General features: G+C 37.2%; 1 long non-coding RNA gene across 1 annotated transcript; it reads left to right on the top strand.

Annotated features, from left to right (window-relative positions):
- Positions 1 to 31,276: 31,276 nt before the first annotated feature.
- LOC105372074 (uncharacterized) lies at positions 31,277 to 54,918 on the top strand. Its single transcript, XR_935392.1, has 3 exons — positions 31,277 to 31,480; positions 48,867 to 49,057; positions 54,553 to 54,918. It is a non-coding gene; the product is annotated as an uncharacterized LOC105372074 (long non-coding RNA).
- Positions 54,919 to 72,089: the final 17,171 nt, after the last annotated feature.

Genomic DNA, 72,089 nt, shown 5'->3' with positions numbered 1-72,089 from the left:
CTGATAGATGGGCAAATTCTAATTCAATTATAAGCTACATTCTCATAGAACTGTTAGAGATCAAGCGTGAAACCCAACAACAGCATGCTCTGCTAAAGAGGGCAACGTGCTTGCTGCACTATTGCTTGTTGCTTTTCTGAATGGCTAATATCACAGGTTCATTTTCACATTGGTTCTTCTCTCCACAATTTGGGGCATGACAGGGAGCAATTAGATAAATTGTTTTTGAAAAGAGTTAATGGCAGGTGCCATGCTTGTTTATTGCTTTCTGCAGCCTTCAGGAGTTGATGCTTTTTGCCTTTAAGTATTTTCACATATAGTTTTCTATTTGCCTTGAATTACTGAAATATACTAAGCATATTTCTCCAAGGACCTGGAGCCATGGCGTAATAAGCTCCTGCTAATAGCTCGAAACTGTACAGCAATCTGGTTTTAAAATACAACACAAATCTTTATCTAAAAGCAGTAACACCTCACTCTTGTGTTCGCAAAGTATGTTTTCACATTTCCTCTTGCGATGCATAGGAAGGGGGGAAAGCTACAAGAGAAATGATGCATTCTGGGCAAGGAGCCAATTTAAAAAGTCTGTTCTTTCCAGTTTGCTGTCACTTGTCGTAGTTAAACAAAACATGGAGAAGAAAAAGAGAAATTGGCTTCAGTGTAAATGTCAACATTCTGATTAAAGCAAACACAAAGCATTCAGAACTCTTGACAAAAAAAAATTAAATTGAATTATGAAGGGTATGCAAATAGAGGCCTTCCTCTGTATCATTACCAGGACTTATGCATTTTGTATTTTCTGTCTATGCTGGAGAAATCTGTGCTGCAGGACAAGGTGTTGAGTAACAGGGAAAGGAAGGTGAACAACACACTTCCCGGATCATGAAAGCTGGAACCTACCAAAATACTGGTTCAGAAATAAGCCTAACACTTTGCAAACACTGGGGAAGGTTAGAAAGCTGACCGTAAGGCCTGCTGCTTTTAGTCTATTGTCTTTCCAGCTAAACAGGGTCCTCCCTGAGGACACAAACCCCAAAAGTATTTATTTAAAAATTTCAAAAGCTGTCATTTGTCAAGCGGGAGGGCATTAAGGAAACTCATATTAAAATGCAGATATGTAAACGATAGTGTCAGTTCCTTCCTATCTCCTTTAACACAGACCTTAGAAATTGAATTGTTTGAAATTCAGTTTGAAAGGGCTCTCAGCATGCATCCATGATGTGAAATTTTAAAGGTTGCATAATACATTCCATTTCTGTAATTAAAATTAATGGGAAATGAAAAATAAGTGGTGTGCATTGGTCCCCTTTCCTGAGGGGAGAATATATTTGCTGTCTTGGATGAACATATATGGTCCTGTGTTACGAAGCTGTAGTGTGTGTGCGTGTTTGTCTCTGTATATAAATAAGGTTTTATGCTAACTGTGAGAAAAATTTTATTGCCTTTCATTCTTCGTTCTCCACGATCCCCAGCACCACTGTGTTCCTGAACTATACCTTTGCCTGCAATTTTACAATTGCATTCTGACTTATCACTGTTCCTGTCTCTCCCCTCTCTGGTTATTCTGAAATTGCTTCCAAAGTTATGGTGTGTTCTAAGCATGCTATTTCCAACTCAAAAATCTGAAATGGCTACCCAGTGCCTATCAGAAAAGCCCACACCCTAGCCTGTCACTCAAGACTTTCTCAAGTGGCCTCAAACTCACTTTGTATTCATTCCATAAATATTTCCTGGGTAGTTACTCAATGTCAGTCATTTTACTTCTTCTTCACCTTCTTGCCCATAAAATTCCTACTTTTGCCTCATTTATTTCTCTCCTAACATGCTCTGTGCTTTTCCATTTCTGCAACCTTATTCTAGCTCTGCCCTTTCCTTGAAAGGACCTCTCAACATCTCTACCTGTCAGACCACATATTTCTCAAGGCTGTATTTAAAAGGTGCCCCTTTCTTGAAATCTTCCCTTATTACCATGCTTATGAATGGCCTTTTTCTCCCTATTACTTTTATAGCATTCTATTTGTATCCCTTGGAACCCATTAATACTGCTTTGTATTAGTTATATATGTATATGCTGCATCTGACCTAAAATCTTTAAAGGTTTGTTTTATACATCTTCATGCCCTACACAAAACTAGCACATTAGGAGGACTGAGATACCAATCCAGGTAACATATATCACCTACCAATATTCCACTTCCCTTATCCATAAATAAAGACGATTATATATCTCTCTTGGGGCATCATGAAAAGTAAAGAAGATAATGTTTGTAAAACAGTGTATAGTTTGAAGTATTAACTATAATTTGTATTCCAATTTTTATTGATAAAATATCCAGATAAATAAGTGAATGTATGCGTAAGTAGACATGAAAGCAGGAGCTCCAAGTATTTGCCAGACACTTTTCATAGACTATAATAGAATTCTCACTATCACCTTCTAAGACAGGTATTAGAATCTTGACTGTGTAGACAAGGCTCAACAGGCTATATACAAGTAACCAGTCTGACTCCAAAGCCTCTGCTTTTTCTCAAACACTCAGGAATTTATTCTTTGGGCTGTCCCAAATACTAAGGGAACTTTGTCAAACTGGACACAGGGACAACATTCCCAGGCTCACTATGGGCCCTTCCCCCACCCTTTGTGTTAAAATAAGTTAACTGCACCTTAGGGGACCATGCATGTTTAGTTTAAACCCAATCCACTGCCCCCTCTCATTCTGCCATTGCTTTTTCAGACTCAGTGCTGTCTAGCCTGTCCCTAGATTGTGTTCTATTATCATACATTAATTAATTTTTTTAACAGTCCTCTAGGCTGCCTGTTACAAATGCAGAGTCCTGGCACCATTATAACAAATGTCCCAGGTGATGTGAATGAAACCTATCCACAGGCTACACTTTGCAAAATAACGCTATTTTTCAGTCAGTTTCAAATGTTTTTAGAGTATACTCTACCCCAATCATATGGGAACCACAGAAGTTTCCACATTGTGTGGAATGAGGCTCCTAATATTCTGCAGTATAGAGAGACTAGAGATTGTCAAATATTACTCTCCATTTTCAGAAAAATGAGACCAGGAGAGAATTTAATTGGATTTAACATAACAAATGAAGGCCAAAAATAATTCTTAAGGTGGTTTTTAAAAGAATTCTCATTCATTCCTTCACTGATTCAATACTGTTTCATTGAGCCTCGACATTACAGTGCCATTCACTAGAGAGAGATGACATAAATAGCCACTTCTCTCTGGAAGTTTACAATCCAGATACAGGAACTACATTATCGTATAAAACAAACTATTAAGCCTAAACAGGAATTCCAAGGAGATTATCACAGATGTATTTTGAATAGGAGAATCACACACACACACACACACACACACACACACACACACAGAGAGAGAGAGAGAGAGAGAGAGAGAGAGACCCTAAGCTTTTTATATGCAACATGGGACTTGGTGTGAAGCAAAGCAGGTGTTTTCGGAGAAGGTGAGGGTTTGTCCTCATCACACCACACCATCTTCCCGAGGGGAACTGCACAATTAGTGAAGGCTTTTCCTGATCTGTGTGTTCAGATTTGGGAATGATGACTTTTCATTGTTGTTGTTGTTTTCACGTGGAGAAAAATACATGTTCCTTGCTTCAGAGTAAACATTCTGGAAGCCTTTGCGATTGTTCAGATTTCTTTAGAGGCCTTGATGCCACTTACCATTGCTTTTTAGGCTGCAGGGAACATAATGAAACTGAAGTCTCTTGTGGAGCTTTTATTCCTCTTCTTTCAGACTTAACAGAAAGCAGTAGGGGACACTTGGGCCACCGATGTCAGTGTCGTTTCAGGGTCTGCTTTGGTGTTATTCTTAAGAAAAATGGCATTGGATTAATATTTCTTTTTTTTTTGTAAACAGATGTTTTGCTCAGACGAGTCTGACATTTTCCATTTATCTCCTCCTCTCCCCTCTCCTCCCCTACTCTCCTTGTCTGCCTTTTCTTCCTCTGGGCAGAACAAAGGCCTGAGATTGAATGGAGTCTTCTCCTGATAATGCTTTTGGCAATGGCTTTAGAACTTTGTTTGATCATGGCCCACAGTATGAAATATACTTTACATTGTTTACATTCTAGGTGTCAATGTAAACACAGGGAAACACATACACACACTCATTTTTGTACCCCTATCGGACAGTTAATGTGTGTGTGTGTATATGTATATATATATATAAAATTTTCTTTAGACATCTCCCACTTCCAAATATAACTTTGAAACTATCTTATGTTATTTGGTCTTTAGCAGTTGGACCTAATTTTTATGTGGAACCACACTGTACATATAATTTATTAAAGAATTCACTTTTCTTGACTTTTTTTAACTCTTTGTTCTCAGCCCAAAACACAGCATTTTTACCTCTAATTTCTCAAAATCCTAAGCAGCCAGCACCAAGACAAACAAAAACAACAACAAAACCAAACAAATCTTGGCCTTATTAGATCCCTATTAGCCTGTTTCTTGTCCCTAAAAACAGGCAAACTAAAACTTTATTTTGTGGTATACAAGTAGAGGTTGTTAGTGGCTTCCAACAATAAGTTGTGAGAAAGATTCCAAGGCTGTCCTCAGGCTCCAGTGAAGAGAATATGGGAGTTGACAGATCTGCTAAGGAAGTAACTTTTGGACTTTCCAGAAGGAATGGCATCTGATATGGTTTGGCTGTGTCCCCACACGAATCTCATCTTGAATTCTCACATGTTGTGGAAGGGACCCAGTGGGAGGTAATTGAATCATGGGGGCAAGTCTTTCCTATGCTGTTCTCCTGATAGTGAATAAGTGTCATGAGATCTGATGGTTTTATAAAGAGGAGTTCCCCTGCACAAATTCCCTCTTTGCCTGCTTCCGTCCATGTAAGAAGTGACTTGCTCCTCCTTGCCTTCCACCATAATTGTAAGGCTTCCCCAGTCACGTGGAACTGTAAGTCTGTTAAATCTTTTTTTTTTTTTGTAAATTGCACAGACTTGGGTATGTCTTTATCAGCAGTGTGAAAACAGACTAATACAGCATCCTTTGTGGTGCAGCTTTGAAGCCCTCTGGAAGCTCAGCATTGGACTCACATTATGAGCCATCAGGACTGTATTATGACTTTAAGGACTCAAAACACTCTTCCTGCCTAAGTATCTTCCCTCAATTAAAAAATTATTTTAGTTTTTTTCATAAGTGTTGGTATAAAGATAGATATAACTCAGGCTGATATATAATTGAATATTATTAGTATTATTATATTTGATTTTTCCTTTTGATTTTAAAATAAACATTGACACATTTTTAGGAACTCTGAATGTATGGCAGTGCCTAGCCACTGTTCCTGTTGTCTGGATGGATGGTTGGCCTAGAGCCTCTTATAGTGTAAACTGTACTTTGTGATTCAAAGATGAAGAAATGACCCATTTATCCTATGAGTAGAAACCATGTTCTAACTAATTTCTAGAATAATGAAGATGAGCTTGTGTGGGTACATCCACTTCTTTTAGTTAATAGTAAAAATTTGTAGTAGGTTATTTTTAGCGGCTGTGGTAGCATAACTGTCTGGGACTTGGGTTGCAGATGCCTGTGCCTAGGGTCAGGGCTAAGCCTTTGAAACCTTACAAAATTACTGGAGAAGTGTGTTAGTCAGAGTTCTCTAAAGGGACGGGACTAAGAGGTTAGATATTTGAAACAGCGTTTATTAAGGAGTATTGACTCACACAATCACAAGGCAAAGTCCCACAATAGGCTGTCTGCAAGCTGAGGAGCAAGGAAGCCAATCCGAGTCCCAAATCCATAGGGAAGCCAACAGTATAGCCTTCAGTCTGTGGCCAAAGGCCCAAGAGCCCCTGGCAAACCACTGGTGTGAGTCCAAGAGTCCAAAAGCTGAAAAACTTGGAGTCCAATATTTCAGGGCAGAAAGCATCCAGCACTGGAGAAAGATGGAGGCCAGAAGACTGAGCAAGTCTGGTCGTTCCCCATTCCTCTATCTGATTTTATTCTAGCTGCAATGGCAGCTGATTAGATGGTCCCCACCCAGATTGAAGGTAGGTCTACCTCTCCCAGTCCGCTGACTCAAATATTCATCTCCTTTGGTAACGCCTTCACGGAAACACCTAGGAACAATACTTTGCATCCTTCAATCCAATCAAATTGACACTCAATATAAATCATTGTGAGGAGGAAAGAGGTGGTTTGGAGAAGGGTTTTATAAAGTTTGACAAAGATAATGTGTTTTGTTTTAAAATTTTTGTCCAGAATCACTTTTCTGAAGAAAAAAGAAAATACATACATACATACATATATATTCTACAAGTAATGTTTTTAACAACAGTATAAAGTAAATAAAAAGACATTGATAATTCCAACAATTTCACAGAGGTCTAGCTGTTTGTATGTTAACTATAATCTTTAAGAAACTTACCCATATATGAATATATAAATGTAGAAAAATTCTAACAAAAAACAATGGCCTGTTATTTATACAAGTTATTCTGCTACTTGCAATTTTATTGAAGAATATATCATAGAAAATTTTCATATCACTAATTCTTTAGTTAAGATAACCATTCTTAATTCATGGTAAGACAACCATTTGTTGAATGAACTCTTTGCCTATACACATTCAGCTTTTCCTTAACTGTTAACTGTTTGCTAATGCAACCAGCTCTGTCCTAAACTTTTGTAGCCTGTGAGCACAGCTTTTGCATGTCTGCGTTTCCTAAGAACAAATTCATAGAAGGCAAGTTCTGAATTAAATTGTTATATACTTCAGATAAGTGACTCTTTATATCTTTAATGAACTATCTATTCTAGTCTAGATCTCATTTTTATTACTTTTTCTTGATTAGAAAACATATTTATATACAAAGTTAATCCTATGATTGTACATACTGAAAATACTTGTGCTAGTTTCTTTTTGAAGTTTTTTTTTTTTTTTTTTTACAATTGTTTTAATTTGTATTTGTAAAAACCTATCCATATTTACTGATTTGCTTCTTTGGTGATAGTAACATATAAAAAGCACTTTCACATCTTAATATTCAATTATTTTAAAGTTTAAAAATTGTTTGTGATTCATTTTGGTATAATAAAGTATGATCCTAACATTTTACTTTTTTTATCTGTTTATTAAAAATTATATTCCTATTTTTGCTTCTGTTACTTACTAAATTCTGCTATGAAATGTGGCTGGTTTCAGACTTTCTTATTTTTCATTTATCTATTTGTCTATATCTGTACCAACATCATACTTTTTTAATCTCTGAAGCTATAAAACACATTTTGTCATCTAATAAGACAACCTCTGATTAGGCCTTTGTTATTTCCAAAAAGTGGTTACTCTATAATTATTTTTTGAAAGAAATATAGTTTACTTAAAATTAAATATTTGGAATATCTATCAAAATTGTACTGAAGTTGAAGCTTAATTCAAAATATTTTTACAGTATTGTATCTTTCCTTCCAGAATCATAGAGCTTTATTATTTTTGTTTATTTACATAAACAATAGACATGTAGACCTGTAAATACATTTATCAAAGTTTTGTAAAGATCTGTAAAAATACACATCTGCAAATACATGTATGTACAAGTTTTATAGACTTCTTTGACTAATACATTGCTTTGACTAACACATTTTCTTATTTCATAATGTTTTAAATTATGATTGCTATAGCAAATAGAATTTTTCTTTTTGTGGTTTTTGCTAATCTATGGAACGCTTTAGAGTTCTATACTAACTTTGTAACTGTAAATATTACTGAATTTCATTGTAAACTCTAAATAATATTTTTCAATTCACTAAGTTTTTGGAGTAGACGGTGTTATAATTTGTAAGTAATGATATTTTGTCACTTTCTTTGTAATATTTATATCTGTTTTTATTACCCTGTTTCATCAGTTAGAACTTTAGAAACTTCTTGAATAGTAGCAGTGATGGCGGGTAACTGTTTTGTTCCAGAATTTATTGAGAATGCCTCTAGAGTGGTGTAATCAAACAAGGTGTACACAGTTAGTTCAGAAAAGACTTATCTTTTATTCATAATTTATTCTGAAATTCTTTTCACTTTAATCTGTTGGTTTTAATAAGAGAAATGGATTTCAACTTGATGAAATGCATTCACATCTATTAAGTCGTACTATTTCTCTCCTTTGACCTACGGATGGGATAAATTATATTTATTATTTTTCTAATGGTAAGTCCATCTTGTCCACCTGGAGAAAACTTCCCTTGGCCATTATTGTATTAGTCCATTTTCACACTACTGATAAGACATACCCAAGACTGGGCAATTTACAAAAGACGGAGGTTTAATTGGACTTACAGTTCCATGTGGCTGGGGAAGCCTCACAATCATGGTGGAAGGCAAGGAGGAGCAAGTCCCATCTTACATGGATGACAGCAGGCAAAGAGAGAATGAGGAAGATGCAAAAGCAAAAAGCCCTGATAAAACCATCAACTCTTGTGAGACTTATTCACTACCATGAGAACAGTATGGGGAAAACCACTCCCATAATTCAATTATCTTTTATTCCACTGGGTCCCTCCCCACAACACATGGGAATTATGGAGATAGAATTCAAGATGAGATTTGGGTGAGGTCTCAGAGCCAAACCATATCAATGATGTATCAATTTTTTGATATGGTATAAGATTTTATTTGCTAGTATTTTGCTTAGTGTTTTTGCCTCTGTTTATAGATGTGATTACCTTGTAATGTATGTGTGCATGCATGTGTGTATAAACACATGTGTGTTGTTTATCAAGTTTGGTATCAGCTTTTTATGCCAGCTATAAAAATTGAGCCAAAAAGCTTTGTATTTTTCTGTGATATGGAACAATGTAGACTGCAGAGAAATGTGGCTGTCCTCTGAAGATCTGATAGAGCAACCCATAATACTCACACTGCTTTGTATTTCCAGTCAGTTTCTCCAGCATTAATAAAAACTACTTTCTCTCTATTATCCTTTAAGCTTTTATCAAGCCCCTACCATGCTGAAGCCTGCAGAGAGACACAGAAATGGTCACAGTTTGTCCACATAAAGATGGTCCCACAATACAAAGCAATGCATTCCAAGTCCAAGTGGGTGGAGCACACAAGGCATTTCGTTGGAATTCAAAAGAATGAGCAAATAGTCTTGGCCTCCTTGGCTTGGAAAGTTGATTGTTGCTGCTGTTGTGTGTTTTCTTTCATTTAATTTTGTTTTTCTCTGAATGAGGAGGGATTTGAATTGAATCTCAGGATAGCCTCAGTTGAAGTGCTGAGAGCACTTTAGTTTGTAAATATGTACTACTATTTGGGATATCGACATGTGTACTGGGGGCACTAAAGGGCATTCTGGCAGGAACAGAGAAGGCACATTAGGGATGTAATGTTAGAAAGAAAGATTGGTGTCAGATGCCTGGGGAACCTGTAATACAGTGCAACTCTTCCATCTCCAACAACTTAAATATTTCTGTCCATAGTTGCTCTAATGAAAAACTCCAGCTCACTGACATCTGATGTCAAAGGTTCAAACAGATAACCTGCAAACTCCCTTCCAATTTTTTTGACCCTATGAACTTCTGAGTTTCTGTAGCTCTATTGTGTCCCCTGGCCTCTGGAGTTGGGCACAATTTGACCTAGGACTTGGAAAATGAAGTGATTTTTAGTTTGTTCTGTCTAGTCCACTTCTCTCCTCAGTTATGAATTTCCAACTCTTTGTTAGCCAACAACAACAACAATAGTGGTTTGTATAAGTCACATAAGAGAAAGGCACATCTATATCTTATTACTCTATTTACAAAGGGAATTATAGAAGATGTCTGCTTGCTAGGAAAAAATCACCTAAGTCAAGACAGTGAATGTGCCATTAAGTCATTTTTTCATCCCTTGGAACCTGGCAGGGAATTGTTCCCCATGGTGCATTTTCCTGCTTCTCTTGCAGCCAGGTTTTAAACATCTTAAGCTATAGCAGTCCCCTCCCCTCCTCTGAGCGGTGACTATACTGCCTCATAGATCTCTTTGGTTGGAATTCTTTCTAACATACCTCTAGGTCCCTTGTGATGGATTTTTTTTTTTCTGCCCCTGGGAGGGCCTGTAGTTTTCTCATGTGCTAAAGGAAAGAAATCAGGAATTGGATTTGTGCAAACATCAGAAACGGAGTGAGTTGCTATTCTTTGTTTACTTTCTTAACACTAATTTGATGACATTAAATCTTACGGGATGCACCTCTGACATTATTACAGCAATTTCTGTGTCAATTAGTTGGGAATTTTGGTTACATTCCATGAGAGCAGGAAACTTGTACATTTTGTTCAACCCTAAAAACCCAGAGTCTAAAAAAATGCCTGTCAAACAGTAAGTGCCTAATAAGTGCATGTTAAATGTCTGGATGAATGAATGGATGGCCACTGATCAGGCACAATATTATGCCTAGTGGAATGCTAATGAAGGAAACATATGACTGCTGCCCACAGAAAACTATGTCTAACTGGGGAGGGAAGATTGCTGTTAGAAACTAAGCAATCTCTGTGTGATCAGGGCTTAAAAGCTCTATTGCAGACTCAGGCTGTGGATATAAAGTGTGATGTTAATGGAGGTGAGTACTAAGTTGCTCCTAGGTTGATGAACAGGTTTTCAATTGCCAGAGGAGGAGGGGAAATCCACAGAAAAGATCACTTATCTTCCTGCTTGTCTCCATAACTACTTCTATAAACAAATCATCATCATCTGCAGGTTCACCTCCCTTAGTTAATCCATAATTCCTGGGGATCTCTGTTTACTACCACAAGAACAGTATGGGGAAACCACCCACATGATTCAATCATCTCCAATTGCCACCCCCACCTTGACACCTGGGGATTATTACAATTCAAAGTAAGATTTGGGTGGGGACACAGCAAAACCATATCAGGATCCTCCTCTGTCTCAGTCACAGTGGCTTGTTTCCATGGATTAACCAGCTGGATTTCTGGCTATGATTTCATTTGAATAAAGACTAACACATTCTCAATCCTCAGGTTCTAAACAGAGATCCTCAGGAATTGTGTCTGTTCTCATGCTGCTAATAAAGACATACCCAATTACCTTGAGGTTTCTAGGTGGGTGGGATGGTGACACAAATTGTGGGAGGCTAAGAGGAAGAAGTATATGAACTAAAGATTGGCTTGTTATACAGATTAAAAAGTCAGCAGCCCTCGGTAGAATAGATGATAGTATGGGCATGGTGTCAGTTGATCTTTGCTATTAAGATTCCTGGGGAGAAGTTTCATAAAAGTTGGGTTCCTTTTGGAGGATCCATTGTTAGGCAGACAAGGGAAGTTGCTGCTCCCTACAAACCCTCAGTTTAAAGTAAGCAGCATACCAAAATGGCATATTTGGGGGTGGTGTTTCTTGAACTCCTTCAGAAGTGATTGCTCACATGGCAGGAATGATTTGGGGTACCATCCATTGTCCTAATCTATCTCCTGCCTCAGTTTTTCCTAAAGCTGAGAACTCTCATATTAGATATCAGTTTCCAAAGAACCTTATTATTTAGAAAATATTGCCAGGAGAAGTTAGGCAATACATTTTTGTTACTCATTAACACTTTTGCCTGAATTAGTTCATCAACTTAGCTGTCCAGTTACTTAGCTAGACTTTAAAGAAATGGAATATAAAAAATGCAAATAATTCTGATTGCTTTTGTTATGAAGTGACTTGTGTTACTGAAAGCACCTTTGCAAAAATTATGACAGTGAAAATATCTGGCATAGGAAAATTATGACAGTGGAAAAAATCCTACCCAACTGATTCCATCATGCTTCTAACCTCCAAGCTGTCCTTGTTCATTCTTGGAGTAAGCCAAGCTAACTTGCAGAGGAATTTATAGTTTAACTTTGAAACAAAGATGATAGCCCCTCCCAAAAACAAACCCTCTTCTTGCTTGGAAACCTAAAGCACCTTTGTAAAACTAACCAATTAGCCATGACTTTCAAAATTATGGCCCAGGAATTATGTACCCAGAGGCCAAAAGATTCCTAACCTCCTCAATTGCTCCTGTAGGTAACATTACTATTGTAAAACCTAACATTGGTGTTTGAGATATTTTTCAGACCCTGCATTCTAATGGCCCAGCTAGACCAGTAAACTGGTTTAACTAGTTTTGTGATCCCACCCAGGAAATGAAAACAGCAAGAAGAGAGCTTCAACAACCTGTGCTTTCACCCTTGACTCAACCAATCAGCATTCCCCATTCCCTAGTCCCCTGTCTACCAAATAATCCTTAAAAAAAAAAAAAGTCTCTCAATCTTGGCTGATATGAGTAGTAATAACAACCCCCATCCCCCATCCTCCTGCTTGGTCAGCCCTGCAATTAGTAAATTCTTTATTGCAAAAACCTGCTATTTTCAGTGCATTGGCTTTTCCGTGTAGTAGGCTAGATAAACCTGTCAGGCAATTATGTTCTCTAAAAACTCATATATATTGAAGCTGTAACCCCCAATGTGACTGTATTTGGAAACAGTTCCTTTAAAGAGGTAATTAAGATTAAATGAGGTCATATGAATGGGTCCCTAATCCTACAGGACTTGATGCCCTTAAAAGAGATGTCAGCAGTGTGCAAACACAGGGGAAAAGCTGCATGAAGACACAGTGAGAAGGTGTATGATGATGATGGGACAACTAAGCAAAGAGTGGTAGAAACTACCTAAGAAATTAGGGAGGAGCCATTTCATGACTAGCCATGTATGAGCAAGGCAGAGTTCACAAGAATGTTAAAAAAATAAATTAAAAAAATATTTTTTATGTGTGAGTCTATTGAGAAAAGTAATATGGGGAAGTTAACTTTTCATATAGAGTGGTTAAGGTCAACATTTATCTGGTCTAACAGAGCAAGTCTTTCCACTGAGAAGTAAAATAAAAGACCCCAAGAAGTAACAATCTAGGGGCCAAAGTGACTGAAAGAAAACGTGCAATGAAAATCACTTTTCAAAGGCTCTGAGGAGTTCTTCAGAAAAGAAATTCATTCATCTTTAACCAGCATTTTGCAAACTTATTTAAACTTGGAACATTGTTATTTTTCAGCAAAGCAATCTACACAGCTGGGTTTAGGGAATTCGACCTGCCAAGGCTCCCCTGATATTTACTTTAACCAGATCCTATGTGTCTGTGAGTATGAGGAATAGGATCCACGCTAGGACCAGAGAAGATCTCTGAATACCTTGGACATTTCCTTCTTGAAAGGGTTGACAAGGAATAAGGAGTTGAGTTCTTACTCAAGCCCTACTCTTTCAAGCTGAGTGAGACCATCCTCATATGCTATTAGCTCTTATGCTGAAATTTGAAGGCAAAGAAAAAGGACAAAGAGGATTCAACATCAGAGAAAAGAGAGAAAGAAGAATGGAATATAAAGATGAAGAAATGCCTTAAAAACTAGATACCAACAACGAAACATAAAAAACAAAAACAAACAAAAAAAACTCTGCCAGATGTAGCCAGCTAAAGTCAAACTGAAGTTTCACTTGCTGGCATTTTATCTGTCATATCAAAACATTTTCAATACCATCTACCAATACAGCACTAAATTCTGGACTGCCATTAATGTCAACCCATTTATAATTTTGGCCTGCAGCACTACAAAAAGGCAGATGACAGCTTACTATTTCACACCTGCTGTTGAAATGGATAAAAATGACTGAAACCCATAAAAGCAGAATAAAGAGAAAGGGAAAAAATAAAGTCAACAATAAGGTTGGAGAGAATTCCCTGCCTGCCTTGAGTTTTGAATACTAGGATTCGACAGATGTATCCTTTACAAATCTAAAAGCAATGAGTACAGCATATCCCAGGTGGGGAAACTGACATGCCTGGGAATAATTTCCTATTTTTGGTTGGCATTATTTTACCCACCCATTGGATTTAAATGACTTATCTCTTTCCACATTCTATCTTTTTGACCTAAATAAGGATGATACATACTTTCTGTAACATTTCTTCATGAACTTTGTCATATATGGTATTGGGAAATTTTTGATGGATCTATGTTCTCTGAAAGTTTGGAACTATTTTTGTACTCTTTTAGAGGCTGTTTACTGTTTTTCCCTAAAAGTGTGCAGTACAACATGGGGACCGTTGACTATTTAACATTGATGTGACTTCTGATCTTGTTTTCTCTAATCACCTAACCATAAGTGAAATGCTAAATACAACCCTAAATAATTAGATGCTCTGGTTGTTAATCCTTAAGTTTGTTTGATCTGGCCAAGTGTAATTATAATAATGTATAAGGTACCTGTCCTAAATATAGATAACAGATCCCTGCTTTTATTATAATACTAAGATAATATTTACCTTTTTTGTTGTCTTGATATTTTCACAAGCAGTAGCAAAGCAATGGTGGGTAAAACTGCTTGTACTTAAAGCAAATAAACATTTTTGTATTTATATTATCTAATATCAGTTGAAATTTCAAATTATTCATTAATCTATTTGGCCAGTTCAAGAACAAAGTAGTTTTCAGTACAGTAAGACTATTAATATAGCACAAATCCAGATTAGATAGAATGATATTGTACGGAAATAACTCAGATTAAAACCAAAACCACAACCGTGAAAACAAGTCCCATGTACACACCATTCTAAAAGAAGTCAAGTGTCATGCATGTCATCATCCTTCAGCTTCTCTATAGAGAAGATGAGGAATTTAGAGAAAATTTTCTCAACTGTGTGATTTCAATCATGGGAGAGAGTGCTACAACATTTTATTTTCTCCCTCTTTTAGGAAGGTATGTTTCAATGTCCAACTCTGTAGAGATTGATGGTGCCTACCAAAAAAACTCCATCTCATTCCCCAGTTAAACATTTGCTGAGGCATAGTTCTAGCTGATCTGATTATTGGCTAGTTTGGGCAGGAAAAAAGGAATTGGAGAGAATCTGTAGGACAAAGAGAAAGCACCCACACACTCATATTAGTGACGTAACAAAGGTGTACATAGTGAATTTCCCTTGGACCAACTTAATATGGCAAGCTTAAGCAGGCTTAATATGACTCGTATATATCCCATCCAAAAGACATCTCTTGAACTGGAAGATGCCCCAATGGAAAAGGGTCTTCGTATATAGAAAGGGTCTTTGAAAATATAATGGAAAATGTGTATTCTGAAAAAAATGCATAGATTTTAATTTTGCTCCAAAATAAACTTGTACTAGTTTGAGTCACTAAGAAGGATAAGACATCACTTCGAAAAAAGCTCCTATCAGAAACATGAATTCTGCTAAAATGGAAGCAAGAACAAACATCAAATTCATGGGGAAACTTGGGTGAAAAAATGGTGAAATCACTGATACTTTATGAAAAGTTTGTGGGAATGATGCCCCAAAGAAATCAGCAGTTTCTATATGAATAATTCATTTTAAGAAAAGACAATGTTGAAAAATGAAGCCCACAGCCACAGAATGTGCACATCAATTTGCAATGAAAAAATTAATCTTATTAGTACCTTACTTGAAGAGAAACAATGATCAACAGCAGAAACAATACCCAACACCATAGACATCTCAGTTGGTTCAGCTTACGCAATCCTGACTGAAAAATTAAAGTTGAGCAAACTTTCCACCCAATGGGTGCCAAGACCATTGAACCCAGGTCAACTTCAGACAAGAGCAGAGCCCTCGCTGGAAATTTTAAATAAGTGAATCAAGCTTGAAACATTTATTCAAAGAATTGTAACAGGAGATGAAACATGGCTTGATCTTGAAGACACAACACAAAACAATGTCTATGAAGAGGTGGAAGTGGTCTAATCAAAGTAAAAGCAGACCATTCAAGAACAAAGGTCATGGCAATAGTTTTTTGGGATGTTCAAGGAATTTTGCTTATTGACTTCCTAGGAAGTGAAAGAATGATAACATCTGCTTAGCAGGAGAGTGTTCTGAAAAAGTTAGCCACAGCTTAGCAGAAAAATGCCTGGGAAAACTTCACCAGAGAGTTCTCCTCCACCATGACAATGCTCCTGTTCATTCCTCTCATCAAACAAGGGCAGTTTTGCAAGAATTTCAACGGGAATTTATTAGGCATCTACTTTATATTCCTGATTTGGCATCTTCTGACTTTTTCCCCCAGTATTAAAAATATCTTTAGAGGGCACCCATTTTTCTTCACTTAGTAATGTAAATACAACTTCATTGACATGGTTAAATTCTCAGGACTCTGTTCTTTGAGGATGAACTAAATGGTTGATATGATCACTTACAACTGTGTCTTAAACTTGATGGAACTTATATTGAGAAATAAAGTTTATACATTTATTTTTTAATTCTTATCTTTTAATTCCAGTTTTTCAAAAACTTTTTGAAGTCTCTTTGTATTACCCAGGATTAGAAGTGAGAGTGATGAGAAGCTAAGCCATAGAGGACATCCTCTACATCAGGAAATTTATCTCTTTTAGGACTTAACATGTGCCCCTCTGAACCGCAATTGAATGCCTACCACATAGAGGTTCTCTACAGGGTCATGATTATGTAAGGGATACTTGATCTTTTCCACCGATTTCCCAGGAATCCACCCACCAGAGGAGAAAGAAGAAACAAAAGGAGAGGGGAGGTAGAAGGGCAGATCCTATTCTCTAAAAATAAAAATACTCCCTAAAGGAGTGGATTGTGTTTTAACTACCAAAAAGAGACTTTGTTAACCCTTGGAGCTACTTCTGTATCATTAGGAGATAGAAAAATTTGACAGAGCATAGTTGAAGACAATGATCAGAAAAAAATAAATACCTATTTCAAATTTGTTGCCCCACCCTCTTTAGACTCCAATCTATCTTTAGTAAACTTAGTTTGACTCTTAACTATTAAAATAGACAATATATCTCAGAAGATGAGATCATTCACCTTTTTTTCTAATACATAAAAATGTCTTCTTGCATACAATGCTAGGTGAGAAATGTCTACAAAGCAGCATTTTGATATTGTCTTCCATATGACCAATAATAATGTCTTTTCTGAATCTCACTAATTCCAGTTGTACTAATGTTTTTGTTTTCATGTCAATGATGTTACAATGAATGTTTGTACCTGCAAATAACCAATACGCTATATTGGACTATGTGCTGTCAGAATTCTCTAATTAAAATGAATTGGTCTCTGAAACACTCATCCTTGGCACAGATAGGAAAATCTGTCAACAAAGCATACGATTTGTAGGATACAGGAAAATTTAAAAAAAGAATAATGTTATCATCATCCATCATTACCTAGGGAACATCTAGAGGCAGTGTACAATATTTGTCCACTGAGTGAACAGTAGGATGCCTTGACTTTCCTGAATCAGTTAACTATATTAGGTAACCTCTTTCTGAAAAATATATAGATTACCCTGCAAGCTTCTGGCAGATTGAAGCCTGGTATGTGAAAACCAAGAAATTAAGGGAATGGTAACAGTGAGCTTCAAAGCTATTCAGTGTAAACTTCATAATTCATTGGTGAATGAATTCAGGTACAGATAAGTGGAATGATTTGTCCAAGGTTTAGAGGATCATAATTTAGGACTTCTATTTGCAGTCTAGTCTTTTTCCACTAAGATTCCAGTTCATAAAAACATCTGTTTACCCAAGGCACATTTTCAAGTCTCAGTGTAAGGAACTTAGTTGAAAATGGGGACCAGGAAGATTTTCTTTCATTGTGAAAGAGAACAAGAACAGACAGTGACTAAATCATTAATCCTTCTCTCCTTCTGGGAAGAAACTAGAGGACTGTTGGGCATGACAGATAAAATTAGCAAGTGTCAAAGAATGGGCATCTAGGACACAGTTAAAATATCAGTCTACGAATCCTCCTAATTACATATAATGTCACTTGCTGGGAACAACTGAAAGTTTCTAAGAACCATGGTCTCCACTCAGGCTATGATCCACAGGTATGGGATAATCTCAATACGAAAGAACAAAGATGATCAGTTGGAATGGATGATTATTTCTTCTGGGAACTCTTAGGATCTGATAGCTCAAAACATGAAAACTATAGGCTCATATTTGTAATATCCTGCATAACTGGATAGTTTGTAGCAGACGCCAATGGGAAGGGGATCAGGAAGGGTTGGTGAGCAAAAAATTGTTAGGGAGTAGATTGGTTGTTATTGTCAGAAGAGATCTGATTGGCAAAATTTAAAAACTGGACTGTTGCTGAAAGAGGAAATTTAAGACTGAATTCTGAGTGAAACCTGGGATAGACCAGTTGATATTGGGGTAAAATAGAGAAGTGGATGCAGAATGAACCAATGAATAAAGGCAGCCATGTTGTTGGGTAACAGTGGGTTTATCAAATATTGACAAACATGAAATGATTGTAATCAGTCACTGTCAAAAGAGAAAAGGTCCCCTCCTCTCTTTTACAAATGATCCAATTAAAGGAAACATGTTGGCTATAAAAGTCAAAATCAACAATGCACTATACACTGACAACCCATCCAACATAAAAAATCAATAGTGCATTCTGCTACCATCCAGCACAAAGCGACAGTAGCAACTTCCCCACCTCTTTAGTCAAATATGACACTGTATCAATCGATCAAAACTCAGCACTTATTGAGCAAGGCTTCTGAAGAGTACAAACTGCATTATACTTCTATACTTCCCATTTTATTTTGATAAATTTTAATTTAAAGGCATAATACTTGAGAATTTTCTGTTGACACATAGAATGTTTCTTTGTATAATCACCATACGATTTGACATTGACTATATTTACAGCAAGATTATCAAAATACTGTAGGGCTAGAGTTGCAAATGTCATTGAATGAGGAACTGTAATTTTAGTTCTGTCTCCATACCATGGCTTTGTGCAAGTCCTCCATTCAGTATGACAAAGAAGACATATATGGCTCTAATTAGTCATCAGACTTGCACTAGAACTAAACATAATTTGAAAGGAGGGAACTGAGCAAGGACTGGAGATGGAACAAATTGTGAGTTTGACAGAAGCAAAACCAATTCACAGCTTCAAATTTGGTGAACTGTGCAGAAGGCAACAAAATGGAATCTGGCTCTGACTCCATGTGTCTTATAACCTTGAGTAAGTCATTTGTCTTCTCCAGATCTCAAAGTCTTTAAGGAATAGGCTCAATGAATGGCAGTAACCATGCAAGCACTAAGCTTTAGATTCAGTTGTCTAAGTATTTTTAAACTTTTTCCCCTCAAGTTCTACAGTCAAATTTTCTATCATGACACTGTATAATCAAACTAAAATTGATAAATATGTTTACCAGTATGTTCAATGATCTCTAATCTTTTCTGTTCTATTCATTTTTATTTTATTTTTTATTTATTTTATTTTATTTTATTTTATTTTTTTGAGACAGAGTGTCACTCTGTCGCCAAGCTGGAGCACAGTGGCGCGATCTAGGCTCACTGCAACTTCTGCCTCCCTGGTTCAAGTGATTTTCCTGCCTCAGCCTCCTGAGTAGCTGGGATTACAGGCACGTGTCACCATGCCCAGCTAATTTTTGTATTTTTAGTAAAGACAGCGTTTCACCATGTTGGCCAGGATGGTCTAGATCTCCTGACCTCATGATCCACCCAACTCGGCCTCCCAAAGTTCTGGGATTACAGGCATGAGTCACCGCACCCGGTCTCATTTTTATTTTTTAATAAATGCTGAACATGTCTGTTTATGCGTCAGAACCTACAGCTTGATGAACAGTTTCAGGGTTCTTGGCTTCTCTTCCTCCCATCCTTCCCTCTCATCCCTTGCATGTACCTTCCTCCTTTTTCACTTCCTTTAAGCATCTCTGCTTTCAATCCCAAAGGTTGATTTCCTGTATTTAGCTGGATTTGTATTTTTCTTCAAATCTATATTTCTCCATCCCGTAGGAGTAGTGCAATCCAAAGACCCTCATTAGCTGGTCAATAAATACTTATTCAGTTAACTCACTAATTCCTTATCCTCTTTGCGAATAGGAATCATGTGGGAAAAAGGCCATCTATTACGTAGATTTTTGAAAATGTTCGATAATATAAAATAACATGCTTTAAAAGTTCACAAATTAGAATATGTTCATAATATAATTAAGTAAAGTTAGAGATACTACATTTTATAGAGAGAATTAATTTACAATTATCTCTCAGTATACATGGGGATTGGATCTTCCCTGACGCCCAAATCTGTGCACACTCAAGTCCGGTGTTCAGCAGTGTGGAATCCAGACACACAGAAGGTCAGCCCTCTTTATATGCAGGTTTCCAGTCCTGAGAATCTATCTGACTATGGCTGAAAAAAAATCTGTGCATAAGTGGACCCAAACACCTCAGATCTGTGTTGTTCAAGAGTCAACTGTAAATGCAAGTAAAAAAAGACTGGAAGGGAATGTTCAAATATAATAACCGCCTTTTACCTCTTGGTAGGGAGTTCCCAGGTAGTGTTTTTTTTGTTTTTTTGTTTTGACAGAGTTTCGCTCTTGTCACCCCGGCTGGAGTGCAGTGGAGCGATCTTGGCTCACTGCAACCTCCACCCAGGCGGTTTTTAAACTTATTTTTTATACTTTATTCTGCTTTTCAAATTATGTTTCTTAAAATGTGCTACTCTGATAATTAGAGAATGGAATTATTGAAATCCTGAGAACAAAAGACAAAATATGCCAAAAAGTTTTGTAAAATGAGTTGGAGTGGTATGTCATTGTACATTGTGTTTTTTTATATACATGTTACTTTCTTAAAAACAATTGAGATTCTTGTCTTTTTTAAAGCCAGTTTCCTTTGTATTTCTTAAGGGATCCAGTACTAAGATTGTATTGTTGCCAGTATAGTATTTGTTTCCTATAACCTAACAATCTAAAATGAATCAAAGCCTGACTGCTACCTCTTTCTATGTATTTTTCATACATGTTAATATTTATAAGTTATGGATATAACTGTTATTTATAGAAGACTGACCATGTGTCAGGCGTTGCTTCTTCTGTATACATGTGATCTTATTACTCCCCACAACTATCCAAGAAGGAGTTGCTATCAGTGTTCCATGTTTAATGGACAAGGAAACTGGGTGTTGAAGATTAAGTAATCATTTCAATGGTGGAACCCTAACTTGAATCTGAGCAATCACAAAAAACTCTCACTTTAGAGGTTGCTACATTTAATCTTCATGAATCTATGATGTTAGTTAGTACAATCAGCTTCACAACTTTGTACATGAGAAAAGGAGGCAAAGACACAGCAAGAGAATAGGTTGTAGAGGGTGAAGTTGTAATGTAAATTTAGAAGTCCTCAGCCAGGCACCATGGCTCACACCTAGCACTTTGGGAGGCTGAGACGGGAGGATCACTTGAGACCAGGAGTTCAAGACAAGCCTGGGCAATATACTGGGATCCCATCTCTACAAAAATCTTAAAAGATTAGTCAGGCATGGTGGCATGTACCTGTAGTCCCAGCTACTGGGGAGGCTGAGGTGGGAGGATTGCTTGAGCCCAGGCGGTTAAGGCTGTACTGAGTTGTGATTGTGTCGCTCCACTCCAGCCTGGGCAATAGAGACCCTGTCTCAAAAATTAAAAAATAAAAAAGTTCTCTATTAAAAATCATGTTTATAAAAATTATAACCAGATTCTTTAATTATATTCTACAAAATTTGATTCCCATAGGAGCTTTGCGAATTTTGACCCTGAAATTTCCATGAAGTAAAAGCAGGTGTGGGTATACTAATGACTCTTTCTCTTGGCAGATATTTGAGAGACATATTTATATTTTAAAAATATAATGAAGAAATAAAATTATGCTTTCTCAGTATTTTTGAGTTTTGACTAATTTACGAATATTCAAAAAACATGATGTAATTCATTTGTTGAAACAATGAAAAGGTGAAATGCAACAGATTATTCCATCATCTCTTCACAAATCTGACCAACTCTCCTCCCTACCAGGAGGAGTTCCCTGGTTAGTGACAAAATATCTGCATTCCATTACTGTGTTTCCTTGTGGATTTCTTTTTTATTCCATTTGATACTTTTACAAGCAGTATTTTCCTGTTCAAAAGCCTTCAGAAACTCTATTCACAACAAGACATAGACAAAATGGTCTAACGAGCATACAGGGTTTTCTACAAGGGATCCCCAATTAGCTTTTTCAATCTGATTACTGTTTAGGTTACTCTGTATGTAATTCTATACTTCACAAAAAGATTGATAGAATTTTAGAGACAGAAAAGACCTTAAGGTTCATCTCATTAAACCAGGTCATTTTAAATAAACTACTGGTAGTAGGAGTATTTTAGATCATACAGAAGCTTAAAGGTTAACAGAAACTTGTCATTTAACTTCTAACGATGTACTGTAATTTTCTCAAAAAATGTTTGTTGAATTCCCTGCATTTTTTGCCTTGTGTTTTCGATACATTGTGTGACCTGGTAGAAACTGCATGCTTGATACAATGTTTGAATGTAAATGAGTAGAATGAGCCAATATAGGAAACATGTATAGATGTTGAGCAGTTTAATACCAATAAAACACAATGATATTTTTCTGAAGACTCCTATCATTAGAAGGACCTAGTATGGAGGGAATGAGGAAGAAAAGTACCTGAATCACAACTTCCACATAATATGCCCATCAGTAAACTTCTAATGTGATAACCCTTTTATGAGAAAGCCCATCACTAAAAATTTGCTCATCACTTTACTTTCTGGTTGGGGTCATCAAAGCAACCTGGGATCACAAATCATTAGAATTGGAAGAGATGTTAGAGATAAGCCATGTACCCCAGCCTCTTCATTTTGAATGAGGAAACTCCAAGTCCAACAGTTTAGGATCTGGTATATAAAGAGATCACCATTAAAATAATTAAGAAAATCAGCAATGTTTTAATATCATATCCCATAAAGCCTTCCAGTTCCCTTGAGTACTGTCTTTGGTCTGCCTCTCACAACTAGAAGGAGACTAATGGGTCAATCTGGATTCTCCCATTACACATCAACACATGTAGCAATAGATTTTTCTGGTTTTAACATGGGGGGCTTTGGATTATATTATTTAGGACAAAAACAAAATCTCTGCTTATTAAAACTATTGCTTCCAAATAAATTACTTAGAAAAGTAATATAAAAGATGAGACAGAGCCTACGTGTTCATTTTTCATTCTACTCTTATGTATCCATCCGCCAATTTGGAGCTCCCACATTTTCCAGTTATAGGATTTCGTTAGGAGTGGGGGTAGAGAGGAATTTAATGAGGCACTGAAGCTTAATTTTTAAAATCCTTGTTAGTGTTTAAACTTTAAAATCATTTCATAGTCAGAGCAGTCAACTTTAGAACCCATATACTTATTTCAGAGATGTGAGCCATTTCTAGAAAGTCTTTTTTAGAATTGTTTTCAAAACCCAAAGCACATTATTTCAACTATTCTCAATCATGGCAAAGATTTGTATTTTGAATGTGGTTTCTACTTTTCACAATAAAAATGATAATTGGAATCAAGCCTGGTTAATAAGTGTGGAATCATTTGGGCTGTGAACAGTATGTGGTTGAAAAGGAATAAGGGTGATTTCTTTATGTGCTCTAGAAAATATAGTCTTGAGGAATTTCAAAAAAGATTTAGGTTCTGACTGTAAGAACCGAATAGTTGTTCTCTCTTGATGGCATCAAGCTAAAAGGCTAACATTAGTTTGGATCCAAGAAATGTTTTGGCTTAGGGAAGACTACAAAGAAAGTCAAAGAAACCTTGGTTGAAATTCCATTTCCACCATTTCCAAGTTGTGGGACCTTAAAATATGAACTTAACCTATCTGAGACGATTTTTCTTCACTCTAAAATTGGCTCATTAAAGAGGAATTTGCTGTGTATAAAGTACTAGCTTAGTTTTGGTCATGATGTGCACTCAGAAGTGATAGATCTTTAATACCAGAGTACACTTAAAAATATGTATAGTTTCTAGTCACATTGTTACTAGGCTGTGCTCTCCACGAATAAATATATATCAAAATTCCTGAGCTAAAGGCCTGATCTTGGCAAAATTTTCAGTAGATACTGAAAGACACCTTCTTCTTGCCAGTAACCCTTTTCTTTTTTGTGTCACCTCCCCCACCGCACAGCTTTCTGTTGCATGTGCCTGCCTGATGATATTCATATGTTCTTTTTAGAATGAATCATCTCATTTTCCAGCCAAGAGACTGGCACAGAAAGCCTCCCCTGTTTTATCTAAGACCACACCCAAGTTAGCTACTGCATATAATATCAAGGTCTTCTGACATTAAATCAAGTGACCTTGCCACTCTACCAGCTGTTCCTTATCCTACAAAGATATTAAAAGGATCTACATTCACTAAGTGCCTTCTTGATTTATTTATCTAATACTACTTCATTTTCATACCCACAGCCCCCAAATTATTAAAATCCACTCTTTCCATGTGGAAATATTTAAGTTCAGAAAGGATAAACAACTGGTCCCAAGTTGTACAGCATGGAAGCAGCAAAACTTGGTTAATTTCAGATTTCCCTAAAAGAAAGCTCTAATTCCAAGCTTATTCACCATAGAAATGATAATGCATATATGGCCACCCTATAAGATGCTCTAGCGGACACTTGGCAGACCATGAATCATTTCAGTCAAAATATGGTGGGATAGAATCTATTCACATTTGTTCTCACTGCTGCCTTTTATGTCCCAGTTCCAGGTGTAGGGGGAACTGGTTCAATCATGTGTAACCAAGTCTTTTTCCCATAAAAATCCTTTCTCCTAATTATTCCTCAACTGGATCTCCAGTCATGACCTAGAAAATAGAGATAAAGAAGCCACTTAGTTTTGTGGTGACCCTGAATTTAATGAGCTCTACATTCATGCCATTGTATAAATGAGTAGTGTATATTCCTTTCCTTTTTCCTTTCCTGCCTAGTCATGTGTAATTTCACTCTTCTCATTTTCTGAATTACTTACCTGTATGCTCTTCAAGGACACTGAGGTTTTCTCTTTGTTTCTACTCATACACACTATTTAGTCACAACCTCATGGAACACTAGCTTATTCCCTTGGTCAAACTCACCACTAAGCAAGAAAGTCTGAGTCATTTAGGATAGTGCTCCACCAATGCTCAAAACTGGCTTTTAGTGTGAAGACTTGGACTCTCATTTTGATATGTGGAAGCCCACTGAGTTTGGTAAACAGGTGTATCATCCATTCACATTAAATATTTTCTGCAAGTCATGCTGTAAAGGCAGTAATACAAGCATCCTAACTCTCAACAATGACCATTTCCCCTCATTTACTGAGGAGGAGAGACATTATAACAAGATGTTAGTACTGTGCTTTCAGTGTCACACAGTAAAATATGGAAAAGATTTCCTTCATTTCAGTAAGCACTTTCCTCCAGGGTTGTCTCTCTCTTGATGTTCTCGTGAACCTGGAGTAGTCAAATTCTGAAGCTATCACCTCCATGGTCATTGTGCTTTGCCAACTGTACTTTAGTTCTAGTTCTTGCAGTGGTTCTTGGGTCCATCCTTTGTCTTCCTCTATACTAGAAGTTTCTAACATGGAGGAGCCAAGAAGAGAATGAGCTGAAAAAATCAGAATGGTCTGTTGTCACAGAATCTTAGAGAAGTAAACAGGGCTTACATTTACCCAACATCTGTGCTCAGTGTCTCATATTCTGAAATCCATTCTGGCATCAGATGGCCAGTGAAAGATTCAGGGGTTTGGGAATCTGGCCCAACATCTTTTTGTCTCAGCAGAGCTCACATTGTTTAAAATGTATTTGGGCCTCCTCAATAAATAATGCCTGACGGAGACATGTTCCATAACAGGCCCTCCATGACTGTCGTTTTGTTTGACCAACAGTTTTTAAAAGTCAGATCTATAAACCACCTAGCAAAGTACTTGTATCTCAAAACACTTTTTACATTCTGGCACTATGTTAAGTGCTCTCGATGCAATAGAAGCATACAAATAGTCCTGTCCACAAAGAACTTAAAATTAGCCCAAAGAAATGATAGTTTACTTTCCACTAGAAAAAAAATTCTTGACTTTAGCCATTAAATAAAAAGAGAATTCATTTCAGCTTCATTTTCTCTCAGACTATGTATTAATATCTTGATTTCCCTGATAGTATCCAGGCATAAAAGTTATATTTTCAATTTTTCATTTAGCTGAAAGATATTTCACATTGCCTGCTATACCATTAAGGACTAAGTAAATGCTCTTCAGCTTTCCTTTTTAAAAAAATAATAACCCATGCTTATTTGGATGATTTTCTCTATCGTGGCTTGAGAGAAAGCAGTATTGGGTCTGTGGCAATATTGTTAACCGTGCAAATGACATTCTAATTGCAAAGACCTCCTGGCTCAACTGGGATATCACTTCTAAAATCATATCTCAGTAATTTATTCTCTCAATTCCCTGAAGTGCTGGCTTGAGGTCAGCGCCATCCTGTGAGAGAAAGCATCTCTCTTGCTAAAGCTACAAACTGCTGCTTTTTTCCTTTCCTCTTCCTCCCATTCTACTAATCTTTTCTAAAAGAAACTTCACATCAGACGTGGTCAAATGCTGATGATTTCATCCATTCAAATTGTCCTTTCCTGCAGACAGTTAACTCAAAATTATAAGATGAGGTCCCACAAGGTCACAAAAATGGCCTCTTTGTTCAGCACCAACTACCCCAAACCTAGGCTATGAGACACCAGAACTGCTAGAGTAATAGTTGCCAAGAAATTGCAGAAGAGCAAATGATTGCACGTTAGCTTAATTCTTTTCTCTGAACCACCAACTTTTTATAACTCAGAGTGAGAGTTTAGAGTTGAAATCCTAAGTCCTACACCTTTAGTAGATAGAGAATCCATGGCCATTAATCGGCTGCCAGGGCAGCATGGTGGTTTTGGGGTCAAACCCGTTGAGTTGGAAGTGTCCACCTTACTGGCCTGTCACCTTAGATAACTTTAGGAAGTTCTTTAGTTTCTAAGCATCATCTTTTCTCTTCTGAAAGAAAAAAAATTATATGAGCTAATACCAGTTCATTGCAAGTACTGAATTAGTATTAACTAATAATATTTTAAAAATGAAAAGATAAAAGGCAACCAGGGATTCCCTCTTATCTATAGCCTGAACAGTGTCTTCCTCTAGCCCAGGGCAGCAGAGCTTTCCCTTTTTGTCTGACCTCCTTTTCTCCTCAATCGTCCACAGTGCTTTGGTGCTGCATCTGGGAGGCCCAAAACAGATGTGAAACTTACCTGGAAAAGACTTTCTAATCTGTAGCAATTACTATTTTGAGTCATCAGAGTGGCATCTAGCTGCATATTCTACTTCCTGTCTCAGTCAGATTAAACTTCTTTTAACATTGCTTTCTACATGTTACGTACCCCAAATTTTTCCACCAATTTCTATTTCTTGCCTGAACAGTTGGTAATTTTCTGCCTGGCTCAGGGATCTCTGTGGTTTGGCTTCATGCCACCTAGTTACCCCTTACCTCTCCTGTCCATGAGAAATCTGCTTCCTTTCATCCAGAAATCTCTATTTCATAGCTGTTTTTCAATGCATGGCTTCATTCCCATTGCTTCCTTCTACAAGCATGCTCTCTTTCTCCTTTTTAACTCCAGAAGCTGCCAATCTGTAAATATCTGTCTGTTTTCACTTTTTCTCTAAGGCATTTCAAACCTTTACTAAACTTACTTTCTAAATCAGAGTTGGCATTTTTTTTTTCCCCCATAGAAGGCCACATAGTAAATATTTTAGGCTTTGGGAGCTATAGCATCTTTGTGAAAACTACTCAACTCTCTGGTTATAGCATAAAGGCAACCATAAACAACATATAAACAAATGGGTGTGACTGGGTTCCAATAAAACTTTATTTACAAAATGATTTTATAATACTTGACATCAATTCTATGGTGTTATGACATTTACTAGGAATATCATGATATTCTGTTATTTATTGAATTACATGGAGTAGCAGTTACTTTCAAACTCAGATTTTAAGCTTTATAATAGTAAGACAAACCTATGATAGCCCATATATCAACTAGCCTAGCACTAAGCATATAGGTTACGGTTAATACAGATATCATTAGTTGAGTAGTTGGTTGTTTTTCTGTCACTGGCCTCAGTGATCTCATCTATAAAATGACATATTTGAATTAAGTTTTCTTCTGCCTCTGGCATTTGATGTAGCTATATTATAAAGCTTTAAGCTTTTTCAAAATTTTACTTTATTAAAAGTTGTAATGGCTTTCCTTCACTTTAATTTTTTAAATTGTCATAAAATATGCATAACATTGTATTTGCCATCTTAAACATCTTTAAGTGTATAATTCAGTGGTATTAAGTACATTTATATTCCTGTAAAACCATCACCAACATCCATCTCCAGAACCCTTTTAGTCTTGCAAAATTGAAACTTTATGTCCATTAAACAATAACTCCTAGCACCTCCTCCTAGGTCCTGAAAACCAACATTCTATTATCTGTCTCTGATTTTGACTATTCTAGGGACTTCATATAAGTGAAATCATATAGAATTTGTCTGTTTTATGATTGGCTTATTTTACTTAGCATGACATCTTCAAGGTTCATTCATGTAACATATGTCCAACTTTCCTTTTAGGGCTGAAAATTACTCTATTTGTATATACTGCATTTTGTTTATTTATGTCAATGCACACTTGGATTGCTTATATATTTTAGCTATTGTGAATAATGCTGCTATGAACATGGTTGTGCAGATAAATATCTGTTTGAGAACCTGCATTCAATTCTTTTGGGTATATACCCAGAAGTGAATATGCTGGATCATATGGTAATTCTATTTTTAGTTTTCTGAGAAATCAGTATATTTATTTCACAGTGGCTATATGATTTACATTCCCACCAACCGTGCACAAGGTTTCCATCCTCCCACATCCTCACCAACAATATTTTTGTTTTTTGAGAGTAGTTACCCTAATGAGTGTGAGCTGGTATATCACTGTAGTTTTGACGTGCATTCCCTTATTATTAGTGATTGTGAGCATCTTTCCATGTGCTTATTGTACATTCATTCATATATCCTCCTTAGAGATATGTCTAAGTCCTTCACCAACTTTTTTAATCAGGTTTCTTCTTTTTTGTGTGTGTGTTAGAGTTTTAAGAGTTCAGTTTACTGCCCTTTGGCCTCCACAGTTTCAGGATTTCTCTGTATATTCTGGATATTAAATACGAGTTACAAACATTTTCTTTCATTCCATAGGTTGTATTTTCTTTTTTTTATTATTATTATACTTTAAGTTCTAGGGTACATGTGCACATAGGTTGTATTTTCACTTTGTTGTTAGGATCCTTAAAGCACAAAAGTTTTTATTTTTCATGAAGTCCAATTTATCTATTTTTTTATTTTGTTGCCTGTGACTTTATTGTCATTTCCACAAAATCATTACCAAACCCAATGTTGTGAAGCTTTTTCTTTGTTTTAAGAGTCTCACAGGTTAGCTCTTACATTTAGATCTTTAATCTATTTTGAGCTAATTTTTATATATGCTGTTAGTTATGGTTATACCTTCATTCTTTTGCATGTGGCTATCCAGTTTTCCAACGCCATTTGTTAAAAAGACTGTCTTCTCCCTCTTGAATGGATTTGAACACCTTATTTAAAATCATTTTACCATATTTGTAAGGGTTTATTTCTGGATTTTCTATTCTGTTGGCCTATAAGTCTGTCTTTATGTCAGTAACATACTATTTTGATTACAGTTGCTTTGTAACTGTAATTATCTAAATTCATGGTCTCAGTTTCTCAAGAAATAGTAAGGTGCCTGAGAGCAGACAGAGTTTTTGTACATCTTTATAAGTATCTGGGCAGCTAATGAGTGAGAGTTACTTGATTGCTATAGATGGCCAAGTGGACTCTGGAAAGGGAAGCATTTTACCTTTCACTATGTATTAAAAGATAAAAGGGAAACAACACAATAACAAATGCACAACAGGAAGCATTTTCACTGAGTGGATTCTGGGCATCGCCAAGTCTTATAATTTTTGCCCCTAAGAAAGTCTCTAAACAGAGAAAAACTTAAGTTTAGGGAGTACATAGGAAGACACTGGAAATGAACGATCATGTTCCTCAGATTCTCCATCCGCATATCTGCAATATACAGAAAAGTAGTGATCTCTCTGTAACGAGCAAGCAATAATGTTGGGTGGCAGGGAAGGTAGCTATGGAGAGTTATGTAATCTGTACTTGAATAGTCCATCCTTTCTGCAGCCTTTTAAGAGGACCAAGGTCATACATTCCAGTGGCTCTGAAGAGATCCCAGCACCTAATAAGAAAAATATGCATTTCAGCAGTTGTGCCCTGGGCCTGCCAAAGTGAGATCACAAAAACATTCGGGGGACTATATAAAATGGACCTTGCTTATATACTTTTATATTTTATAATATTTGTTCATTGGTCTTCATAATTTAACTTATAGTATAAATAAACATGTAACAGATAGCATCAGTTGGTGTTTATAGTTGCTTTTGTGAGAAACCAGAAAGGCTAGGTTTATATGTACACATTGAAAACATTCAGAAGAAATTAACACATTATAAAGACATCAGTGAGCTTCTGTGAAATACCATCTAACTTTCCTTGTCCCCTTTATAACACAACTAAACAAAGCTAGTGGTTCACTCTGGGTCAGTGGCAAGGATGGTGCTGGTGGAACAGGGGCAGGAGGAAGGGCGGTGGTAGTCCATCCCATTATTGTTTTTTTTCTCCAACAAAATAAGCAAGAATAAACCTGCTTCTTCTCTATACAGTGATGTCATTGTTACTTCCCCAGGGAGACACCATGGTTCAACTTAGACAAATTATTAACCTTCTACTTAGACAACTATCCATGTATTTGTTTTTCTTTCTTTATTCAAACAGCCTGATTTTATACATTAAACTGAATATTGAGACAGTCGAAGCCATGCACCCTTCCCCTACCTACCCTTGCAGTAACCTCACATTGCCAGTGTTCCTCACCTTGTCCAACAACATTACATCATTACTACAACACAAAAGTCACTTTTGAAATCTTGAGCTTGTTACAGAATAAACTGCAAAAATGTAGTTATCCAAACAGGGGTAGTGTCACTTTCTTGTGTTACCTAGAAGGAAAATATTGATAGTTTGTCTTAGACTGTTATGATATATAGACCCAGCAATCCATTCTGTATACACCTTTTCAGTTAAGATTTATTTATAACAAATATATTTGTCTCATCTAAATTCTCATTAGTGGGCTCCAGAAAATGACTGCCATTGTGAAGGGTACATAGTATCATAATGAACTGATACTATGGTGTCATAATGAACTGATCCTACTGGTGCAGCTACCAGCAACTGTGAAGAGAAAGGCTGCAAGTGTAACTACATTTCTCCAAGAGAAAAATATAAAGATGTATTTAATAATCATGTTGAAGACTTTGGAAGAAAATATTAATGACAGGAACATGGAAAACTAACAATGAAAAAGAAAAATGAGGAGTGAATGGCACCATAACAAACAATAGTATGTCACCTGCATCCGTGTGAAGAGACCACCAAACAGGCTTTATGTGAGCAATAAAGCTTTTAAATTACCTGGGTGCAGGCGGGCTGAGTCCGAAAAGAGAGTCAGCGAAGGGAGATAGGGGTGGGGCCGTTTTATAGGATCTGGGTAGGTAGTGGAAAATTACAGTCAAAGGGCAGGCAGGGGTTAGGGTGACAAGGCACTCAGTGGGGGAGCTCCTGAGCCACGAGAAGGAATTTCACAAGATAATATCATCAGTTAAGGTAGAACCGGCCATTTTCACTTCTTTTGTGATTCTTCAGTTACTTCAGGCCATCTGGATGTATACGTGCAGGCTTGGGCTCAGAGGACTGACACAGTACAAAAACAAAACAGAATACTGATATGCAACTTGGTGCAACCCTATTTAATAATAATTGATTAAATGACAAAAATAAAGTCAACTAAAATTTTTGATATATATCTTTTGAGAAGGATAGGAAAAGGTGAATAGGGATATTGAGTAAGAAGGTGAAATACTTATCTTCTATGGAGAAAAATACTATATAAAACTGGTAAATCAAAAAGTTTTAAAGTGAGTGTTAACAAAATATGGAAGAAATTACCAGAATAAACTGTTAGGAGTTGAAATTAGTTGCCTCTAGCGAAGTAGGGAGCTGAAGAGGCAAGAGAGAAGAAATGTCAGTTTTAGATACATTTTATAGCACAACCTGAGGGATTTTTTAAAAACTAGCTTCATGCATTATTAGAAAAAAAGTTTTCAAAACAGAACTTGGCCTGGGATTGATTCCTGAAGCACTCCAATATTTACAGGTCAGGTAATACAGGAAGAACCAGTGAATGAGAGCAGCAGTGGTTGCTAGTGAGGTATGAAAATGTCCAGGAGACTATGATGTTACTAAGGTCAAGAGAAAGAAAACATTTCGAGAAGGAAGGCGTGCTTAACCATGTAAAAGTACGCTAATGTTTTGAATAAGGACAGAAATATGGCATTTATTGAATTTGGCAAAATAGAGTATGTTGTTGACATTGAGTAGTTGACAGAATAAAGTAAAAGACTTGAGTTCAATTGGAATAGATTAAAGATAAATTGAGAAATGAGGAATCCGGTACAATGAACATAGACGAAGCTGAATAGTTTTACTTGAAGGCGAGCAGAAAAGTGAGGCAATATGTAGATTTAGGCCATGGACTGGAGGGATCACCTCTCAGTGTGGGTTCAATTGCACTTAGGTGGGAGCTTTGGCCTTTGGTAGCTGAAGAAGTTCTTCTCTGTCATTTTTCTAATTTCTTTACAAAATAAGAGGCAAAATTATAAGATAAAGATAGATGGTGAATTGGAGGCATAAGGATGAGAAAATGAAACGTTATGTCCCTAAGTGGTAGAATTAGGAAGAATAGAAAAAAATTCATGAGAGTAATTTGGGCTCAGTGTTAGAACAAACCTTATAGTCAAAAGGGTCCAAGAAAGATGATCTTCTTTAGGGCCTGTGTGATCTTGGACAAGTCAGTGTAAGTTCTCAAGTCTCTTCTCAGTTTTCTCACCTTGTGCATGGCATATGAATATGGTGGTTGTACAGCTTAAACATGGTTGTATCCAAGCGCATAGCATAGTGTGGGTTCACATCGAGTTCCCTCAACATCTATCTCTCCCTCTGTGGGAATGGTGGGTGAGCAGAGGCTGGGCTGCCTACCCTCAGGGGTGCTGATAAAAGATCTCCAAAGAGGGAGTAGGTAGCTCAAATGAGTGGTCATCAATTCTGACACCCTGCACTTTTGAGGCTTCAGCTCATCATTTCTACAAGAAAATGACCCCAGCTACTGTTTCAAAGTAGATACTAGAATTGCTTTTTACAGAGAAAGGGCAACCTGCTGCTTGTACATGTTATAGAAATTTGTGCATAAAATAAAGGTTTGAGTCAGACATGACAGACTAACACTGAATAATTTTATATAGACATTCAGAGGATGTCATTTAAATAACAAGTTATATGAACAAAAATTGCTTTCTCAAGAGTTAAATTTTGCAAAAAGACAAAGTCACCAATTAAAAAAAATAGTAACCTGTTGCTAATATATTTCTCAACTCAACTATAATTTTCTAAACCAAATTATATGTGTAGACATAGCCTGTGTCTTTAAGCGCAGGAAGAACTATTACAAAAAGATCATTAACTGGACTTTTCCATCTCCACAAACAAAAACAAACAAAAAAACAGTATAAATGGGCCACCAATTAGAAGCTATTTGAGATAAATACAAAATGTCCTGGAGGGTGGAATCTTACTTGTTCTGGTGTGATGTAGAAAGGAACATGCACTCTGGCGGGCTTCCTGCCTGCAAATGCATGGCTGAATGGTGAGTTCTCCAGTTCCTGTCCTATGCTTGGGATGGTGGAGCCCAAGACATCTCCCCACGCCTGTCAGGGAGCCTACTTCAGAGAAAAGTTTAAAAGAGAAAGGACTTGCCAATTTGTTAGGGAAATTTAGGTGATAGCTCACTCATGCTGGTTTCTTACAGCCAACATATCAAGCTACTTGTCAGGAATGTGGATTCTTTGCATTAAGTTATGTTTTTATTATGTAGATAGTACTTTTATTTGGAAGAATGTGTATGATATGCACAGAGCCAAAATGTTTCCAGAGCTTTTTTTTTTTTTTTTTGGTCCCTTTTATTCTCTTCCAGTTTTCCAGTTTTTGTTTTTTTTTTAAATCACAAGAGTACTAAATGTTTGTTTCATACCATTGGTAATTCTTATCCCTTTTTATCCATAACCAGAAAAAATAAATATGGTAGTATTTTGGTTTGGCTTCTGATTAAGATTCCCTCAACAATTTTATATCTGAGCTCAGGCTATCCAAACCCTTGCTAATTTTATTTAGAAAACAAATAAATTTGACAATATCTCGGAAATGATTACTAGCCTAATGAGATTTAAATATTCCAGTGCTGGTAGGCACACTACCAAAACCAACCACACATTCCACTGGAGACCAATCTAATTTTTAGGAAGCATTCTCTGAAATTAAGTTCAGCCCTTTCTCCCTACTAGTTTCATCCTTTGTTTCATTAATTTAAAAACCTTTGGTTATTTTAAAACATCAATATTAGTTTTAACTAGTTTAATTGAAGATCTTTACATGCAAAAATTCTTTGGATTCCAACATTTTTCATAAGGGGTTAGTTCTCATTGATCTGAAATACATTCACAGAAAATAGTACACCCAGACACTTCTTTGCCTTTAACATCAGTTATTTGTCAGCAAGGCCAGTTGAGAATGTGCCAGGTTGATCTGCTTTTAGGAAAATTATACTTTTAGCCAATGCGCTATTAAGTAGAAGAAAAGTATCCTCTGTACTGTGAGTCTGGGCTATTTGCAGGATCCCTTCATAGAGATATCAGTGTGTATGGTTCTACAATTGTATTTAAATGCTTCCTACTGTGACTATATGCTTATACTTATCTTTCGTATTACCTACCTTAGTTGGTTATTATGTTGGTGTACCCAAATGAATTATGCCTCACACCCTTTTGGTTCCCCTGCTTGAATCTGGGCTCAGTTTTTAACTTGATTTAACCAAAAGAGTGTGGTAGAAGTTGTATTCTGCCAGTTTTAGGCTTAAGCCTAAGAAAGAATAGGAGCTTTCTCTTTAATGCTCTTGATAACCCACTGCCATGCTGTGAGATGCCAAAACTCCATGGAAAGTTTACATGGAGGAGAAGCACAGTTTTCTGTTTGACCAGACCACCAGCACCATTTGCTGATAGCTGACAGCAAGATCCAGTCATTCATCACGCATAATCTAGTGAACCGTCTTGGAAGACCAAGTACAGTTGAGCCCCTTATGACTGCAAATCCAGTGATACTGTGGGAAGCAGAGGAGCTGTTTAGGTGAGTCCAGGCAACCAACAACATAATAAGAAATAAAGAAATGGTGGTTGTTTTAGGCTGCTAAATTTTAGTTCCTTATACAGCGATAAGTAACCTACAAGATACCTATCAAAGGACATATATCAAGCGACATCTGTACTAAAGCCATTGGGCTAGGTTCTGGAACCTAACCAACTTCAGTATATGTAAAATAAAGATTCCTCTCAAACAAAAATTGAATCAAAACTTCCAACAACTATGAGACTGCATGTAGAACAACCACATGCAAGACTGGAAAATTGAATGGCACTGCTGCATTCACGTTCTACATCCACCATACATACTTGCAATCATTGTCATCATACAATTCATCTGACTGTGTCTTTGTGACATACTTGATCTCCTTTTCCTGTTTCTACCCATTGGTTATTCTTTCCCATCTCCTTACAGCACTCTAGCCTAGGACACAAGTCTCAATCTGCAGCTGGTCAATTTCTACAAAATAATGTGGCTCTCACTCAGGACTAACCTCAGGAAGAATATCATCATCTTAGATATTAGCTATTATAAGTTGGCAGTCACTATTATGTGACTTTTTGGCAGCTCTGCGATAGGATGCTAGCCCTTAGCATACTGGAGCACTACCAGAGATAGCGTGTGTCACAGGAGGGCTCTGAGAAGTGCCCACCATCTGAATTGGTTAAAAGAAATAATTAGAGGTGCTTAAACAGTGCTCAGTAAGGCTACTGCCAGACCAATGAGAAAAAGAAAATAAGGATTGAAAAAAAAAAGATTAAACTAAATGAATATATAGAAGTGAAGAAGAGAGGAAGGAAGGAATAGGGGATTAAGGAAAAGAGAAATATATATTCTCACTTTCTATTGATTTTTGATATGCTTCTCAGTGACTTCCCAGCCCAAATTTTCCTCCTTGAATTTTACTGATATTATTTCTATTTTTTAATATAAATTTTTCCAAATTACTTGTTGCAGTCGGATGGCATTAAATAACATTAAACAAGCACAATGCTACATATGTATCTTACATGTACACTAAAGAGCCTAAAATTTTATTGAGGCAATACCTACATACGAAATATTGTGAAAAATAGGAACATTTCCACTGAATCAGTGATATCATTCAGGGTGTCAATAGGAATAAGCCAATAAGATGTTAACAAACAGCCTGAAAGATTTGGCCTCAATAACTTGATAAAACTGGAAGCAAAGAGCCAGGGCTGTGAGCTGAGCCTGTGATTCCATCGCTGATTGCTCTGGGCCTTCGGGTGGGTCATTTAACCTTGCCTGTCTTCAGATTTTCTATCACCAAAAAGGAAATTAAAACTGGAATTCATTCTCCTGGGTGGTGGCCTAAGAGCCAGAGAGCATCTTATCATTCTATTTATAATTGCAGAATTTTAGAGTTGGATGGATCTTTAGCCACCACCAAATTAATCCCCTCATTTTCCAGATGTTGGCACTGGGACTCGGCAAGGTGAAGAACCTTGCTCAAGGTCAAGCTAGTGGGCACCTGACTTCTAGCTGGAGAATCTATCATGACATCACACAGACCTGAATCCCTAAAGTATCCTTTTCTTTTTTCCTCTTTATGCCCATCAACACATCTGTGGTCAGTTAAAACACGTATTTAAGAACACAGGATCACCTTGAGACACACGCCAATTATGTCCAAATGATCAATTTAAAAATACTATTGCCTTTAATGTCAGATTTGATATTTGCCTGAAGATAGAAGGTCAGTGTTCTAACTGCATTCCTATTAGCCTGACTTGGGGAGGAACAGGAAAGGCTTTTGCTTAGCAAATTATATTTGAGGTTGGGAACATGAGTATACCTTGGCTTCAGATAAATTATCCTAGGATTATTCTATTACCTCTAGAGAATGTTTCTCTTAAGATGGCAGAAGAGGTTATGATAGTCCAAGCTTAAAATTATCCCATACATAAACAAAATGTCCATGTGCCATTTTTATAAACCCATGTGAAATCCACACGAATCATAGTATGAAAAATTAGAAGAAATTTTCATTGAATCCCTTTTGGTCACATCCTGAATTCCATTCAGCCCCACTTGATTTTTTTTCTGAGGATTTGAATTTCAGAAGGTGCATATGGATGTGCTTCTACAGTTGAGTTTTTTGTTTTTTTTTTTTTTTTTTTACATTTTGGAGACACAGCAAAAAGTATTTGGCCTGAAGTCCCAAGGATGCCTCCCTTTTACTTCCTGTAGAAGAAAGACATAGCCAACTCCATTTCAGCACTGCTTTAAGGCAGATGGAAATCAGAGCTCTGGCTTTGTGTATGGTGGCTCGCAAAGGCATTTTCTGTAATGTATGGAATGAACTGTTTCAAGTTTTTTTTTCCTTGCTGCTATAATTTTTATATCTCATTTTACCTCTGTAATTAAGACAGGTCTGGTAGGTATTTAAATTAGCCCAGCTTTCATCTCTATCACACATTCATTTCAAAACTTTTATGAATATTTAATAGAGGTTTTATAATTCATGGTGATATGATGAACAGCCTTTTGGCCGTTAAGTCAATTGACAGAAAAAAAAAATCTCTCTCTTCAGGCAGAAATAATAACGATTCTATTTCTGTTCCTAGATTGGTGATTACACAGTCACCTGTTTTCACATTAAACTTTGATGATAAATTACTCAGCAACCATGATAATATCAGAAGTTTTACTGGCCAGAACAAATCGCCAGTAATTGCTTGCAAGATAAAGAGAAAGCACTGCCTCTCTTTCCCCAGTCCTTCCCCCAGGGGGTTGTGGCTGAGACCCCGAAATCCAACTGGCTCCTATTTCTTTCATTTATTCTTCCCTTTATATTGTATTATATTTTATTTTTGTTTCCTTTTAAACCTCGATCTGTCCTCCTAGTAAGAATATATTAATATTCCATTAGCATGGCTGCAGATTTGGCATGCACACACAGAACGTAGGCTGTATAAAAACAGTTAACTTTGTGATGAATTGCAGTTCAATGAGGTTCATTTTCTCCCCGTCTCCCCACAGTACATGCATGCACATTTTAAAAAATATTTGGGGAAATGTCTCCAGATAAAAGCGTGCGCCAAAGATGCTGTTTTCAAAGCCACCTAGGGGTTTTATTTCATTTAAATATATCAAAGGTTTGGGAAAAGAGTTTGCTGATAATCCCTAAGTATGTATCCGAGAATTATAAAATCTAACTTTGGCATCAGATCCAGGTAGCTGGGGAATTGTGCCTTCAGCATTCATCTCAGAACCAAAGTGGAATCATACATGGTAAGATGTGAAAGAGTCTCACTTCACCCTCCATCCATTCCCGGTCTCCAAGGAGCCCAGAAGGCCCTCCTTATAGTATACTGGGGAGTTGGATCACCTGGCCAGCCTTTATGTCCTCTGTAATGGGGTCACAGACATTGCTGTCTCCCTGGGGATGTAATTCTGCTGCCTAATAGCTTCCACTCCAACAAACTTTTTTCCCTGATAGGCAGACAACCCCTCTCTGCTCATTTCTTCTCTGTAATGCCCCTTTTACTTCCCTGCAAATTCCCCTTTGGGGGTTTACTGCTATGCCCTGAGGCATAGGCAGTGATACCGTATCTCCTTAGCAGCAGCTTCACGAAGCTCCACACACTACATTCTCTTAATCTCACCTCGTATGTTAAGGCCTCCATCTCCTCAATCATTTTTGTGACTCTTCTCTGTACTTTGTCCAATTTGGACAAATATATTACTTGTATGAATGATGAATTTTACTCTATAAACTGCAGTGCATCAATGACTACTTGATAGTAAATACTCAAACATTCACTGTATCCGTACTATGGACACACACATGCACACTGGACCTTAATGTATCTCATACCCAAGGTTATAAATTCTAATGGCATTCAAGTATGCCTGGTTTTACCCAAGGAGAAATTCAGAGAAACCTCGATTACACATTCCTCCCCTAACTCCTTACAAGCTTTATTTTTCTCAGTGAGATTTTGAAAATCTGTCCTTGGTTGAGGGAAAGATAGCAAACCACATAACAGAACTATATTCTGTTATTACCCAAAGCAAATTTGCTTCCATAAAAAGGTATTAAACATAAGCATGCTCAGACTGAGTAGTACTCAGAGTCCTTTCCAAGAAATAAAGCTTTGTGAATATTCCCCTATCTCTGAACAGAGGTCTCATTGCTAAACTGCTCCAAGAAGGGTAGGAAGAGTCAAACATTATCTAAATTTCAGATGGGCACATTTTGGAAATCATACCCTTTAGCTCTCTTGAGAGGGAAGGGTGAAATTCACTATCAACATTTCCACACATTTGATTCCCTCTTCCTTCAAAGGAAACCTCAGAGATGAACCACCAAAGTGGCATCATGCAAACAGGAACCCGTTAAATATCAACTGTCTCTGTTGTATGGCTTTTGATGTGTGAACAATGTGTCATTGTGATGCTGGCAGAAGCCCAGCTCCCTCCTTCTTTATTGTGGGCTGCAGGGCCTAATAGGCATAAAATAACCGCCAACTGGGCCCACGTGCATTATAGTGTTTTTAGATGCTGAATAATTTAAATGATTATATTCCAGTGAGGTGGGGTAGACTTAGAAAAGCAAATGTTTACAGGATGGTGGTTGCGAAAAGCTGGCCACTCTGGGTTCCCGAAGCACATGCTTGTGCATGCAGCATACACACACACACACACACACACACACACACACACACACACACAGTGAGCCCCACAGACCGAGAACTAATGGGTGAGAAGGACTTTTCATTATTTTTCACCTTTGAAACATGTGCACTTTGCATTTGATAATTCAGGCATTTTATTAACTTGTAAATCCTTTCTATCTGTGAATCCTGGACCAAAAATATCCCCACATCTACATAACTGAAATGAAAGCCTCATGATGGCTTTCTTCTTTCCATTTCATTTTATAGTTATAATGCATGGAACAGAAGTTAGTGTTGATGTTATTTTATCATAAGCCATCTCAAGGAGTCTTCTGGCCTAGAAAGAAAGTCCTTATCTGTTACTTAGCATTACGATAACTGGTGGTTCTTATTTCTGAGTGAATGCAATTACTAGACCCCCAATTTTGATTTTGTGCTAGCCTTTCTGGGATGATATTTGTAGAGCCATGTTAATATTATATATACCTGTGTGTGAAAAGGTAGAAAGATTCATAGATGGGTTACATCACAGTTCATCACTCCATCATGTGCAATCTAGACCGAAGATTGGTCTGTGCACGTGCTGCTCTGGCTAGAGCCATGCCGGTAGACCAGATGAAATTGAAGGTCATAGATTTGGAAAGACACCGATGTGAATAGGAAATACATACGTGGGATACTTCAAAAATAAAGGTATCTGTATCTGAATCAGTGTGTTTCCTTTGGGCAAGCCAGGAGCTGATCACAGCTGTATAAATTACAGATAACTAGAAAGGCTATAACATATTGTAGTCATTATAAATTGCAGCTGCCCATGATAGTTTGTTTTGTTTTGTTTTGTTTTGTTTTGTTTTGTTTTGTTTTTAAACATCCCACCCTCCTGGAGTCTTGTTTCTTGCTTCAGAGACTGAGACCCTGGACATGAGCTAAATGAAAACAGAGACAAAGCTTAGAAGTTTTGACTTAGAAAGAAGCAGAACAGAAAGGATACTTAATAATCCCCTGCAATCTGGGCATTATGGCAGGCTGGGAACCCACATATGCTCATTTGATCCTTATGGGAAACCTGTGAAATAGGAACTACACTCCTTACACTTAGGAGTGATACTGAAGAAAGAGGAAGCAACGGAGGCTCAGGGTAGATCACCAAAGGTACCTCTGCAATCAGTGAGCCAAAATCCAGGTTCTGAGTCCAGGCTTTGTCACATAGCTCAGACATTATGTTCTCATTGTCTACCATGAGGGATGTAGCCTCAGAGTTTGCACTGGATTCTAAATTCTGACTCTGTGGGTCACCAACATTAACAGCTGGAGGGAAGAACTGAGTCATTATTTAGATGTATAGTTGCTTTAGATAGAAGCAGAATAGACTGTGCCGTTTTGGACGGATTTAAAGGTCTCTACTATTCCCCCACTGCCTGTTAGCTGGTGCCTGCCTTTCTTTATAGGGAACATCTTCCATTTTACAAACATGAAAAAGGTTTAAAATGAAATCCCCCAGGCAGTTGTACTACATAATCTGAAATACATACCTAGGTTAGACAAGCTCCCTTTCTGGGAGTAAGTTTCATGAGAGAATAGGAAAATATAGGAAAACATGGACTGGCTGAAGGTCACCCTTGAAAGAAGAGGCTGGAAGCATAAGAATTAAAAAAAAACACACACACAGATTAACAATTTGCCTAGGTCAGGTATGTTCTGATTATTTGATCAAGTAAATATGGGTATCTAAGAGCTATGTGATGTAGGCAGTCTAGGTTCTTCCTTTTTCCCCAGGTTTTCATCTAGAACATGGGGTCAAGGATTTCTGTGTACCAAGGATATGCAGTGACTTCACTAGAGATGCTCACATTGACTTGAGTAATATGTTGCATGAAATAAAATTCATACCTATTTCTCTGAGAAAAAAATAAAAATTAGAACTTCAGAAAAAAATAGTAAAGATAAGTTGCTTTCCCTTCTCCCAAGTACATAGCAGTTACTAGCTGAGGTATATTTAGAAAACATATGCAAGTATCAATGAAATATGCTAGCATGTTCTTCAGAGTTATGAAAAACAAAGAAAATAACCGTATTCTCAACACAATACTATATAAAATTTTACTGATAAAACTCCCTACAAAGAGAGTAACTACATTTAGCAGAACAAGAAGAAATCTGAGCAGATATAGTAAAAGCAAAAGGGTTCACATAAGCTGGAGGGTCTATGGTCAGATATAAGAAATAATTTACTGTTAGTAAATGGAAAAACAACTAATTTTTGTAAGGATCATTTTGTATACTGTAACTTTACTAGGTCCATTTGTTAGTTGTAATAATTTTTTGGTGGAGTCTTTAGGAATTTAATATATAAAATGTCATCTGGAAAAAGATATTTTAACTTCTTCCTTTCTGATTTTTGGAGGCTCTTTATTTCTTTTTCTTACCTAATTGCTTAGGCTAAAACTTTCAGTACTGTGTTAAACAGAAATGGCAAGAGTAGACATCCATGTCTTATTTCTGATCTTAGAGGAAACGTTTTCAGCTTTTCATTGGCCTTTGTACACTAACAATGAACTATTGGAATAAAAATTAAAATTTCATTTATAATAGCATCAACAATAATAAAATATTTAGGAATAGATTTAGCCAAGTAGGTGAAGGATCGGTAAAGCACAAGACACTGATGAAATAAACTGTAGAAGATATAAATGAATTGAAAGATGTGTCATGTTCATGGATTGAAATAACTAGAACTTTCAAAATGCCCACGCTATCCCAAGTGATCTACAGATTTGTGGCAATTGCTATCAAAATTCCAATGACATTTTTAACTAAAATGGGAAAAAAAAAATCTAAGATTCGCATAGAAAACAAATATCCAAAGCAATTTGAGAAGATTAAACCTGGAGGCATCACACGCCATGATTTCAAACTATAATACGAAGCTATAATAAAGCAGTATGATACTAGCATAAAAATGGAAACATAAACCAATGAAACAGAATAGAGAGCCTAGCAATAAACCCATGCATATATGGTCAACTAATCTTTAACAAGGGTACCAAGAATATATGAGGGAGAAAGGAAAGTCTCTTTAATAAATGATGTTGGAAAAACTGGATATCCAGACACCTGCCAAAAGAAACTGGGCTCTTATCCTGTACCATATACAAAAATTAACTTACATGAATTAAAAACTATGTAAGATCTAAAACTCCTGGAAGAAAACAGGGAAAAAGGTTTTTTACACTGGTCTTGGCAATTACTTTTTGGATGTGACACCAAAAGCATAAAACCAACAAGAACTGTTACCTGAAACCAAAAAGCTTCTGCATAGCATAGGAAATAATCAGAAGAGTTAAAAGGCAACCTAAAGAATTGGAGAAAATATTTGCAAATCATTAATCTGGTATGAGGTTAATATCTAAAATACAAAAGGAACTCACACTACTTAGCAAAAAACAACCTGATTTAAAAATGGGGCAAAAGACCCAAATAAACATTTTTTCACAGAAGACATATAACTGGCAACAGGTATATGAAAAGTTGTTCAACATCACTAATCATCAGAGAAATGCAAATTAAAACCACAATGAACCACCATCTATACCTCTTAGTAAAAGGTAAAAGACTTATGCAATCTGAAGAGAAAACAGAGTATATTAATACATGTTAGGATAGCTATTATCAAAAGACAAGATGCCTGTTAAGTTGGTAAAAGTGTGGAGAAAAGAGAACCCTGGTTCATTGTTGGAGGAAATAGAAATTGGTACAGCTATTATTAAAAACAGTATGGGGGTCCTCAAAAAAAAATCTACCACCATAAAATCTAGCAATCCCACTCCTGGGTATATATCCAAAGGAAATGAAACCAGTATCTTGAAGAGATGTCTATGTCCCCATGTTCACTGTAGTATTACTCACAATGGCCAAGATATGGAAACAATCTACATGTTCATTGACAGATGAATAACGAAAATGTGATATATATATAAGTATATACGTCTGTGTGTATAAAACAATGAAATATTATAGAAGAAGGAAATCTTGCCATTTGTGACAATATGGATATACTAGGGGGGACGGTATACTAAATTAAATAAGGCAGCCACAGAAAAACAAACACTGTATGATCATATGTGTAGTCTAAAAAATGTCAAACTGATAGCAGAGAATAGAACAGAGGTTATCAGGGGCTGGCGGTGGGAGATATAGGGAGATGTTGGTCAAAGGGTTAAAACTTCAGGTTATGTTATGAATAAGTTCTGGGGTTCTAATGTACAACATGGTGACTATAGTTGATAGAAATGTATTATATACATGAAATTTCTACATAATGTGATACTTAGTGTAATATCTATGTGTAGTAGTGTAATATCTATGTATTACACTAGTGTAATACATAGTGATTTTAAATTCCCTCAACACACACACACACACACACACACACACACACGGCAACTCTGAAGTAAAAGGTGTGCTAATTAACTTGATTATGGTAATCATTACACAATGTATACTTATATAAAATTATATTGTACACCTTGAATATACACAATCTTTAAATATTTAAAAATAAAAAATATGTCATATGTATAAAAAATTAAAACTGACTTGCAGTTTCACCTACAGTTAACCACAGTTAACATTTTGATATTTTTCATCTTTTTGTCTCTTCATATCTATCTTCAGAAAAAAGTATATAATATTCTTTATTGACACATGATTACAGATGTAGCTAAATACAGGGTATTCTTTGTGCCTGTTGCCAGAAGCTAAAAATACAAAACTGTACTGCTTTTTAAAATTAACATCCTATCATGAACATTATGAGTTAGTAAAATATTTTTCTTGTTGACATTAAGAAAAAAAGAACTTATTGACTAATAGGGATCAAATATTGACCTAGGGAGGTGAGTAATCTATTTCCCAGAGATATTCTGAAGCATATACATGTCTGCTCACTTTCCTAATTACACCAACAGAATCATTCTTTTTCTCAGAGGCATATAAAAGAAAAAATTGCCTTTAAATACATTAACCATTTTGCTTTAACTGTTTAACATATAATTAGTATTATGTTTCTAATTTTGTACTATTCATTTTACAGCAATATTTACTAGTATTTTTAGATCATCTCTCAGTGCCATGTATTTTCTATACATTAGTGGTCATAATATAGAAAATAACTATTGCCAGCCACATGGCTAATAAGTGACATTGCACAATATTTAGCAAATTACAAAGTTCAGCTACTTATACAACAATAAATTGCTTAAATATACTAAGGCATACATTTCCAACTTGTATTTTTTTGAACAGAATATAAAGTACTGGAGGGTGGGTGGTACATCTTTCTCATACCTGAGCTCCTTTCCTATCTCATCATTCATCCAACCACTTTGAATCTTCTTCCTCCTTAATATACTGTATATATTGAGGTATACTAATTTAAACATCTTCTTCCTACCTCCATCTTCTCTACCTCCATACAGGCCACATTGCTACTGTCTTTGATTTGACACACTAAGAAAAGTGAACTATTTTAGTCTTTCTTCCTTTGAGGTTGCTGTCCTTTAATAAATATCTCATAGATGCCAGACAGCATTCTAAAATGCAAATCAGATCAGGTCACACTCTTCCCTAGCACTCTCTAGTGGTTTAAATTGTCCCCAGAATGCTATCTGACCACAGCACACCTCTCTGGTCCTCCTCGTGCTATCTCCTCTGCCCAGCATGGCATAGCACATCATCTTCCTCAGACCAGCTCCCACTCATGCTATGTAGGATCCAGCTTAGATGACCCCCTTGAGAGGTCCTTCCTTTGTTTCCAAGGCCGCCTCCTATGAGAGTGTGCTTTTCTTTTCCTTTAGAGCACTTAAGACATCATGCCATAGGTTAACTATTTACTCATATTTTGCCTGTCAAGACTATGAGCTTTTCAAAAGCAATGACTTGGGGTTACTCATAAATACATCTTCACCAGTTTAAATTCTCAATAAATACATGATGAAGAATGAATCCATGATAAGGCTCTGGGCTCCATATTGGAGCTTAATAAATACTTACTAGCTAAATTCATCTATTTATTAAACTTTGTAGGACCTAGTCTACATTAATCAGACTTAGATAAAAACATTTCTTGCTCTCAAGGTACTAAACTTCATGTCAAACATCAAAGCAGGAGCACTAATTCAATAACCGGAGAAGAGAATGAGGACTCTTATTTTCTGAACAAGAGACAGGGATGTTCAGTGTCCACCAGTTAATTCTCCTCTGTTGTTTTCTCAAGGGTGTACACATAAAGCTGCTTTTCTTGTGACAATACAGATTTTTGGCTAGGCACCATTAACAAATGTGTTAAGTCCCTGTGACAACTGATTAATTTTAGTTTAAGGTTATGAATACAAAACAATGAGTGTTGGTATGTAACGTGCATTTTAATGATGTCACAGCAAAAGTAAAGGATGAGAAAGATAATTTAATTTGCTTTCTCTGAAAGGTCAGTTCTCCTGAGATGAAAATTGTCCCTTAGGGCACCAATGCCTTTCTCGGCACACGTTCCCTTCTGCTGCCTTTCTCTGGTTCTCTGTTCCTTAGGGATGAGAGCATTTATATTTAAAGACAATCCGACTATGTTGTTTGGAATGAAAGTGGGTTGATAGAGGAGAGCAGAGGACACCCGGTGCTTTTAAAATGAAAAAAAATTATATGTTTTTGCCCTTGATTTCATCATTATTTCAGCATACTTTAAGTTACTTTTAAAGTATACGTTTAAGAAAAGAAAAGAAATAGAAATGGATATGGCCATTTAAATACTACATTCGCCAGTCTTTGTATATACAAAGATTTCATGTGCAGGTGGAAATTTCTGTGAGAAAAATTGTACATCATTTGGGCAAAGCCTGTCCCAGGTATTTATAAGTGAGTTTTTATCTTTGGTCAGGATTGAATCTTTCATAACAGCAGGGCCCAGCACAGGGGTCTTGACAAACTTGGAGCTCCACATGAATCTGTGGAATCAATGGATTAATATCTGACTCTAGACATGTTGGCAAACAAATCAGTGTGCACAGTCCTTATGACTCACCCAGTGGGACTCAGTAGGCTTTACAAACAAGAAAACACATATTCAGAACATAGTTTATAGATTGAACAGAAATTTCTTTAAAAACAAATATTCAGCGTTAGGTTTCACAGAATTATACAAAAGGGGAATTTATGTGAGATATAATCAAAGCATCAAAAATACTTGAATGCAAATTGTAATTATATAAATATAGAAGTAATATACATAATCCCTGATATTAAAGATGGCACAATCTGGGTGTTAAATAATTAGTGAAAATGAATGCTTAAAAGTTAAATGGAAGTCTGAGAAAGGAACAGATACGTCACATTTCTGAGAAGTAATTTCTCAGAGGAGGGATTTTAGTTAATGAAGGTTATGAGTATTTGAGTAAACCAGAAGAATTCCAGAAGATGGATGTATGTATATCACATGTATATACACACCCACATATATATTCATATTCTAAGAATACGTATGTGTGTGTATATACACACATATATGTTCATTCATATTTCATTCTGTGTAAAAGATATCCAGAGAGAAAGCTAGATTTGAAGAAACTGACCAAGAGCTAAGTGAAAATGCAGGTAAGTCTGTGGAGACACTTGTTTTCATACATCTATTGTGCAGAGACACCCACATTCTCAGTCCTTCTGCCCTTCCTTGGGCCTCATGGTATCATTTTATATTCAGATTGCACTAGAAGTGGGAAGGTAGCAACTACTCTAAGGTTCTCCAAACACGGGAGTCCTCTTGTGAGAGGAAAAAACACATCACTGCCCTCAAGTGCCTCAGATTAGGTCAGGTTAAGGGGAGGGCCTTGAGAGGTGACTTGATACGGTAGAAAGGGCATGGAGTTTGCAGCTCAGGGATTGGTTTTCTAACTTTGGGTAACTAACTAGCTGCATGTAGAGGAATCAGCTACTTAGCCTTTTGGAGCCTGACTTTCTTTTTGTATTTGAAAAGTAGAGATAATAAATTGACAATGAGCACTTATGATAACTGTGAAAAATTCTCCTTCTAGCCAGGAGATGCTGCCCAAATAAAAACCATCTCATCCTCTTTGAAAAATTGCTTAAAAGGTTTGGTCAGTATATTAGTCTGTTTTCACACTGCTGATAAAGACATACCTAAGACTGGGTAATTTACAAAAGAAAGAGGTTTAATGGACTTACAGTTCCACATGGCTGGGGAGGCCTCACAATCATGGTGGAAGGCAAGGAGGAGTGAGTCACATCTTACGTGGATGGCAGCAGACAAAAGAGAGAGCTTGTGCAGGGAAACTCCCCTTTTTATAATCATCAGATCTCATGAGACTTATTCATTATCATGAGAACAGCACAGAAAAGACTTGCCTCCGTGATTCAATTACCTCCCACAACATGTGGGAATTCAAAATGAGATTTTGATGGGGACACAGCCAAACCATATCATTCAGGAAAGGCTTATTGGTAGAGGTGAGATTTAAGCTAGACCAAGAACACTGCGGTTCTAAGTTAAAGCTGATGAATATTTGAAAGTAATATTATTTCTATCACTGTATCAACAGCTATTTTCAGAGAATCCTAGCTGTTAGGAATACACTGTAAAAGCAGAAAAGCAAAGCTGGTAACTCCTCCCTTGGTACTTGAACCCTGATCTTGGCAAATAGTAGATTTTCTAATAACATTTGTTAGGAAGATAAACATACTTACTTTTAACAATTTAAACTATAATTTATTATAGTAAAATTGACTCTTTTGATGCCACAATTCTATCAAACTTACTTGTAGAAGAAAGGTATATATACTGACACATCTGTCCTTGGTTGGCTCATACCCACAGGGACCACAGTCACATGATTTGTGAGTACACTGGGCAGGAAAGAACAGTCCATGATATTCACACGGAGTGAAATAACTATTACACCTGCCACATTGGCTCCCACTGAGGAATGACTGCTTCCTTGATTACAAAAATGGACACTGAAGAAGATTCATAAGTTCCAGCTGCAATGTCCTCAAATAAGCCTGATTGTAAGTGTACAGTCAATAAACAAAGAACAAAATATAAGGGAAATCACCTCAAAGATGAAAGCAGAAAAGGAAATATAGGTGAAATATTGATCTTTCTAGACAGAATTATCAGTTTTCTAGAAATTGTTTGCAAAGTACATTTGTTTACTACCATATTACTAGTATGGTAATATGGTAGTACCATATTGGTATTACCATTATGGTAGTACCATATTGGTATTACCATTATGGTAGTACCATATTGGTATTACCATTATGGTACTACCATATTGGTATTACCATTATGGTAGTACCATTTTGGTATTACCATTATGGTAGTACCATAATACTACAGTGTTATGACTAAGCTGCTGCTTCTATATTTCTTAAGTTTGACCTTCTCTTTTACCAAGCTATTACAGTCACAGAAAAAAGTACAAATCTGTTCAAAATGGCATCTGATGGAAAGTAATCTTTTTATAAGCTATTATTACCAATAATCAATCAAAGTCTCAAGAGATTCATTTAAGCTAGTTGTTTTTCCCATTTGACACAATAAAGTCTGTAGAGAATAAAATAAAAATAACTCAAGTTAACAGAAGACTCTTTAAAATCCCATGGCTTCTAGAATTTCCAATTCTCAGTAGCCCACAGAGAAAGAGAATATACTCTTAATGTTTCTTTATAGGCCACTTCATAGTTCTGTGTGAAAAGGAAGATATTTTAAAATTAGCAGGGTAATTTGAGAGCTGAGGAACAGATGAGATCTGAAAATTAGGGAGGAAATAATGATTTCAAATACAGGGAAAGGAACAAGTAAGGAAATATAACAATAATTAAATAATACAAGTAACACGCAAAATAAATGAAATGCTTGGGGACTAAACTTATTTGCTAAAATACATGACCAAGGAATTCTGAATATGTTGTTCGTACTTCAAGTAACACTAATCAAACACACTCATGTTTTTTGGAAGCTATCTGGGGAATGCTAGTCTCTGGAGATGCCACTTTGTAGAGAAAAATAAAATCTTACATCATTGTTTCTCAAAGCTACAATTCAGCTTAAAAAACAACATGGCTAAGCCTTCTCCCTGCAAATAAATGACTGGCAATGATCAGAGACATGAAGTTTGGGTAGCACAGACAGAAACTATCAGATAGCATTTAGCCATCTCCTTTCTAACTGAAGGATAGAAGACACTGAGAGTTGGGGGGGTCACAGGGATGGTAGAAAACTCCAGCCTAAGAAACAATTTCCAATAAAGACTCAATTAAGTATATATACTGAAAGGTAAAAAGTACATTTAGGCTGGGCGTGGTGGCTCACACCTGTAATCCCAGCACTTTCGAAGGCTGAGGCGGGCGGATCACGAGGTCAGGAGATAGAGACCATCCTGGCTAACACGGTGAAACCCTGCCTCTACTAAAAATACAAAAAATTAGCTGGGCATAGTGGCGGGCACCTGTAGTCCCAGCTACTCGAGAGGCTGAGGTAGGAGAACGGCGTGAACCTGGGAGGCGGAGTTTGCAGTGAGCCGAGATCGAGCCACTGCACTCCAGCCTGGGTGACAGAGTGAGACTCGGTCTCAAAAAAAAAATAAAAAAAAAGTACATTTCATAATGTACTTTTGGGAAGCACCTAATTTATTAAGAATAATTTATGTAATGCCAAAATGCACATCGTCAGTCTCCAATTTGACATCATCATAGTAAAAGTGTCATCAGTTCTTAGCAACTGTTAGTTGCTAAGAGAAATCAGGCAAATCAAGGAAAATGAAATACTCCCATTTCCTTGAAAGCTTTTCTTTTGGCTGGAAATTTAAAATGGAATTTTAAAACTCTAGAAAGGAGAAGTAGGTGTCTTTGTATAGATGTAAGCCACCCCCTCAAAGTCACTCCTTGCCTGTTTGCCACATGCTTGAATTTCTACACATCAGAGTTACTTTTTTCAACCCTATGTCAGAGACACAAGCACAGAAAGAAAGTACATCCATGGGAAGATAATAGCAGCTCTCTTCCAAAACACCCTAAAAAGATTTGTAGATTTGTTTTGCACATTTGTTGCATGTAGAGGAAACCAAACATGGTGACCTATAAGAAGCTGATTTTAACATAACCTGGGTTAAATACAGGCTAAAAAAAAAAATTCTAAAATACAGGCTAAAAAATTCTTTAGAAATTTTTAAAAAAATTTCTTCTAGCATTATTCCCCAAATAAGGGTAACTTATTAAACAACTCTAGAATTCTATGTGAATACCTCAGCAGAATTACATAATGCACAATATCTGCAGCTGTATATGGCAGCCTCATTCAGAGCTCCCCGGGCATGACGAATGGTCACCTACAGAACTTGGTAGTTTTAAAGGAGAAAACTTTAACCATGGAGATGGTTAGATAAGTAGGTTTGGTAAATAATCAGTGAATATGGACCATATCGACAAGCTCTTTCCAAAGTTTCAGGATTTTAATCACATTGTTAATAGCTACTGAAGTTTTAAAATCAGCCTTTCAAGAACAGAGTTGGCATGATGTCTATGAAGACAGGGTACTTATTATCACTGACACCCCTCCCCAAAAATGTTCTTGATTAATTTCTTCCCTTGAACACTTATTAGCAAAGCAATGGATAAAATGCTTTAATCACAGATGTCTTATTTGTATGTAATATTTGCCATGCTTCAAATCAATTTCAACATCTATTTCATTTGATCTTCCCCATAAAGGTGAGTGTTGCTTACAGGACAGATGATGGGACTGAGAATCCAGAGGATTAGGAGCCTTGGCTCTGTGCCATAGCAAATAATCCCAGAGCTACAGTGATGCCTCACATTGTCTCTGTCCTAATCTGATTTTCCTCTCATCAACTCTATCTCTTAGTCCTGCCAAGTCTTGAACTCCAATCATCATCTAGATAGAAACAGGTGGTTATTCATCTGTTGTTTTGTTAATTTGTTCTTTTTTGATTTTTGGTAAAATATTAAACCAAATGCTAAACAAATTTACTTTGCCAGTAAGGAAGGAGGATAAGATCTCCTATAGTTTGCTCTTATTTTAGGTTTCCTGAAACTTGAACAGTATCTTCATGGTACAATTTGGATATCAACCTCACCCTCATCAGTTCAAACCCAAGAACCCAGGTTTATGCTGCAGAGCCATGCATGGGCAGCTCTTCCTCCTCACTGTGCCTCTGGTGACCATGGCTTTCTGTCCCATGCACAAACTCTCTGCAGCCTTCCAACAGGTGTCTGCCTCCAGCCAGTTTATCAGCACACTGTCCCCCTGCTGCAGCCCGGCTAGACTAAGTAGACAGTGTCATTATTAAGCCACTGAGAATCAGATGCCCTGTCACACATGCAGTTTCGGAAGAGTGGTTATAAGAGGGACAGCAGCCTCCCTGCCTGGTGACACTGATGGCTAGCCCTGTGGACAAGCAGCCTGGAATCTCATTAGCCTCTTTGTGGTTGCAATATTGCATGTTAAGTATCTGTCTCCTTTGATTGCCGTCCTCATCCTGGGGTATCTGGGGAATATGCCTCTAATCTAAGGGCCTTGTCACCACCTTAGTTTTTAACGTGACTGTAGAGGAGACCTTTTCAAACCCCTTTTGCCTCCCTGACTAGCTCTATATCACCAATCAGTATTTCTTCACTTACATCCAAGTTTTATCATTGTTTGGTAAAATTCTTCGTGTTTGCATTCTCTTAACAGATCACTCAGAATATTATATTTATCCTGGCTGAGACTAGGTGCTGGTTTACTTTATGACGCTCAACCAGTCCCTTTTCTGTGCCAGAGGACTCATTTAATCTAAACTTCCAGGACAGCTCTAACCTTGCTTCCCCTTGACTGGATTCTCTCAGGGTCAGGTTATCCAAATGGTCAGTTTGCTACGTAAACCAAGTGTTTTGGGCATATCAACAGTCTATACTTGGGTTAGCTGGTATAATTACACGCTGCCTCTGAACCTACTGGTAGCTGGTTAATAATCCTTAGGAGAATCTGATAAATGTGTACATCTTCTCAACCTCTACACTCTATCACCAGCATGAACGTTAAAGCAAAGGTATAGAATAGAACCATCCCTACTGTTCTCTATTCAGGCTATTTCTGTAGATCTTCATAGGGTTTATACAATGCTATTGTGGAGCATTCAAATACACTCTTGATTGTTTGAGCTGATTCTATTCCTCTTTTCCTCAAAATTAGTTCCATTCCATTAATAACATATGAAGCACTAACTGGATTTTGGTCATTGGCTGGAGTTTTAAATGGTCCAGTTCCCACCCTGAAGACACTGGTCTATGAAGAAAAGGCTCTGCTTTTCCTTGGCACTCGGAGCAGCCTTGTTTAGATGAAAATCACAGACATCAGCGGTTCATAAAAGGCAATTAGTGAGCACTATTTCTTAAGGCTGCTTTATGTTCCAGGGATGTGGAGTGGGACTTACAGGCATAGAAAATATGGAATAACAAAAAGGAGGGCCCTTGGTCAGGAAGAGTTTAGGAGGCAATTGAGGTGACATGGCAACACCATAAGTTCACTTTTGGCAGGAGTGACCAGGGCTAAACCAGAAATGGTTTAGAATGTCAGAATCTTGTTGGCAGGTAATGCATAATCAATGTGTCAAGTACAGTAGCTCACCTATAATAATTAATTAAAATATATACATTTTGGTTGATTCATTCATGAATGATTTAGTTCAAAAACAATGCTAACAGAAAGAATCTATTCTTCAATATCTATTCTACAAATAAACCTTATGGCCTATTTTTAAGCTTCCAATCAAATACATTTCTTTTTAAGATAAAACATTAGACTAATAATGGTAGCATTTTAAAAAATCATTGACTGTGCCTGGCACTATACTAGGTGTTCTCCTTCCATTATTTCTGAGTCACAGTAGTCTTATGAAGGAGCCATTTTCATAGCCCTTTTACCAAGACAGGCTCTGAGGCTCAGAGAAGTTAAGCAGCTTGTGCCTTATGAAACACATGGTAAAAGATGCAGCTGGGATTCAAACCCCAGCATCCATGGTTACATGCCAGGTTCACCCTGCTCTGCACCGTGAACCCACCTAGACTTGTTTCTCCCCTTGGCCTTTGCTCAAATACAGAGAAGAATAGATTCTGGGCCCAGGGGGGATTTTTTTTTTACTTAAAACTTCCCAAAATATCTTTTAAAGGGACTTCTAGGATCCTGTAGCTCTGCTCCTCCTTTGCACACCCATGCAGGTGGCTTACACAGCATTACTGTTGGGTTTATGTGCCACTCTCACATTATGCAGGACAGAGCCCATGATAATAGGACCATGCTTATTGATCTTACTGTGCTCAGCTCCTGGTGTCATATCTGGTTCATTGCAGGGGCCCAGTGATGATTGTTGAATTTTATTGAATCACACCAGGCCTGAGCTGGGAGCAAGAATAATACAATGGTTAGCTCATGGACTTGGAATCAGGTTCCATGCTCCAGATTGCCAGCTATTGATTGTGTGATCCTTACTCTTTTTCAGCCTCAATTTCCTCTTCTGTCACTCCCAACCTCATACTTTTGTTTGTGAGTATCAACTGAAGTAAGAAGATGAATGAAGTGCCCAGAGTAATGTCCAGCAGACCACGGACACAAAACCAAAGCTGGATTACTTTTTCTCTCCTCTTCTCTTTTGATGCTAATTTTGAAGGTGACATTGGGAGAAGAACATCCTTTGAAACCCTGACATTCTAGAAATCCAGAGCTTCCTTGAGTTTCAACTATTCTTGGATGTATGCAAAGTGGCCGGAAGCCATTAGTGATTTACTCATTGGTCTTAACAAGCAAGCTAATATGCCCCCAAAGGTCCTCTTGTAACACAAGCAAAAGGAAGCCAAGGGTTGAACCATTTATTCTGTGAATTTGATTGATGTCGACAGGCAATCTGGACAGCTGAGGCCCAAATGCACATTTTTTTTCTCCTCTTTCATGGCAGGATTGATTTTGGCCTGAATCATCTAAATAATTGCCTTCCCTCCCCTAAGACATGTCTTTCAATTTGTGGGTATAGACAGCTATAGAAAACAAGTATTATTTTAGCCTCTTCAAAACATAGAAACTCTCAAACACAGAGAGGTTAATTGATTTGACAAATGTCACACAGCTTCTCAGTTATAAAACTGAGAGACAGCCTCCAGGTCTCCAAGCTACCCCTCTTCTCAACACATTAAAGAAAACTGTTATAGCTGCTTAAACACATCCACACTTTAAATAGAAATAGTAACCTTTACAATCACATATTTTTTCCCTTTTGGGTGTAGAAAATTTTAGTTTGAAGCTGGTATAATAATGAGGTAGTCACGTGAAAATTTTTATTATGTCCATTACCTAAATGTCACATTTTCTCCTATATTAAACTTACACTATGTACTTAGGTAAAGCAGAAAATAAGTGGTTGGAAAATAAACAAAAGGCATTAAAGTCCTTATTTTCCTTATCAAGTGATAAATACTACAATTGGGAGTAGAAAATTCATTCAATCAAGTGTTCGTGATGGTCCTCCTGTGAGCGAGGCTCTGTGTGGTGGAAAGAAAAAGGCACCCATTGGTGTGCCCATCCCATAAGAATGAGGTGCTGCCCTGGGAAGAGATCAATACCTAAGATTTGAAGGTCTAGGGCTCCTGTCCTGAGTCTTTCCCAACTAACTGGGCAGATCCAGGACAGGAACTGGACAGACCTGTACCAATTGACAGCCAGGTCACCACTGACTCTAAGGGATGGAAATTAAAGTAGCCAGCTGGACGAACATTCATAAGTATTATTTTAGGACATAGTGAGATAATCTAGAAGAAACAACTTTGAAAACAGTGAATGACTACATGAATTACCATAAAAGATGAAAATAGGAAAATGTACAAAATATACCAGGCTATCCATAAGAGCTACCTCAATGGAGTCAATGTTACGTACTCTGAGTCTAGAGAAGGAAAAAATCCATGTCTGCATTAGTAATTGGAAAATACTCCTTGTTGGGGCTGAGTCTTAGGGTATCACTTTCATTTTAACCTTGTGATAACAAATATTACATTGGAGATTCTCGTTATAACCCCATTATTTCATGAGCCTATTAGGGAAAGGGTTATTAGCCACATTTTACCTTTAGGTAATTTGAAGTCACAGTTAAGGTTATTTTCTTGCTCAAGATGATGTAGCAAACTTCTCCATAAGGATAGGATATGTAACTATAAGCAGTAGGAATGGAATTGACCTCTAGAGATACGAATGTATGAACCGAGAGAGAAGAAAGGAATGTGTCATAATAAGCCATTGCCTCCATTTGGTGGGGGAGGATGCTGAACTCAATGGGAGTCTTAGCATGACCTGCAGATTTTATTTGCAGTTGTATGTCTCCTACTCCCTTACAAGTAATTGAAAGTTCTTACATGGCAAGTTCTTTGCTACCTAAAGTATTGATTGCACTTCCTTGAGTGTTGTTTCATAACACTGGAGCTCCGTGAAAAGTGGAAGGATTAAACACAAGGTAGGACCCAAGAGATCTCAAATCTACTCTTAGTTTGGGTACTAATTTGCTCTGTGACTTTGAGCAAGTCACTGAATTTTCTTCAGCTCTCTTGTACTTAAAATTGGAATAGTACCCCTTTTCCTACTTACCTCTTAAATGAAGAGATTATCCTGAGAATGTACTATGATAATACACGTTAATACAAAGGTTAAAATGCCACATAAATGCAAGATATCTCCTTAAGACTATTTCTCTGATGGCTATAAGAAAGGATAGTGTATATGATAATCAGTCAATCAAAATGTCCTGAATACCAAATAGGTATTGTAGAGAGAGCAAAGAAACCTGGCCACATCATAACAATTTAAAGGGGTGCATCATGCTAAGCAGGTGTGATGACTATAGACAGGTAAGCTCACACACAATGGAAGCATTGCTTCTTGGAGATTAAACAGGTAATCCACATCTTTTAAAATGCAACCTTTCAGAGGAAAGAAATTTCGGTCTCACAAAGGAGGTGGGACACTACTTTGGTCTGATAAATTGGTAGGACAGGGGAGGGTAAGAAGAAGAGATTATTCCTGTAGAGAAGAGTGTAATCTCTATGAGGACAGGGCTTTCATTCTATCTCATTCATTGATGTATCCCAAGGCCAGCTACCTTGTTGAGTCACCATAAATACATGGGATTCCATCAATGAGGGACAGTGTGAACAAGGTATACATGTGAAAATGAGCCAGTGTGCCAGGGCAAACTTAGCTGTCTTCCTGACAAGAGAAGGCTCATGATGGGGCTTAGTGAAAGATAAGTATGAACAATCAGTTGTAGTCAAACTGAAAGTGATGATGCTGAATGGAAGATCCAAAGCCTTCTAGATTGCAGCCATGAAGAGTTCTAACAAACTGAAATTTCTTGAACTGGGTGTTACGGACTCCTAGACAAGTGGTTTGTAGATGTCTTCTGGGGAATTCATTAGACTCTTGCCTAAAATGGTTTTGCACAATTGTGTATGTGTGTGCATTTCTCATGGTTGAGCTTAGCTTTCTGTCAGTTGCTTAAAATGGTATATGCCATAAAATGGTCTAAGTGTTTCTGACTGAGGTTATAAAAGGCCTTTATATGTAATATGTAGCTGATTTATTATACCAGGAATCATTTTATCACATATGATTGCATTTTGAGGAACCTTCATAATTAAATATATCTAATTACAATGTATTTATTTATTTTAAGTCTCTCTCTCTTTCTCTCTCTGCGTGAGTGTGTGTTTCCCATATTGTGAGAATGTGAGAACATGGACGGTGGCTCTTTATTGCCTGTGTGGGCTAGTCTGAGCCAGGTTGTAAATGCTTGAGCAACTTTGAGAATATAAATACATCTGAATCCAACAAATAATATACCCAAATGATATAGTTTTTTCCCCCAACTCATGAAAGCACAATGCTTATTATTTCATAAAGATATTTTTTCTGCTATGTGGCTAAATATCTTTGGTATTCAAATACATCTTCAAATGCCTTTGAGATGTTGTCTGTACTGAATTCAGTTTCAATAAGCCCTTCTTAAGGATGTCCCAAAATTGTCAATGCTATTAAGATGAAAATCTTAGGAAATATCTTCATACCTGCTTTTTTATCTAGGCAGAAATATAAGGCTTTAACACTTGAATTGGGTGTCCCTTCCCTACAACCAGAAGTTCTAAAAATAAAATATTCAGTATGAATTTTTCAGGTAAGAAGCCATGCTTACCATTAAAATTAAAGGAAGCAGTGGGAATATAGTTTGGCAATGTCCTCGGAGAACTTCAGGTGGCAGTCACCCCAGTGAGGAAGGAATGAAAGGCCATCAAGCATGGTGAGAACATGGTCACAAACACCGCTGTCTATAAAAGTTAACCCAGAAATAAAGGCTGAAAACTGGTTCTGAAATGTAATCAGTTTTAATTCTAGCAATTACAAAAATGCCTTTAGATAAATAACTCTCAGCAAGATGCAAGCAGCAATATTAGAGATTTCTGATGAACCTTTCACTCCTCTGAGAAATGGAGCTTATCCTGTCCCCAATAATTTCACCAGCCAAGTTTTCTAACTGGTGTCCCAATGAATGGAATTCCACACGTGCCTTCTCTTCACACCCATAAACTTAGGTCTTTCCAACATTGTAGCTGTGGTCAACATGTTTTGTTGCAGGAATGAAACTCTCTATAGCAACACAATCGAATCAATGGTACAAATAACAGTGGTGGGAATATCCACAAAAGAAAGCATGAAATTTCTGACATTTTGTACTTATTAGTTAAGGCAGCAATGGCACAGGGAAAGCTGTACTTTGGATGAAGTAAGTTAAGGATCTCAATATCTTTGTGCATTATCTGAGGATCTTAAGAAATAAAAGACTGGAATCTGGAAGAGCAAAATAACCATGTAGTGGCTGATACTTCTGGGGAGGCCAGGAGTATAGCTTTGGGCCTCAGCTGTGAATGGGTGGGCAGGGCATTTTGATCTTGGTTTGAAAGGGCTTATGATAGGCCAGGTGGGATTTTGAATTGTGAAATTGGCTTTTAACTACTTTGGTCATAGTGTAAGGCTTTTTGTGGGCCAGGAGGTATTTTGATCTTGGCAGGAGACTACAACGTAGGCATCTTTGACCATGGATGAATGGCTGCTACTCTAGGGGCAAGGCTGTACAGGACAGCAACTTGACCTGAACTTCTCTCGGGCTGCTCTGTCCTTAAGCAGAGGCATCTAGGCCTAGATGAAGGCAGGGGAGGACCTCAGCACACACCATTGGGTCAGAGACTCCCACACGACACCCATAGCTAAAGGAAGAATTTTATTACAAGGAAGAAATAACCTTTATAAATAAAGGTATTTTAGGCATCTTATTAATTTGCACATGTTGCTTCACCAGGGTGCTGGTAGCTTCACTAAAAGTAGTGAAGCCAACTCAATGCTTGGCTAATTATTCAAATATTAATTATTTGCTGTGTAAATTATTATGTGCTAGGTTAGGCTGGGGGAGATCTATACTGGATTATTTATCTTGGTTTGATTTTTTTATCTTTGACGACCCTGTGCCTCCTCCTGAGTATATTTCCAAATGGCCTTATCATTACTCAGAAGAAACATCCACCCCATAGAGTGCCATTAAAAGCCAAAGCTGCTTTAGAGACAGTGCCATGATAGTGTGCATAGTTGATGTTATTTGCCCTTCTTTAAGTGCAAATAACCATAAGTGCCAATAATGCATAGACAGAGACACAAGGCTGAGTATTCTCAGAAGTGATAAGATCTTAAATGCAATAATAGATTTAAAGAGTTAGGAAATATACCATCTATTGGACATTTGCACACCTTGAAGTTCCTTCTGTGTATGATAAAGACATATTAATCTAGGAATAAAACCACGTAAAGGAAACACAATAATCATTACAATTTTATATTATACTTTCTTGGGGATATAGTGCTTTATCATACTGAGAACAACCTAAGACGATGAAGTCAGCAGGACTCAAACTATCCCTGTTTTAGAATCTGTACTCATCTCCATATCTCTCCCCCTACCCTGTGACCCTCTGAATGCTGACTTCTGCCCTTTGGGACCTCTTTCCTAGTGTTCTGATTGTTCTTCTCTAACATTGGCCTCTTATTGATTGGTCTCATATTATTTAGTCTAATTAGTCACTAACTTTTACATTCTTCTAGAATACATCTGTTACACTCCAGTCCCCTATCGTACTTGAAATATCATGGAATTCTTATAATTAAACTGTCTTCATCTCTGACTCTCTGTCAAAGTTCTGGCAATAAACAAGATTCTAGGCTCAAAGGGTTTTGCTGAAGAGAGTTTAATAAAAAGATCATTCTCAGAGGTGAGCAGAGGGCTAAGAAAATAAAAAATGCATTACGATGGAGCCAAACTAGGAACTTCAGGAAGCCAGTACCAGCCCTAAAGGATTCTGGTGATAGCAGGTGCTGGAGAAAGTGCGATAGATGCTATGACCACAGAGGAACAATCATTGATAATGTGTGGGCAAGCATGGAGAGACTAAGGGCTAAATTCACCAACTATTCCTTCATCTGAATAACTCAACCTCTTATCAGTGCCTTCCATTATCAAGACCCAGCCAGAGGTGAAGATGGCAAGAGGCCTGGAAAGTACAGACTGAAGGGGTTCCCTGGCAGAGGACAGTGTATGTGTGTGACGGCAGAGCCAAAATGATTCATCCAACATGCGACGCTTGACCCAGTCACTCCAGTAATTTAAAAATTTCCCTGGCCTCCCCATAATCTACAGAAGAAAGCCCAAGCCTGACATACAAAGTCTTCCATGTCTTTGTCCTACTGATGCTTCTGGAATTATCCCCAGACCCTCTGCCTCATGTAATTATTTTAAAGAATTATATTGGAGTTTTAGTAATCTCCTTCACATACCACGTCACTCCTTTATTTTAGGCATTTGTTTAAGGAATTTCCTCTGGCATATCCTTCCCTCTTTTAACCAATGGAACTCAAATACCACCTCCTGTAGGAAGCCTTGGCTGAAAGTTACATAATCCTATAAATATTAAAAAAAAAACCTTGCCCCTAAATTAGACTGAATTGTATAAGATGTATCATGTTCTGATGCTTTTGACCAACGAAAATGGAATTTCTTATGTAGAATCCTGTCTGTCTTTCCCACAGGGAAGTCTCCTGAAGGTGGGAAAGTGTCCTCTTTGGGTTTATTTCTTAGCAGGTAGAACAATACCTGTAAATGGTAGGTGATTTATACCTGCTTATGGAACTGAATTGGATAAAAGTCCATATTTTATTTTTCTAGACCATGAGGAGAAGAGAACTTATTAATCTTGATTTCTCAGTAAATATTTATTGCTTGGAACATAAAACATATTTTAACCTCTTGTTTGTCAGTTCTCACAAGCAAGGGAAAGGGGGGAAAATTTTTTCTGTGTTTGTTTTGGATTTGAAGTATCTTAGTTTTCAGAAGACTCAGTTTGCAAAAGCATAAAAAACAAAAACAGTAAGTAAAACAGTTGTAGCAATTCTGAAAGTTAACTTAATAAAATGAGCTAGTCAATGCAATTGATCAAATGCCCTCATTAGCAAAGCAAAAGGAATGAGACAGTAAGTATTATACAAAGCACATTAATATATATGAATAAACCAGGTACAGGCAAGATACATTGTAGTTTTCTAAAAATCCCTTCTGGCCACAAACCGCATCTGATTATGTTTGATGTCATTCAAAGTACAAGAGCCTCCGAAGCCAAGGCCTAAATGGGGCTGACAACCAGACGTGGCATTTGAGCCTTCTACATTTATAGCCTATTTCCAAGTCGTTTTTCCTACTCTATTCACAAAAAAGAAAAGAGAAATGCCACCTGACCAAAAATGACCAATGAGTGTTCATAAATCTCTCTCAAGTCCTATCAAAACTAAGGTTTCCGTGGTAATTTTCCTATAAAAAGAAATGTAAAATTTATTCCAAACGGGGGTGGGGAGGGAGATGCTTGCCTGAATTCTGGAAGCCAGGGCTTTTGAGTAAAATTAGCTCATGCTGCTTCTGGCAGAAGTCACATTTTGGCCCCTCATTTCATGAGAAAACCATTTGTTGTGAAATAGAAGAATTCAGCCTGTGTGTGCATGTTCGTAAATCCCCCATTCCACACCCTCGACTGAACAGTGACGTGGGTCCCCATCCCTTCATGCCTCGTTAGGGCCAGGCTGGGCCAGCTCGCCAGGCTGTCCGTGTCCTCAGGCCTGGGCATCATTGTCCCTGAGCTCACCCAGCCCGCATCCCTTTGAAGCCGCTCCAAAGAAACTTTATCCCTCTGTTCCAGCTGGTGTTTCATTAAGCCCTGGCTTCATAGGATTTTCCACTCCCATTGACACATCAGAGCAAAGATGTAGCCATTAAAATAATGAAGAAAAAGGGAGCAGGCAGAGGAAAAACGGTTTGAGGGGAAATTGAAAAGGAGTACAAGGTTATATAAAAAAATAAAGGCCAACTGCAGAAAAATAAAATGTACCCACTTGCTCACCACTCTCTTTTTTTTTCTCCCCTATATGTGTGTGTGTGTCCTAAGCTGTCCAGATTTTTCACAAAGCCTCATAAGGAGCGACTTCAGAGAGGCACTGGCTCTGTGAAAAAGCCGACAGTCACAGGTCTAAATTAGAAACAGCTGATAAGAATCCCAAAGTCATTCTGAGTACACATGAAGGCAAAGGAACTCTGTGCATTAAAGATGTAGTGAATCTTAAATCTAACCTTCTCTCTTTTTCTGAAGAAAAAAAAATCATTGTAATCTCCTGCTGGTTAGACATCAAGTCCACCCAAGTTATTAAGGCCCTGTGTCTGACCTCCTTATTTCCACTCCATGGTGTAGCCCCTCCATTTCCCAACCTTGAGTGCCTCTTCCAGACTGTTTTTTTTCACCTCTTCAAAGGAACATTGGCTCCACACTTGTCTAGTCATAAAGTGCTTTGATGCTTACCTTCTCCATGGGTAATATATCTATGATATGGTGTTTAATCCAAAATTAGATTATGATTTTAAGAATCCAAGAATTGTTCCTTTGTTTTGCTATCTCAAACAAAGACCTTGTTCAAGACTCTGCACAATATATATTTTTCATAGCATCTGTCCAAGGTATCTGCAGACTTCAGTCACCACAACCTCAATGTAGACAAGGAAGATGTCACAGAAGGCCTTTAAGTTCCTAAAACAGCTGTGACAAAGCCTATGCACTAAACCTACACTCTTTACTCCCCTGGGCTCTACTTCAGGCATTGTGATTTTATTAACTATTGTCTTCCCACAGGAATTAAAGCAGTGACCTAGAAGTGGATTCTTAGATATATGCCTGATGACAGCAGGGTAAGTGACAGCTGACATGTAATTAGTGGAAAAAACAAAAATGTAAACAATGAACAACCATATTGCTTCTTGGTACAAAATTTGATGTCTACAAAAACAGATTTTGAAGTACACTCAAAAACTGCCGTTAAAATACAAAATGCACATATTCTTAAAAGATGTGCTACAAAAATGGCTAAAATTTTTTTAAGAAGGAGAGAATATCAGGTGTTTAAAACATTTTTATATATGCTTCCTATTTTAAGTATTTCAGATAAAATTGTGTGTCATCCACGTAAATGTCTGCTTTATATGATCATGAATGAGTTCTTGTTTATGCCCTTATTTGAAGACCATGAAAATGCTTGTTTAACCATACAATCCTAGTGATATTAAGAAACGCTCACTAGTCACAAGAAAAACCTACTAGTGTAGTGACCAGTGAAAATATAAACTAAGAGGAAACAGGGCTGTTCAGGAGGAGATCTTGGCTCCAGAAAAGGATGAATCCCTATTCAAATCTTAGCCCTTTTCTCTCTGCATTGGCATTAGGTGATTCTAGTCATATTCCTCAATATCTCTGAATTCTACTTGGCAACCCCTAGTGAGAACTAAGTGAGACTGTGTATGTTTCAGAGTCTATAGCAGACTCATATGTAGAAAACCTGCATTGAAGGACTTGGTTGTTGAGGGAGCTATTCAATAAGGCATTTCACAAGCATATGAGGTGGGGCTGAGTATAATCTTTAGGAAAAAAAGAATCAATAAATCATCATAGGTGGCTTAAGTTCTTAAGAACTTAACTCTTCCATGAGGAAAATACAAAAGAAGCGCTGAAAAAATATTTGTTCCCTTAAAGAAATGTAAGTTTATTTAAGAAGATGCCTTAGTCCATTTGGGCTATTATAACAAAATATCATGGACTGTGTGACTTATACTTGAAAGGTATTTCTTATAGTTCTGGAGGCTGGAGAGTCCAAGGTCAAGACACCAACAGATTTGTTGTCTGGTGAGAGCCCATTTCCTGGCTTGTAGATAGACGTCTTTCACTTGTGTCCTCATGTGGCAGAGGGGCAAGTGAGATCTCTGGGTTCTCTTTTGTGTGGACACTAATTCCATTCATGAGAACTCTGCCTTCATAACCTAATTACCTCCCAAAGGTCTTAGCTCTTAAAACTATTGCACTGAGGATTCGATTTCAGGATATGAATTTTGGAAGAATACAAATATTCAGCCCATAGAAGATAAAGATACACAGATGAACCAACACTTCCAGAGTAATCCAAGGAAATGGTTGCCTGGAAGATTAATTGCTATAGTTAACAAAATTGAGTCGATGTGGATTGGATATGTCATGAGAAGTTTTGTGGTGATACTGGGACTGGACAGTTGGAGAAAGGGCAAAGGCGGGGGGAGGGTATGGCAGGGGTGATGAATGAAGAAGGCACGAGTGTGGTAAGGAGCAGGGTCAGCAGTGGATGGGCTGACTGGACAATCAGAAGCCTCCAGCTCAGTGCCTATTTCTGTAGCAACCCCACACTAGAGTCACACAGAGGGTTTAGAATCTCACTGCTGCCACTTCCAAGCTCTGGGGCAAGGGGCAACTGAAATAACACCACAGGGCCTAGGTTTCCTCAGCTGTAAACTGAAGTTAATACTTACCTTGAAGAGTTGTAAAGAGAATGACATGTGAAAATGCATGACGACCACCTGGCGCAGTGCCAAGACTGAGCATCCCATCTCTAGCCATTTTTATTAGTTCCATTATTATCTATTGTTGACATCACCCTTCTATTGTCTACTCTGTCACATTGCCGCCTGCATACATGTTCCTTGTCTCTCACGTATTCTTTGAACTACCTCGCCTCTAATCTTTATCTATTGCAGCATAGAAATTGTTCTCTACCCTTAACTTCTATTCCTTCTGTTCTCCAGATTATATCTATCAAGTTGCTATCTTCTATCTCATCCCTCAAGATCTATATCAAATCACAGCACTTTTGCAATCCACTCCAAGATTCCTAGGCCCGTTTTTATTGCACTTTTTAACCTTGTTGTAGCCCTTGCCATAAGCTGAATTATATTATAATTTTTAAAGCAGGTGACAAGGTCTCATTGACTTGTGAGCCCTTATAAGGCAAGAATAATTGTTAAATTTAATTTCCTCTAGGGTTACTTTACCTGCACTTGATGAGATAGGCCCAAAGCATCTGATTCTCGTGTGTGTGTGTGTGTGTGTGTGTGTGTGTGTGTGTATGTGTGTGTGTATGTGTTTCCTGAAGATGGAACCCAAGTTACTCCTTCTACTTTTAGAATTCAATTAATATTTTTTGTTGCATGAGAATTCTTAAAAGGAAATGATTTAGGAATTAAAATAAATAATCTGATCATTAGTTCTGAGTTCAGAGAGCATCTTTAACAATGGATTTATTTTTTGTTATTACCTAACCCTTACTTAGAGAGTTTCCTAATCATAGCAATTTATGCTTCTTGGATTGTACACATTGTGGGGTGTGTGTATGTTTGTGTGTGTGTATGTGTATCCAAATGCTATGAGGTTCTGTACTGTCTGGCTTCATGCGTGTTTTTCAAGGTTTCAAAATCCATTAACTAGAGCTTATTTAGCTTCAGCTGATATGATAGCTTTTATTGTGTGAGTATGTGTGGGGAATTTTTTTTTTAACAGAAGCCAAGTGTGCCCTTTGGATGAATTGATTTCCTCAATCTCATGGTGAAATATTGCATTTCAGTTGTCACTTTTGATTTATTGTTTCTTTAAACATTAAATCTTCCTTTGCATTTTTATTGGTTTCATTAAAAATGTTCTGCTCATCTTTTTCATGGCCACCTCCATAAAGGCAAGGAAAGCCTCAGTCAGGGAGCCTTGAGGGATCTGCAGAGTCCCCTCCTCTCTGCTGAGTCCTCCTGAATGCTGCCCTTCCATTGGCTGCAAGTTCTGAAGAATCTGCAGACAAACCAACAAAAACCCTGCCTGCTTTTGTTATGGAGTTTATAAAAACATGTATTAAATCTAATAACTTTGGTGTGTAATGAGGCACAGAGCATATGTCAGAAGTATGGTGTCCAAACAGCAGTGGGCTTGAATGGTTTATCTTGCGGGCAAATGTGTTACATGAGATTTGACCCTTAAATTGAGCAGTGGGAGAGATAAATAGGGTAATCAAAAAGACTCCCTTACAGTCACAGGAACCTGGAGCCATCTGGTCAAGACAAAAATAAATCAGTAATGCAACTGGAAATGGTCTCCAGAGACCTTTGGGGATTGGTTTAGCATCACTGTCTCTCAAATTGTGGAGCAGAGGAAACTGACAGCAAAGATCATGAAACCAACTCTAATTAACACACACAGAGCAAAGGACTCAGAAGTCCTTTCAGACTGAAATGCCTCACACCTGAGGGACTAAAAGTCAGACAATAATTTGAAAGTCCCTCAGCTTGGTAAAGACAAAAATAAAAGCATGTATTGATTGTAGGCCTTATTCAGAAAAACAAAACAAAAACAAATTCCATTTAATCACAATTTAACAAGCCAGAGTTTTGGCTATGCAGCATTGTTTTGTTGCTTTGAGTAAAGAAATCCAATATCTGATCTATCTCTTTAAGAAAATCTCTTTTCTTAACTTTTTATATATGTGACAAAGTGGGAAATTAACAAAATTACATAAAATGTTTGAGTAAAACCATTTTTTAATTCAATATTTTCTTTCTCTCTTTTTTGAAACTCAGCCAAAGCCATTTTATTTGTTGTACCTGTTATGAAAAACTCTCCAGAGTTACACTTCAAAACCTCAAAAGATAAGCCTTCGGTAACACAAATTAACACAAAAAACTGTAAATACTGTTGTGATTTGATTGTTTTAAAAAGTTTTTAAATTATACAAAATGGTTTTTTACCTACATCACATAAAATGTTTTTGAATAGCGCTTACATTTTTGAAGTTATTTAGGATCATTTAATGGTCGATGGTATATTGGCACCACATCTACCCAATCTTTCATGACTCCATCAGTCTGTGCACAGCAGGATTCCTCATCCATCACAGCTTCCTTGTTTGTTCAGCTCACAGATAAGTGCTGAGTGCTCACTGCATGTGAGATACTCTACTTATAACTGCAAGAGTTAAAGAGATGTGTGAGATAATGTGCCTCTCTTCAGGTATAGATTCTGGAGGGGGATCAGACGTGCAAATGAAGAACATTCTGGACGGAGTCCCCAGTGAAGTTCCAGACACATAGTCTCATAGAGAAAGAGGAGCAGACGTCCTGTCTCATTGTCTCTGTCATGTTGAATCTCACTGCACCTCAGTTTTCTCACCTGGCAAATGAAAATCATAATTGTACTCAACTTGTGCTTTTCTTTTGCTGTTTTAATGAGTGAAGGTGCATAAAGCCCTTAGAACAGCACCGGGCACATTTTTAGCACCAAGTTAGTTGGAAACAACCGGTTATCCTACTTCACATGATCATTGCAATTATCTTATTTGTTAGGATTGTAATTTGGTCCCCTTATATGCTGACTCTCCTCGGGCCATGTGTTGTGTTTTGTTTTGTTTCCCCTCAGACCTAGGCTTAGTTATGTAAAAGGTTTCCTCACAGCTTTGTTTTCTTACTGGGACTTTGGCCACTGTTGTGGGGGATATAGAAAAGCAAAATATGCTTCTTCTTTCCCAAGGACCTCCAGTTTTAGGTGGAAAGACAAGATACACACACACGCACACACACACACAGATACACACACACACAAATTGTAATGACAGAACACAATATACACACAATGGGTAGAGTGGTTTCAATCCCATATGGCACAATGATAGAAACCCTAATAGCCCTACTATCTGCTACTAATATTTAGAGAAAATGAGGGTCTCTGGGACTAGGCAGTTGCAGTGGTTATCAGCAACTTGAAAGTGATAATGAGGGAACATCACTGGCATGCATACCAAGAGTGGCCTTCCTTGAATCCCATTCCAAATCTCCAGTGTGCATCTGAAATGCTTGACCAGGTTAAAGCTACTGGGGAAGAGTACTAGACAGGGAAATAAAAGAAGCAAACACAAAATTGTGGTCCTTATTTCTGCTCTGCCACTTCCATAAGCAAACCAGCTAACCTTACAGGGTTTTCAATTTCTATTAAAGAAGGCAATTATACCAGAGGGCATGCAACTTCTCTTTCCTCTCTAAAAATATTGTCATTCTATATAGGGTCACTTTTCATTGCATTCGTTGCTAATATACAACGATACACACACATACACACACGCGCGCACGCACACTATCTTTTTCTATAATGCCGTTCACACATTTCCCTTCCTATCGTTCTGTCAATTTGGGAGTTAAATTGACATTTGCTATTAACATTATAATGGACTATGTAAATACTGTTCACAGTTGAGCCATGTAATGAACTACAATTAAAATATAATTCTTGCCCAACTTTTTCTTTACTCTGAAGTTAATAATTGTCATTCTCTCTCGCTCTTCCTCTCTTTGGTTTAGTTTTCAAATTCACCCCAAAACTTTCTGATAGTGCAGATAATCTCTAAATATAGTACAAGGTCATATAGTAATCATCGTTGCACATTTCCTTTTTTTTTTTTTTTCTGGAGGCATCTCCGCTAAAGCCCTGTTTCATTCTGCTTCAGTCTAGGATGGTTACACTCCAGACACATTTATAATGCTGGGATTTCGCTTCACCATCATCACAACTTATTTTATTTTATTTTATTTTTTATTTTTTGAGAGGGAGTCTAGCTCTGTCACCTATGCTGTCAGTGGTGCTATCTCGGCTCACTGCAACTTCCATCTCCCACGCTCAAGCAATTCTCCTGCCTCAGACTTTGGAGTAGCTGGGATTATAGCCACAGGCCACCATGCCTGGCTAATTTTTGTATTTTATTAGAGGTGGGGTTTCAACAGGTTGCCCAGGCTGGTCTCGAACTCCTGACCTCAGGTGATCCACCTGCCTCGGCCTCCCAAAGTGGTGGGATTACAGGCGTGAGCCACCACACCCGGCCTAGAACTTTTCAGTTGCTTCTCTTTCTGTTAAAGTCCTACATCTTTGATCACATGTCTCCATCTTTCCTGTTTCAGTAGAAAATCTTTTATAGTAGCTTTCTCAGAAAGAATGCAGAAGGAATACATTTTTTGAAACTCAGTGTGTCTGAACATGACTTTATTTTCCCGTCATAGTTGATTGAGTTTGGGCTAGGTATTACATTCTAAGTCAAAGATTGTCTTCTCAATAAATTTGAAGGCTTTTCTCCATTCTCTTTTTGCTTCAAGTATCTCCTTTTTAGAAATAAAATGTGATTCTGATTCCAAGCCACTCTCCTCATCATCTCTTGTTTGTTTTTTTTTTTGTTTCATTGGTCTATGGATATTTTGGATTACCTCTTTAACCCCACAATTCTGGAATTCTATGATGTTATCCTTTGCAGATAGTCTGTTTTTACTCATTGTACATGGTATTAGGTGAACTATTTTACTTTTTTTTTCTTTTTTTAAAAAAAAACCTAGAAACATACCCCTTAAATATGGGAAGTTTTCTTACATTAGTTCTTTGAAAATAGCATAATTTCAGTTTTATATGCTCTCCTTTTCTCAAACTCCTATCACTCTTGTACTGTAATCCTGAACAGATATTCTAGTTTTCCTGTCTCTGTTCTTTTATTTTCTATTTGTTTTCCTGTTCTGCTTTTAGATTTCTTTATCTTCTATTCATTGAGTTGAACTTTTAAATTTCTACTCTAAATTTTCAAATTTCTAAAATCCTTCTCTATTTTACTAAATGTTTCTTTTGTGAAACAACCAATTCTCACTTTATGGATGTATTATCTTTATTTTTCTCTTTTGGAAAAGCCATTTTAGACTTTTGAAATTCTGTGTCTTCTGGTCTCTTTTGATCCATTTGCTTTGATTTCTCATTCTTATTTTGCAAGCCTTCCACAAACATCAGGTGATTACTTGTAATCCATTTATAATTAAGAGTGAGGCATCAAAACCTTATCTGGATTTCTGTATTCATGAGCAAAGCTGTCAGTGGGTGGCTGTTACTCTAAGGTTAATCAGGGAGTAACAGCTTTTTCATTTAAGCCACGGTATTTCCTGAGTCATTCAGACACAGACTTGAGAGGTGAAAGCCTGACTTCCAGCATTCTGGAAGATGATAAGGAGGAACAGGCCGGGACCTGGTAATTTTGTTATGTAAACGTTCATTAATAATCTGTTGTAGATGCAGCACTCTCACCTCCACCGTCAGCTATAGTTGTTGTTTATAAAAGCTTGTTATATACAAGCTTTTGTAGTCCCACTGCTGCAGTACACAAACCTCCAGTCTTCTGAAACCATTGGCAGGTTAAGTCCCCTGGATGCACAAAGTACGGAATGGCACCTGGGTGTTTAATTACTCCTAAATAGACTTTCAATCTATCCTACAGTTTTAAGTCCTAATTGACACTTTCATCCTCCAAGGTTCTGGTGTCTCTCAAGCTTAAAAACTCTCCATCTCTGTCTTCAATCATCTTAGCAATATTTGGCTATCTTCTTGTAAGCACTTTGATTTCAGCTTTCTTTGATATGCTCTGCTGGTGACCCTCTATTTGTCTCATTACAGTTCCTCAAGTTTTCTTGACCTCTTCCATCAGTTCTTGTATCTCTTTGTGACTATTTTGTTAACTCTTTTGATGTCCCATTATAGCTGGGTTTCAAGAGGGATTGAGAGACCCTTCCTAAAAATCAAGATAGAATTTTAATAGTTGCACTCCAGGCCTTAAGACAATGCATTGTCTGAACTATTTAGAGGTAAAACATGATATGTACAATTTTTCAAGTAAAAATATATGAGATTGAGCCCAAGGTTTTAAAATAAATACCCATTATTACAATTATTTATCTGGGGACTGTGAAACCCAGTACAGTATTTATTAACATATTTTTGAGAGTCATTGGAAAGACAATAGCAGCTATGATGTTTGCTTCCTGGTCTCTGGAGTGGAATCTTGATAGCAAAGGAATTTATTTCTTAGCATCTTCTGATATTTCATTGTTTTGAGTAAAACCACAACCTTAGGATTAATTATACCAGGTACAACTAGAAATTATGATGAACAGCATTGTCACTAGAGAAATCTTCAATATTTACTCTGACAGATCTAGATCACCATAAATACCCACAATGTTAACATCAGCTGTTTTTGAAAGTATCAGTATAAATGTGCTTGGAAACGTGCATGTCCAGGAAAGACATGAATTTTCCTGGAGGCTGCAGAGCTAGTGACGTGTGCAAGAGCTTTTCATCAGGATATGTTCTTAATATGGCATGATAGAAGATTAGAATGATGGAGTTAGAAAGAAGTCCAAGAAATTCATAGTTCTGGAATCCAGCTGAAGATATTGAAGATGATTTCTTTCTGTAGCATTCCTGATGTCACCAATGTTTGTAGAGAGATCACACTTTTATCCATATGAGAGGTAAACCTTCCTCTGTTAAACAGCTGAAATGGTTAGAGAGGTCTTCCTTGTGATTAACATCTATCTCATTGATTACTTTTGGATTCCTTTTATTTCTTCTTTCTTTTCCTTCTTCTCCCTCTTAGTGGTAACATTAAATAAAGCCTCTAATCTGGCCATGAACAAAAACAAACATCACAGGTAAAGCCACAATGGCATTTTCAGTGAAA

Source organism: Homo sapiens, chromosome 18 (assembly GCF_000001405.40).
Source record: "Homo sapiens chromosome 18, GRCh38.p14 Primary Assembly".
Classification (NCBI taxonomy): domain Eukaryota; kingdom Metazoa; phylum Chordata; class Mammalia; order Primates; family Hominidae; genus Homo; species Homo sapiens.
This window is presented reverse-complemented; position numbering and strand designations above follow the sequence as displayed.